The sequence below is a fragment of the Neophocaena asiaeorientalis genome, unplaced genomic scaffold, assembly GCF_003031525.2.
Source record: "Neophocaena asiaeorientalis asiaeorientalis breed wild unplaced genomic scaffold, Neophocaena_asiaeorientalis_V1.1 scaffold275, whole genome shotgun sequence".
NCBI classification, from domain to species: domain Eukaryota; kingdom Metazoa; phylum Chordata; class Mammalia; order Artiodactyla; family Phocoenidae; genus Neophocaena; species Neophocaena asiaeorientalis.
This window is the reverse complement of record NW_020173679.1, coordinates 4180844-4250784: the sequence shown is the minus strand read 5'-3', so window position 1 is coordinate 4250784 and position 69941 is coordinate 4180844. Positions and strand designations below refer to the sequence as shown.

General features: G+C 51.9%; 4 protein-coding genes across 4 annotated transcripts in view; all 4 read left to right on the top strand.

Annotated features, from left to right (window-relative positions):
- FHAD1 (forkhead associated phosphopeptide binding domain 1) overlaps positions 1-3798 on the top strand; it is a 133766-nt gene extending 129968 nt beyond the window's left edge. Inside the window, exon 29 of the mRNA XM_024749888.1 lies at positions 3674-3798. Within this exon, the coding sequence (XP_024605656.1) occupies positions 3674-3790 (117 nt within the window). The 3' untranslated portion in view covers positions 3791-3798. The remainder of the gene's footprint in view (positions 1-3673) is intronic.
- Positions 3799-14794: 10996 nt separating this feature from the next.
- Positions 14795-33532, top strand: EFHD2 (EF-hand domain family member D2). Its single transcript, XM_024749707.1, has 4 exons — positions 14795-15171; positions 29300-29447; positions 30630-30764; positions 31802-33532. The coding sequence occupies exons 1-4, from the start codon at positions 14867-14869 to the stop codon at positions 31931-31933; spliced, it is 720 nt and encodes a 239-aa protein (XP_024605475.1). The 5' UTR covers positions 14795-14866; the 3' UTR covers positions 31934-33532.
- CTRC (chymotrypsin C) lies at positions 32427-44807 on the top strand. The gene is made up of 13 exons (XM_024749995.1): positions 32427-32611; positions 33039-33102; positions 35543-35621; positions 35723-35792; positions 38523-38659; positions 39122-39141; positions 39835-39975; positions 40073-40170; positions 41064-41189; positions 42074-42210; positions 43019-43164; positions 44040-44192; positions 44731-44807. The coding sequence occupies exons 1-13, from the start codon at positions 32427-32429 to the stop codon at positions 44743-44745; spliced, it is 1371 nt and encodes a 456-aa protein (XP_024605763.1). The 3' UTR covers positions 44746-44807.
- Positions 44808-53520: 8713 nt separating this feature from the next.
- LOC112402820 (chymotrypsin-like elastase family member 2A) lies at positions 53521-69363 on the top strand. Its single transcript, XM_024749994.1, is given in 7 exon segments — positions 53521-53551; positions 59781-59985; positions 61131-61259; positions 64641-64732; positions 64735-64780; positions 67398-67539; positions 68535-69363. Coding segments are annotated over 7 exon segments (855 nt in total). The 3' UTR covers positions 68745-69363.
- The last annotated feature ends 578 nt before the right edge of the window (positions 69364-69941 follow it).

Here is a 69941-nt window from a genome sequence, read left to right as displayed (position 1 = left end):
GAAGCTTGAAAGCCAAACACATTTTGGTTGAATATGAGAGAGGAGACATTCAAGTTTGTTAAAAGGCCACAGTCATGCTGAGGCAACCACATTATCATGGGAAGAAACGAAGATATTCTAGGTGAGGGATATATTTGGAAAATAGAAGCTTCTCAACCGGCATCCTTGTGCTAAGACCGGAAGGTGGTTACTACCCAGAGCAGCATGTTAAGAGGACGGAGAGCATCCTGGGGGCCCCACTTGATCTGAGACGTCTGCCACCCTGCAAAGTGGAAATGACTGGAAGTTTGTTCCTTATTCATTCACATATACGACTGAGCTGGGAGGAGGCAGAAACTACCCTACATCTAGGTTTTGTCTGAGGACCACCTGGGGATATAAAACGGCAGAGGAGGTATTGGGATGGGTCCCGGATGCTGTGGGAATATTGTGCTTCTCTGAGATGCGAGACCCCCTGGAACTTCACGCTGCCTCTGGCTTTAACAGAAGCGGGGCACGTGGTGCTTCAGCTAAGAGCAAAGAGCCAGCTTCCCATTCTCCCTGCCCTCCAGCCTGAGCTTAGAAGTTTGGCGTCTAGGATCTCCTCCGTACAGAAAGGTTTCCTCCAGGTTCCTTGCCAAGTGTAACGGGCGACTCCTTCCTCAAGAGTGGGCCTGGAGTCCTTCGGGGGATGGAGTCACCAGGCCCACCTTGAAAAGGATGGGACGTGTAAAATCTGCTCCGTCTCGCCCACTCGTAAGAGAGTCTCCATCTCTAACAAGCTTCAGAACTAACACCTCCTACCTTTTTAAGACCCTCTGGTTTTTTGTTTTCTGTCCACCAAATGCCATTCATCGATTTTATATTTTTTTCCCATTGCAGCTAACAGTCTTCTATAATTGTTCGTCAGTCATATGCTAAAGGGGGAAATCTTCTAGTTGACAAATACTTATTGAATACCTAGTCTAGGCCACATATCGTGGTAGAAACTGGGGATAGAAGAATAAACAAGACGATATGATTCCAGCCCTCATTCATTCAACATCCATTTGTTGAGAGCCTACGATATATGGCGGGTACTGTCCAGGTGTTAAGGTTCAATCCCCTTCTCAGTGGGAGCCGTATCACCCCTGCGAGGCCAAAACTCTACTTTTTTAATGTATAAAGCGCAGACGTATGCACAGCGCTCTCTGTAATATTCAAATTTTATGGACGTGAGAGCAATTAGGAAAGAATGCCTAAGAAGGCTCCTTAAGGGAAGAACGATACTGAAAAAAAGGGTGGGAAACACTGGGTTAGATCAATGAAGAAACACACAAAACTCCTTGTCTTTCTGGGTTTTATTCTGGGATAAATAAATGAATATAATGATTAAATAACTGCTTTTTGAGGACAAAGGCCAGTGCACTGAGCTCAGGAACGTATTTCACAGGGACCTCCCTCCCCCACACTCCCAGGTCAAGGGCCAAGAGAGGCCTCCCTGAAAGGGGGATGTTTAAAACCAAGACCTGAGGTGGTGTGGGAATGAACTGGGATCTTTCTAGAACCGATGCTTGCAGATGCCCAAAGCAGCCACTCCAGTATGCCCTGAGTTAATTTCCAGTTAATTTCCAAATTTCCAATCTAGATGTTGTTCTTTAAATGAGGGGCTTCTACCCCTGCCTTGTCCTTCTAAGGACGGGGCATGTGTTTCCAAACACACAGGCTGAACGCATGTCGCTGCCTGTGGTCACTGGTTCAAGACGGACCTTGCCAGGTTCCCCCAACCCTCGGGCCCACACTTGCATTTTCACGTTTCCCATTCTCCATCTCTTCCTTTTCCCAGTTCAGCCATCCCGTCTGCCTTCTGCTGCCCCCGTCCCCCCACTCAAAAAAGGGGACCAAAGCTTGCTCTGTGGTGCTTCCCACCCCAAGCTCGTGGCAGACCTGGGGCTCGGGGGACCCTGGGACCAAGGAATCTTTATTTTTAAACAAACACCCAGACTCCAACTCCGACAGCCAGCCCCACACCGGGTCAGAGCACTGGCATCTGGGAAACACCCAGAGCCAGCAATTTTATTGAAAATCAAATAAAAACGGATACAAAGGAAAAGTGGTTTAGAGGCGAAAGGTTTTCTACATTTCCTGTCTGTTTTCCTTTTATCTGGGCATTCCTGCCAAGATTTACTTTGTGGGCTAGTGTAGAGATGTTAGCCTTTCTTACCCTGAAATGATTTTTTTCTTCCTTGAAATGATTTTGAATGCAGTCTCACAACACATTCAAGTCAGCCACTGGCACAGGTCTGGCACAGGAGATGATTTTTAAACCTGTCTTAAAGAGAAAAGAGCTACAGAGATGGTCCTAACAGCCCCTTCCATTGAAATCCACCCAGAACCTCCTCTCAACCCCTGAGGAAGACAGGACATTCTGGTCCCTATTTGACAGATGAGGAAACCAAGGGTCACGCAGTCAGTGGCAGAGCTGAAACCACCTGACTGAAACCAGCTGAAACCAGCTGACTACCCACCAGCCCTCTTCCCCCAGGGGCATGTGTTGTAGTCAAAAGCTTGCAGGAAGGCAGTGTGAAACCTGCTGGGAAGAAACTTGCAAGGTACAGTGGCATCTATAGTACATACAGAACTGTGTGAGTGAGATTCTTGGGTTGCAATTAATAGAAACCTATTCAGAAAGAGGGAGGGGGGGTTTCCCTGGTGGTGCAGTGCTTGAGAGTCCGCCTGCCGATGCAGCAGACACGGGTTCGTGCCCCGGTCCGGGAAGATCCCACATGACGCAGAGCAGCTGGGCCCGTGAGCCATGGCCGCTGAGCCTGCGCGTCTAGAGCCTGTGCTCTGCAACGGGAGAGGCTGCAACAGTGAGAGGCCCGCGTACCGCAAAAAAGAAAAAAAGAGGGAGGGGGCTTTTTTAAGGATATAGGGGTGAATACCTCATAAAAACTGAGAGCTGAAAGAGAGCCTGGCCTCGAAATAGAACTGGTAAGCCATCAGATCTCAGGCATCATCTCTTTTACACACACACAAGCATGTGCACGCACACACACAGGCCATATCTCCTCTCTGTGTCTCTGCATGGCTCCCCTGATCTCTGCTCTCTCCAGTCATGTGACAGGAAGGAATGACCTCACGGTCCCCCAGTTCAAAGGACCAGCCCAGGGAGCAAGTAGCATCTTAGAGCCCATAGCCCCAAATCCTGGGAGTGACCATTTTAAAAGCCCAGCCCGTGCCAAGTGCCCAATCAGCTATGACCAGGGACAGAGTCACACACATGGCTGCCTGGAGCCAGGAGTAGTGCTCAGAAAAGGGTTAGACGACCCCCTGGAGTATCCTGCATTTTCCCCTCCTAAGACATCAGAGACATAAGGCATTCCGTTCAGTAACAGCTTTTCGAGCGAAAGTCCATCCCAATGAATGTGCCTATAATCAGAAACTCCTGGTTCGAAAAAAGATGCAAATGTAAGAAGAAAATGTTATCTGTGTATCTGGAAGAGTGTACACCAAAATGTGAATAAGGTTCCCTGTGGGTAGTGTGATAATGGTGGATCATTTTACCTTCGTTTTGCTCACGTCTATGTGTGTATATAAATATTTTTTACAAGAAAGGTTTTATTTTGAGTTAAAAAAAATGCCATTTGAGAAATATTTGGGGATCTCCCTACAATTATAGAGTCTGGGCATTTGTTGCTCTTGCTTGTTGAAGGTTGGAGCCAGAAAAGACACCCCAAAGATGGACCAAGAAAGGGAGATGCTGAAGAGAGAAGCGTCCAGCAAATCCAGCCAGAGCCTTCTGTTTTCTAAACCTGGTGGAAGGAACTAGAAACGCCGTCCCGCTGGGCCTCGCGTGATCCTCCGTGAGTCAGTGTAACTCTTCTGCGTCAAACTACTAAGATGCTTTTTTAGGACTTTAAAGGTTGCTACCCTAGTGTGTTGCTTCCTAGACTGGTATTTTGCACAATACTGTATTTTGGAGTGTGTGAGGAGAGGGGTTCTTTTCGCAGATATTATGAATGTAAACATACTCAGGCGTATGAAGAATAAGTTTGAGATTCAGACTCCTAGGCCCAGTAGATACAATTATGTGTTTGGGCAGTGACAAACCCAAATGTCACACCTCCAAGGAGCTCCGAGAAACCCGCAGTTGAGAAAACCCAGGGCGTGTACTGAGGCCACAGGACAGAATGGTAACCTCAGGGCTGTTGGGGCCATGGTATAGTGCATTTATATCTGAATTTATTATAATAAATCTGAACACCAACCTGTTTTATCGCTTCCATAACACTGAGTCATGTTTATATGGCGCTCTGCGGTTTTCAAAACACTTCTCATCTAATCCTCTCCCAAGCCCTGGGAGGTAAATAGCATATGTTCCCCATTTTACAAATGAGGAAGCTGAGGCCCAGAGAGGTTAAATGGCCCATCTAAAGTCACACAGCTAGTAAATTCGAGAATTGGGTCTGGAACCCAGGTCTCTAACTCCATCTCACGTTGCCCATTCTGCCGCACCAAGACAGCCCAGTAGGTCAAGTCCCAGGCCATCAGGACAGACCAAGTACCCAGTCATCAAAGAGCACACACTGCCCAGGTGGACACACCCCTTTCCCATGGTGTTCGAAGAGACCCTCATTTTTGCCTTCTCTCCAGCCATCTGTTCTCTCCCTGCCTTTCTTGTATGGCCAAAGGCCACCAAACAAAACAGGAGGAAGAGCCAGAAGTCATGAATATCATTTATTTTTTATTTTTAAAAAGCCACAATAGGGATTCCCTGGTGGCGCAGTGGTTGGGAATCTGCCTGCCGATGCAGGGGACGCGCGTTCGTGCCCCGGTCCGGGAAGATCCCACATGCCGCGGAGCGCCTGGGCCCGTGAGCCATGGCCGCTGAGGCTGCGCGTCCGGAGCCTGTGCTCCGCAACGGGAGAGGCCACAACAGTGAGAGGCCCGCAAAAAAAAAAAAAGCCACAATAAAAATATTTTGATATTTTAAAACCAAATGCATTCTTTATACTGATTAAAACTCGAAGGAAATGGGAAAAATTATTTGCATGATCTTCCACTAAAGGTACTTCTTACACAGTGAGAAGGGTGAGCATCACCTGACCTTAAAAATAATCTTGAAAATCCCGGCAGTTTTCCATAAAGAACATATTACTTATACTGTACCATATCCCCAGATCCCAAACAGCCAGCACCAGGAAAGATCACTTGGTCAGGCAGTAGTTAGGCAGCTGGCTCACGTTTGGAAGCCAAATTGTGTGGAGGAAAAAATACTCTGGTTGAATACAAGTATTTGAATTTGCGTAAGTTAAATGTAGTGCCTATATGACTCCACTGTATTCGAGGTCTTTCAGAGGACGTGTTAATTTGTATCATATCAACATTGCAACCCACAACGGCAATTTCCTTTCTTCACTCCTTGAACCAGATGGTTCTTTAGGTGTCCTCAGCCACACACCCCTTTCTCTAAGAATGCACATTCCCCAACCAGGTTTACCCCACCTACTGCTGCTCTCTTGGCCACACCTGATTGGCTGATCAGTAGATAGTCTACCCAAGCCAGACCAATCAGGTTTCTCTTCTAACCCAAGCTGGGCCAATCAGCACCTGTGCCCTTGATATTTGGAAGTGGGACACGGAGTTACCACACAGGGTCATTAATGGTCTGGAGCTGAAGGTCTTGATGCAGTTCCCAGCTGGGGTGGCCATTTCTCCCACTGTGTTTGGAGAAACAAAGGCAGTCTTAGAAAGAGGTGGCCAGGATAGATAAGCAACAAGTAGAGACAAGAAACCAAGACCCAGGGAATTCCCTGGCGGTCCACTCTGCGCTTTCACTGCCAAGAGCCCGGACTCAATCCCTGGTCAGGGAACTAGGATCCCATAAGCCACACAGCGTGGCAAGAAAAAAAAAAAAAGAAGAAGAAGAAGAAACCAAGACGACCCCCAGAGAGACAGTGCAGCAGACACTACAAGCCCCTTAGTCATTGCCTCCCTCTACTGTATAAGCAGCACGCTAAATGCCCTCATTTCCCAGCCTCCCTTGCAGCTAGACCTGGCTGTGTTGTTCAGTTCTGGCCAATGACATGCAGGTGAAGGCCCTGGGCAGGACTTCCCTTCTGGAATTAAAGGCAAGGCTTTGCTAGGAGAAAGTTTTTCTCTTTGTCCCTTTGCCTTGTCTCCTTTTTCTCTCCTGGAGCTCAGACTTGGAGCTAGAGCAGCCGTGTTGGGGATCACCAGGTAACAAGCAAGAGACCAAAGCCCACCTGAAAGGACAATGGAGTAGAAAGACATGAAAAGTCTGGGTGGGAGCCTAGTGGCACCACTGTGCTCTGTGCTGTACCTGAACTGCCCACCTCTGTCCATCCTGTTGTATTAATAAATAAGTCCCTATCAGTTTAAGCCACTGTAGTCAGATGTACCTGTCTGTGCTGTGGAGCAAACCACGCAAAACTTAGTGACTTAAAATGGCAACTCTTATTTCTCATGATTCCACGCGTCAAGCTGGCCACTTGTACTGGTCCGGTTGGTTTGGCTGGGGCTAGTTCAGGGTGGCTTCGTGTACATGCCTGCCTGGTCATTGGCTGGGTTAGGGCAGTGGTTCTCAACTGGGGGCGATTTTGCCACCCAGGGGGCCTTTGGCAATGTCTGGACACACTTTGGTTGTTAAACCGGGATGGGGGTGATACTATCACCTAGGGGTAGAGGCCAGGGATGCTGCTAAACATCCTACAGTGCACAGAACAGCTCCCCACAACCAAGACTTATTTGATGCAAAATGTCAATAGTACCGAGAAAGAGAAACCCTGGTCTAGAAAGGCCTCAGCTGGGACGTCTGATTCTGCCTGGTGTGGTCCCTCATCACCCAGCAGGCCAGACCAGGCCACGTGTGGTGGGTACAGGTTTCCAAGAGCAACAGGAGAGAGCAAGCCCCAAAGCACAATTTTCAAGTCTCCACCTGCCTTGTGTTTGCCAACATCTCATCAGACAAAACAAGCCACATGGCTAGAGTTCATTTGGGAGGGGCTCCAAATTTTTACAATCTACCCACATGCAGGTTTCTGTTGTTTAAAGCTGAAGGCATTCCAACTGATGCAGAAAGTTGCCCTGATTCCTGATGACTTTCTGCTTCCTGGTTTCTTTCCTTGGAAAGGCCCATTCCAAGGCCTGCCCTAGGGTTCCACTAGGACTTTTTGTATCACTCAAGATTCTCTGGTTGCAAACAACAGAAATCTCCTGTGGCTAACTTAAACAGAAAAAGAGTTTACTGAAAGGAAATGAGGAAGGTTAGAGCATCAAAGGGCAAGCAAAGCTGAGGAGTCTGGACAGGCAGGAGCCGTCTTTTCTTCCCCATAGATGTCCCCTTTTTGCTTCAGCCGGTTTGAGTTTCTGTTATTTGCAACCAAAATGGCATTTACTAAGATGCTCTGGGCTTCCCTGGTGGCACAGTGGTTGAGAGTCCGCCTGCCGATGCAGGGGACACGGGTTTGTGCCCCGGTCCAGGAAGATCCCACATGCCGCGGAGCGGATGGGCCTGTGAGCCATGGCCGCTGAGCCTGTGCGTCTCTGCAACGGGAGAGGCCACGACAGTGAGAGGCCCGCGTACCGCAAAAAAAAAAAAAAAAAGATGCTCTGCACAGCCCCAACTGGTAGCTCTGAGAAGCTACCAGCAACCTTTCTTTCCCCTGACGTTGTGCCAAGGGACAGCAAGGTACCTGCAGTCCCCCCACCAGAACTCCCAATCTTCTGATCCCCCAAGAAGCTAAGCCAAACAACTTCCTTCCACCCTTGCCAATGGGGGCCCATTTGGATTCGTGACTTTGCAGATAAGGTGCCCTTCTCCAGCAACTTGGCAGAGCCATCAGTGCCTGCTGTTGTGGAAACCGGAGTCATGAAAGTGTCTGCGGAAAAAAACAGCTTCCCCCGGATCCGCGTTCCAAAGTGTGTTCCTGGTAAGTGGAGTGGTTTCCAATTTTTTAGGTCCTTAGGAATGAAAGCAATACACTAACGATGAGAGGAAGCCCAAAACCTGCTAATGTTAACGTGCTCCTCTTTTTGTTTTTCATAAATTTATTTATTTATTTTTGGCTTCGTTGCTGCGCCCGGGCTTGCTCTAGTGGCAAAGCGGGGGCTACTCTTTGTTGCGGTGCACGGGCTTCTCTTGTTGTGGAGCATGGGCTCTAGACATGGAGGCTTCAGTAGTTGTGGCACACGGGCTCAGTAGTTGTGGCTCACCAGCTCTAGAACGCAGGCTCAGCAGCCATGGCTCACGGGCTTAGTTGCTCCGCGGCATGTGGGATCTTCCTGGACCAGGGCTCGAACCCGTGTCCCCTGCATCGGCAGGCGGACTCTCAACCACTGCACCACCAGGGAAGCCCACGTGCTCCTCTTTTTCGTACTGAGTTTCCTAAAGCAGGAGTTAGGGAGCCAGGTGAGGGTAAACTCTTTCGGCTCATCAGCTTGGCCTCATTTCCATCAAGATGCGCCGCTTGCATCCGTCTGCTCCGTGTCCCGAGTTATTCTGGGCCCATTCATGATCTTATGTGCCTGCTTTTGTTTTTAAACATTTTTCTTTGTCCATCTGTTCCCCAGGAATCCATTGCAATGCCTCCGTCCTGCAGTGGGAAACATTAGCAGGCTCCTTGTTTTGAGTTTCCTCTCATCATATTGCTTTCATTCCTAAGACCCTAAGATATCGGAGGCAGAAATCTTACCTCTGGCTCGACGTGGTCTTATCGTCACAGATTAGAGGTGCCCTTTGACTGAGAAACCTCTTTTATGGTTAAACAACCAGCCTTCATTCATTCCAACAAACACCAGGTGCCTACTATGCGCCAGGTATTAATGATACTGTGCTAGACCTTGGGGCCTTAACCTTTGCTCCCCTTTCTTTTCACGGTCTAATCTGCTGCCCTCCTGCAAAGGAGTTGGAATAGTTAATTTAGTGGGTGTGTTGCCTGGGAGAGCTCACCTGTGACATTCCCATCCTCTTTTGGCTTTCTATGAGATTACTACTGGGCCTTCTCTAGAGAAAGCTGCATGCAGCAGTGACCCTCTTCTGGGAGTTTCTTTGTGCCTTTCAACAGTTGAAGTTTAATAGCTAATAATAGCCCACTTTTTATAGCATCCTTGCCAGCCATCAGACCCTGCACTAAGCACGGTCCAGACGTTATCCCTCTCAGTCCTCACTGTCTGTATCACTCCAGTTTCACGTGTGAAAATGATGAGAAGTAAGTTACTTGCCTGAGAACAGAAGCATCAGAGCCCAGACTTCGTACTCAGCTGCTCCAATACATCGTTTTCCTCGGTGAAGTCCAGGAACCAGCTTGTTATCTACTGGTTGATGAGGATCAGGTCAGCAAACATTGTCTATAAAGGGCCACTTCCCTTTGTGAACCATGGGGTCACTGTCATCATTACTCAACTCTGCCATTGCAGCATTATGCCTAAACAAATGAGCTTGGCTGTGTCCCAATAAAACTTTATTTGTAAAGATAGGCAGAGGGCCAGATACGCCAACCCGTGTTAAACTCTCACCCAGACTAGATTGTTAATATCTGCATGGCTACTGTCTGCCGCATGACTACCAGGAAGCCAGCTGGTCATCATCTCCATCACTGAGAGCACTGTGAGCGTTTACTACGTGCCATGTGCCACACGCTAAACGAAACACTTTATATAAATTTTCTCATTTAATCCTCTCAAGTACTCCAGGAGGAGAGAGCCATTCGAAAGGCCTCTCGAAAGGTAAAACAGGCTGCCCAAGGTCACCCCAAAGGGATTTTCAAACCCAACTCCTAAGCATGACACCACACTGCCTTTCACCATCACAGTGTTGCATCTGGACAACAGGAAACTTTGCTGGTGAGTCTGGACACCTGCCTTCCGCTGGACCAAGCCTGAAAGAACCAAGACTTCACGACACACCCCTTCCTCTTGGCATCCTGGTTTACTAGCCCTTCTTAGAGTCCCCTGCTTTCTTTAGTTACTACGTAAGTTCAGGTGTTCCCAGCCTAGGCACCATGTTCTCTCTTTCAACCGACTTTGCCTGTCTCCGCCTTGTGTTCATTTTACAACCTTCCTTTCAGTTTCCCAAATCTTCATGTGCCCCTGCAGCGGCCACAAGCAGTGTTTACCCGTAACTTCCTTTTATTCCTTCCACCCTGTCTGCTGAGCAGAGAGCTCTAAATGACCTCTGGGCCACATCGATACCCAAGGACCAGCAGGTCACCCGGCCCCAATCCCTATCTGATGCGGCTGACGCTGTCCTCAGAGGAGCAGGGGACAGACACTTGAGAGGCTTGTTGTTCAAGAGATCCTGTTAACTTTTGTGTTGAGTCATGTGGGTGCACAGAGGTGTCACTTTAGCAGCTTCTCTTTCTTGGCAGTGACCTTGAGACCTGAAATCGGGCCACCAGATGCTCTGGAGGGGACACTGAGAAAACACGCAGTCCATCCTGAGCCCTCAGGCAGAGCAGGCCATCATGCATCTAGTCAACCTCGATTTCTCCAACAAGGACCTTGGGCCAGGCTCCATGCAGGGCACTGAGGAGACAAAGCTGAGCCAGCCAGACAGGTCCCTTCCCCCAGGAAGTTGTGCTGGGCTGGGGTGAGGTAGGAGGTGTCAGGTATTTTATTAACAGCTTCATTGTGGGTTGTAATAAGCGCTGAGTCCCTGCCAGAGGCGGGCTTAGCTGGAACAGTCGTGGCCTCTGTCAGTCCCCCAGCGCGGGGTCCAACAGATCTCACTCTTCAAACTGGCTAGTCCTGCCCTCCCCGCCCCCACCCCCACTCTTGCCCACGACCAGAAGAATTCCAGGACCAGAGCCTGGTGCCAAACACACTTAATAAATAGGTCTTGATTGCCTGGACGTAGACGCACACTGCTTTCACAGAAGAGTATAAAAATCGAAATCAGCTGCCCATATTATTGCCAGCTTTGGAAAGGGTCCAGGAGGGCACTGCAGGTGCAACATTGCTGAGTTTTAAGCCACATGGTATACACACACACACACACACACACACACACACACACACACAGTCTTTGAGAGTTTAAAACAGGGCTAAGACTCCGGCCGATCAGTTGTTAATGTTGGACACAGAACCACCTGGGGTTTAACAGAAGCAGAAATCACGCTCAGATTTTTTTCCTCCAGCCTGTCCAGCCAGGCATATGCAAATAATTTGAAAGACAATTTTGGTTTTCAAGCAGATTCAACGCATCCAAGATAACCCCCAAAAGAGAGCTCACTAGAGAGATAGGTTGGCTTCTAATGACCGGCAACCACCTGCAGGTCTTGGCCCCATCGTGCCCTTCTGCGCCTGCCCTGCTCAGCAGTCCCATGAGTGCCTGCCTGACACAGCGCCCCACGCCGATCCCCTATGCACAGCTTCCAGACTTTGCAGAAGGTGAGAAAGCCTCTGAGATCAACCAGGCTGTGACCCCATTCCCTGCTCTCACTCCTCCAATTGCTCCAAATGAGTATCTGGGTTGTCCCTGAACTTTGACCTCTGTGCACCTTTCTCTATCCATCACAGGTTTGCTGGTGAACACAGAGGGTTTGTGATGATTAATTAGTAAATTGGTATTTATAAAGTACCAAGTGAATGATGTAGTTTATGAGCTGACTTTATCTCTGCTGGCCTCCCTAATCCCTTCTTGTTTTCCCAGCATCTCAAGCTGGAGGGACCACCCAGTTCCGTCCGGCTCTGGAATGCCCCTCAGAGTTCTCTCCATCTGCCCCCATCACCCAAGAGCTCTTCCCAACCCTTCCTGTGTCTCCCCCTCTTTTTCAAAGTGCTGTTGTTTTTCTTAATATTACCTTACCCCTCCTCAAAAGACAGTTACACAATAGATGTGGGAGGAAGCAAAGAAATATGTCAACGGTGACTAAGTCTGCCTAGCTCCCTTGTCGCTGGAGTATCGTCAGAATTGGCCCTCTCTCACCCCTGCCTCTGTAAAAATCCTTTGCCAAGTGTGTGATTTTTCCTGAAGATCATTCTTTCCGCATGACCAAATGCCGTAATGCATAACCAGTCCAGATCGTTTCTTTCTGCCTAAATCCATGCTTGGGACACAGCGCTCAGGGTCACTCAGAAGTGATTTCCCCTAATGAACAGGCAACTGATGGTTCCCGGAAGTTTCACCAGCAAATCAGGGATAGTCAGTTATCCCGGCCTGTTCTTCCCCCAATACTTCTCTGGTTTCTAAATAAGTGCTTTTCCTGAAGTCCAATGACCTTAGAAGGAAAGAGTTCAAATAAAATGCAGCCCCTAGCACGCATCTCTGTCTTTGGAGCGGATCAACAAGGCCTCTGAAATGAGGCAGAGCTCTGGGCAGCGTGAGCTCCCACTCTATGGTCACAGAGTCTCAGACCTCGCAACCCCTGAGCACCTGTGAGAAAATCAGCCCAAGAGGTGTTAAAAGGGCTCATCCATCTGGCAGCATTTCCTGAGCTAGGCCTCAACATAACAGCAGCAAGGTCTGGACGTTCTGCTCCCCTTTTACAAGATGCAATAGGTAATGAACTGGAATTCCCCCAACTGTGCATCACGGAGCCTGCCCTCCCTCCAGAGGGCTGTGTCCACATGAGCCAAATGGGTAATTAACCAGAGCATTTAATACATACAGCCTGTGTGATTAATTCAAACCAAAACCCCAGGTTTTTCACATACATGTAAATTGTTTTTCAAGAAGGCAAACCCTGACCTAATCTCTTCACTGTCAAAAAGTTTGCTCCCAGATGCAAAACATTTCATAATGAAGGTAGCCCTGGGAATTCCCTGGCAGTCCAGTGTTAGGGATCCGTGCTTCCACTGCAGGGGGCACGGGTTCAATCCCTGGTGGAGGAACTAAGATCCGGCATGCCTCACGGCGTTTCCAAAAAAAAAAAAAAAGGTAGCCCTATTTCATGCAGACCCGCTATAAACCATAGGTTGGGGCGAGTTGCGGTTCATCAGATTTTTTTAAGTAATTAGCTGCTTTAAAAAGAAAGCTCAGAATTTGCAAACCCAAGCATTTGCAGGCATAATTTTTAAAATTTTGATCTATACCCTGTCCCTAGTCTTTTGCATTCAATAAAAAAACAACTATGTTGCTTCTGTTGGGTCCTTGAAGGACACATATGGAAGATATAGAAACTTACCTATTACAAGTAGCTGTACCAAGTTGCCCAAGACCAACAGAAACCTAATTCCAAGCTTTAAAAAAATAAAATCGTGTCATTTAAGCTGAACATCTTTATTGGATTCAGAAACAATCTCAAAAATAAGTTAATGTAAATTTCATATTTTCTTGAACCCTGAAGGTTTTCTTTCTCAATTTTATTATTTTTAAAATGCTTTTTAAATTAATTCAGCAATATTCTTAAACCGTGGAAAATCAAAAAATATCAGTTGAGGGTTTGTTCTGTGCAAATCAGTCTGTAACAGCTTGCTGGTTTTACATTCTCAAGGGCTCTCTGCCTCCAGATCACTGGTTTTTTAAGCCCTAAGCCCATCTCTTCTCTGCACATTGATGGGTAGGAGCTGCTTCTGCAAAGGGGTCTTGAGCATCACCCTAACATTCTAGAGCAGCGGTCCCCAACCTTTTTGGCACCAGGGTCCGTTTTCACGGAAGACAATTTTTCCAAGGAGGGGGGCGGGGTGGGGGGTAAGGTTTCGGGATGATTCAAGCACATTCCATTTATCGTACACTTTATTTCTATCGTTATTACGTCAGCTCCACCTCAGATCATCAAGCATTAGATCCCCGGGGGTTGGGGACCCCTGTTTTAGAGAATAAGCACAAAGCACAGTAGTGATTCTCAAACTCCCCTGGATGCAGATTTCTGGGCCCCATTCCAGAGATCAGTTTTGTCGGTCTGGATTGGAGCCTGGGAACCTGAATTATTAACCAGCCCCACTCCTCCCCCGCAGTGGTTTCGCTGCTGGAGGTCCACAGCTTTGCAGTTTTAAGGTGACAGACCAGACCACAGAGAGAAATTCTCTCTGGTCCCTTCCTGACACCCCAGCCCTTGAGCCTTTGTAGAGGACATCTCTTCTCTGGGGTCCCCACTGAAATGGCAATATCAAGATCTCCCTGTCAGTTCCCCTAAAATTAAGTCTCAGACGACCGCGTGGCCCAGCAGCTATTCTGCCAAGTCATTCATGTGATGTGCTGGCCCACAGGGAGAGGGCAAGGCTCTTCTCCCTCTCGCTCTCCCGCTATCTCCGAGGACCTCTCAGGGCTGAGGCCCAGGGCCATATCCCTCGCAGCTGCTGATCCATCTCTCTCCAAAAGATGCAGCAGCTCCACCTGCGGTTACGTCTAAACGGGGGTTCCTGCTCACCGGGTACACCTTCTTCATTACCTCTGCAACCCTCATCGAAACCCTCATCGAAAGCGACAGTGTGTAACATTGAGTCGTCTCCATGGCAACCGACAGGGTGTCACACCGCCATGGGATTACGACTCCACGGCGTGGGGATTCCAGAGAAGGGGTTGGGGGCGGCGCCCCCCTGCGCCCCAGACCCACACCCAAACTGGTGGGAAGGACCCCCTCGTCCTTCCCGCCTCGGTCCCCGGCCCCCAGCCCGACCTCTCCCGTTCAGCCGGCACAGTGAGGAGGAGAGGGGGGATGGGTTCTACGGGGGCCCCCCAACCTTACGGGGGAGGATGGTGGCGGGCCCGGCGCCCCCGGTACACTCTAGACGCGGAGCTCAAGCCGGAGCCCGAGCCCGCGCGGGGCGGGCTGCGCAAGGCCGGGAGCCGGGGCGGGAGCGGGCGGGCCCAGCGAGGGGCGTAAGTCCCACCTTCGGGGGCGGTGCCTGGCGCTGGGGAGTGTCAGGAAGAGGAAGAGCGCGGCCAGAGGCGGCGCGGGCGCGCGACTAGCAGGGTCCGGGGGCGAGCGCCGCGCGGGCCACCATGGCCACGGACGAGCTGGCCAGCAAGCTGAGCCGGCGGCTGCAGATGGAGGACGAGGGCGGCGTCGAGGCCCCGGAGCAGCCCGGGCTGAACGGGGCGGCGGCGGCGGCGGGGGCACCCGACGAGACGGCCGAGGCGCTGGGCAGCGCGGACGAAGAGCTGAGCGCCAAGCTGCTGCGGCGCGCCGACCTCAACCAGGGCATCGGCGAGCCCCAGTCGCCCAGCCGCCGCATCTTCAACCCCTACACCGAGTTCAAGGAGTTCTCCAGGAAGCAGATCAAGGACATGGAGAAGATGTTCAAGCAGTGAGTGCCCGCTCGACACGGTTCCCCACCCACCCCGAGAGCCGGCCTCGGCTCCCGAGCCCCCGAACCCTGGACCCCGCGCCGTCCCGGGACCCATGCGGCCAGCCGGGCTCCCCGATCCCTGACACACCAGGGGCGGGGACCCCTGGCCCCTTCCAGATAATCACGAGGCTTCGGGACCTCCTCCCTACCACGCATATGGGTCTGGGGACCCGCGGCCCCTGGCACGCGACCCCTCCTCACCGTGACGCTGCCCCCGATACACTGCACGCGCGCACGCGGAGTGGGGGACCCCGCGGCTCCTTCTAGATAAGCACAGGGGTCTGGAGGGTCCGGTTCTCTGGCCTTGTTAGTGATGCTTCTCCACACGCGCGCACACCGAGATTGAGGACCCCGTGGCCCCCTTTCCCCCTCCTCAGCTACTTGAATTCCCAACCGCCCCCACACACACCAAACGCGGGTCTAAAACACACACCCCACCCTCCAGCGCCTCAACAAAGGTGACCATTCCTTTTACTGGGGTCCTTTCATTTACTCTGCTTATCTCAGGTCCCTCTCAACGTGGGTTCTGGGCCGAGACCCCTCCCCCGCCTCCCCTCCACTTATTCAGCATCTGCCAGCAAACTGTGTCAAAGACCCTTCGGCCCCTCCCACCTCTGCCCTCATCCACTCCGTTAGCCAGGACCCCAGCCCTTGACCCTCAGGTGATCTCCCCAGGGAGGGACCCCTTCCTCCCTGCCCCCGACTTGGCAGGTATGTACACACACACACACACACACAGCCGCAGCCACGTCCCTGCAGGGCCGAGTCCCCGCCTCCCTCCGCAGACCGTCCCTCCCTCCTCTTGCCCTCGTCACCCCGGTACACCCAGCAGCTTTGCAGTCACTGCCCCCTGTTTTCTGTCAGAAAGGCCCCATCTCTCCTTGCCTCCCTTCCTCCACCGCGTGCCCCCTTCCCTCCCCACACAGGGTCCCTGACACCCCACACGAAGCTATCTGACTTGGCTGGTAGCTCTCACCTCTACCTTTACTCCATCCTTAAATTCCATACCCCATGCCCTCAGCAGGTTGGACAGGTCCTTCCAGGCCTCTGGGCTTCCCCCTCCCCCAACAAAAAAAACTTTAAATCTCTGTGAAATGACTAGAGAGAAAGGCTTCCAGGTCCCCTTCTGGTCCATCACTGCGTTCACCCAGTTGGGATTGAGATGGTCAGCCACGCTGCCCACCCCGAGCAGTGAGGGGGGCCTGGGGCGGGGGTGAAGGTACTCAGCCCCCCTCCCTTTGGTATTCTTCCCTGCCCACCTCCTGTTGCCCATCCCCCCTGCCCCTGGCCGCTGGAGGGGAAAACAGCCCAGGGGTGTGATCTGGAGTAGATCTGGAAGTGGATCCAAAAGGTAGAACTGTCCTGAGGCCAAGTCTCAGGTGAGGGAGTCAGGAGGTCTGGCAGCCCAAGGTCGAGAGGAAGGGGCGCTGACCCCACCTTGGCTGGGGCAGTGTGCTCGGACCGCAAGCAGGAAGCCCGGGGCGGCGGGGGGAGGGTTTTGCAACCCCACAGCTTGAGAAAGACTCTTTCCCACTCCTCACTGCTTGCTGTGGCCCTGCTTTTGCATTTGGCCCCAATGCAGAAGAGGTTTTTGGTTCTCAGACCTGGATGGCTGGGAGCCCCATGTTTTTCCGAGGGTCAGCCTGGGGTGGAACTGAGTCCTTAACCCCACTCCAGACCTCTGCATGGAGACCCCTGGGCCTTGAGGAGCCTGCTTCTTTGGCTCCAGGGTCTTGTCTGGGAGTTCTTCTCAAGTTTCTTCCTGATAAAAGACTGGCCCTATCAGGAGAGCAGGAGTTCCAGGATCGCCGCCTCAATAGAAGGCAGTCAGATCCAGGGAAGTACGAGGGAGGTTATTCAAATGCGGCCACCTGCCGCAGGACTAAGGAGCGTCTCCGTTCCTCCCAGCAGCCCCATGACATAGAACTGTCGTCACCACCATGGCGCAGTTGGACAGTCTGGGCACAGAGCAGTTTGGTAACTTGCCAAGAATATACAGCTCAAAAAATGATGGAGTCATAATCTAAACCCAGGTCTGTGACTCCAAAACCCATGTTCTTCCCTCCTGGGTTTCCCGTCACAGACGTCTGCCTCCACGCGGGGAAACACACCCCGCCAACACCCGCTTCCGTGTGCATGGCTGATTTTCTCCCACGTGGACCCACCACCAGAGTCCTTCTCTTAGGCTTCACCCCCTCTACGCCCGCCAAAAACAAGAAGGAGCTGTTTGGAGCACCCAGACACGCTGAATGAGCAGGGACCTGGGAGACTGCAGCTTGGTTGGAAGGGGCGCGTGACTAGGGGAATGGTCGTGGAGCTGCATTTGCAGAGCGAGCTCACTTTTTACAGAGGCTGTTTGGCTGTTAGTTTGACGAGGGGTAACTTTGTTGAAAATTGAGGGGAGCTGAACCCCTGGAAGCCCCCTCTTGGCACCACTACTGCCTGATGAGGTATTGGCAGGGGTGAGGGGGGCAGGAAGGGGTCAGGGAGATTCTAGGGAAGGAAGTGCCACCCGCCGGGGGCCCTGGCGTGGATGGAAGGCTGCAGATTTTGTATTCAAGGAAACAAGGCTTCACTGTGCCAGCCGAGCCCAGCCCAGCCGAGTCCCGGCTGTGAACAGCCAACAGACAGGCTCTCATGGAAGACAAAACTCGCGTTCTGCTTCTGCTGTCCAAGAGGTGCTGCAGCCTCCTGGGTCCAAGCAGGGCCCAAGGATCACAGCCAGGGCTCTGCTGGGACACTTCCACCCCGATCTGCAGCTCCCATGGCAGAGGGGAGGGGAGCCTGGCCCCCCTGGGAAGCCATCCCCCAGAGCAGAGTGCAGGAGATGGGAGAGGGCAGAGGGAGCTGGGAGCTGGACTTGTCTTGGAGGCCAGGAGCTAGGAAGTGGGGCTTTGTCCTGGCTCTGCCACTCAATTACCTAGTCGGCCTGCCCCCTCTGGGCCTCAGTCTCCCCACCTGTAAAAGGAGCCTGATGTATCTGATGATTCCCAAAGGTGATTCACCAATGACTTCCTTATTTCTGAGTCGTCCGGAGCCCTCCCGGATGGCAGAACTGCCTTCCAGGGTCTTCCAGTTCATCCATTCAGCGATCATCAGCAAATACTTCCTAAGGATGGAGATGGAGGGAGAAGAGAGGGGGCAGAGGGAAGATAGACGGGCTCTCCGTCATCGCTGACCTCACGCTGCTGGTAGTTTCCATCTGGGAGAGACCTCCGGGGTTGTCACCAACGCTTCTCCCCCATTTTACAGAAGAGGAAACCGAGGCCCAGGAAGGTGTAGTGACATCCATGGGGAGGTTTTCAGTGGCTGAACCAAAGCATCCTTATCTGTACAATGGGAAAAGTGGTCCCTGCATCTCGAGGTGGGGCGGGGGGAGGTGATGCACACAGAGCTCTGGCAAGGTGCCAGGCACCTGGAAGCACCTGGACTCTCAGTCCTTCCCCCTCCTGCAGCCTCAGGCTGCACCCATCACCTCTAATCCGACCCTCTGCCCTCCTCTGTCTGCCCATCCATCCAGGGCTGCTCTGGAACCCTCCAGGCAAGGGGCAGTGGTGTGGACCCGGAGGGCCTCAGGGCAGCCACCTCTGGCCTGGCAACAGCCTGCGTGGGGCTCTGCGGGGTGGTGTAAGCCGAGACCTGCCAGAGAGGAAGGCAGCCATGTAATTCTGAACCTGCCGTGGAATCCGAGGAAGATGTCCTAGTTCCCTGCCCTGCCCAGCCTCGTCCCCAGCCACTTCATCTCATGACCCCTTGCGTCAGAGAAGAGGGGGGCTTCCCTCTCTCCTTCCCACCTTGCCCTCCCCTCCTCTCCACCTGCTATGCCTCCCTGGTGTCGCCCTAGGCTCTTGCAGCTCACAGCAGCACGCCCCCCCACCCCCGTCCTTCCTGGAGGGCTGTCTGGTGCAGTGGTTAAGGTCAGGGCCTTTGGAGTCAGCCGCCCTGGGTTGGAATCCCAGCCTTGGGCCCTGGGGCAAGGCACGTAAACCCTTCTGAGCCCCGGTTCCTCACCCTGGAACAGGGAGAATAATAGAACCCACCTCACAAGGTTGTTATGAAGTGCCTGGCACAAAATAAGTACTTTCCAAGTTCCTGTCACCACCATCCCCAGCCCCAGTGGTGGTGCCTAGCACGGAGATTGCTCCACAGAAGCCACTGGCTGACTCCACTTACCCCCCATGGAGCTGCCCGGCCTGCCAGACTGGCAAGAACCCTCTTGCTTTGGGCCGGAGTGATGGGGACCCAGCATGAGAACCTTCTTTCCCTCCTGCTGAACCGACACCTTCATTGACGGCTACATATGGCTTTGATAAATAACAAAAATGGGAAACCGAATTCATTATCACTTAATTACGTGGAAGGCAGGTGGCAGAAAAAAGGGCAGCGCAGACAGCAGCCCTGGGATGACACAAAACTAGGACTCCAGCGCCCGTCTGCCACCGCCCGGACGGGGTGCTCTGCTTCTCAGAGCCTGTTTCCCCTGGGGCTAAAGAACCTGCCTGGTAAAGTCCTGAGGATTAAGTTTTTAAAAGTCCTGGGGAATTCCCTGGAGGTCCAGTGGTTAGGACACCGCCCTTTCACTGCTGAGGGCCCATGTTCAATCCCCGGTCGGGGAACCAACAAGCCTGACCGTGCGGCCAAAAAAAAAAAAAGTCCTGAGCCTTTGTAAAGAGCCCACCATTGTGTCTGGTCTGTGGGCTATTAAAAACATAGACGGTGATTTTGAAAAGCTTAAAGTCCATTCTTTTGATCATATTTTATTAAGTTTCTGTGTGCAAGGTCCAGAGAATTAAGGGAAAAATAGAGTTCCTGCCCTCAAGAAGCTTAAAGTCTCACAGAGAGCAGTGGCATAGAGGGGTGGGTCTTTGGGGGGATAGAGAGGATGGGCCCACCGGGCTGGAAACGGCAGGTTCCATTTCTTTATTTCTATGACGAGGACTGAAGTTCTCCTGAGGGATGCCGTGCTGCCGGCCCTCCACAGCCAGCCCCCTGCCGCCGCACCCTCTCCTTGTTAAATGGAACCGCCAGGCCCAGTTGAGCCTGGTGTGTTATTTCAGGAACTGAACTTCATCCTCACACCAGCCCAGGGAGGTGGGTGCTGTCATTATCCCCATTTGCCAGATGAGGAAAGCAAGGCTCAAGGTTATAATAAGTGGCAGGGCCAGGATTAGAACCAGGTCTGCCTACTGGGAGTTCCCGAGGCCAAGTGAGGGCTGCGTTTATGGGAAAGGAGGAGTCCCAGAGCCTAGGCAGGGGGTGGGGGGTGACGGGGGGGAGTCCTCTGGGGGTTCAGAGGTTGGGTCCTTCCCCCTGTAGCAGCCAGGAGCCTGCCTTGCTGGGGAGAAGCCCCACACCCCTGGGGAGGGAGGATTTCCTGGCCTCAGGCCTGTCCTCTGCTCTCCTACTTCCCTTCTGATTCTGAGTCACCTCTCCTTTCCATCCCCCCAGGGACTTTTGGTTCCCTTTTGGTTTGCACCTTCCTGCCTTCTCTCCTCTGTGCCTCTGGGTTCAGGGCCTGGCTTCGGCTGTAGGAGACCCAGCCCTGCTGCCTGGGGCCCTTTCTGCAGGGCCAGCCCAGCCAGGAGCAGAGTCGCCCTGTGGCCTCGGCAGGGACAGTCCCCACACCCTCCAGCAGCTGAGTTCCCTCTGACTGCCCGGCAGACTTCTGCTTTTCAAGGTCTCTAGAGAAGCGAGGGTTCCGGGCCAGAAAGGTGCAGCCTGACGGAGCCGGGCCCAGGGACGCCTGAGCTGTGTGCAAACAGAGGGCCGCTGTGGCGTCTCCATTGCAGGCACTTTGCGTCTTGTTTAATCCTGTCTCGGCATCCTGCAAGATGATCATCACCCCTTTCACAGATAAGAAGACCGGGTCTCAGAGAGGGTTCCATGACTTGAGGAGTGGAGACAGGTTTTGAATGAGGGTCCTTCTGACTCCCACGTCCCTTGCTCCCATGGGACCCGAAGAAAGCAGCGTCAGTGTCCGCCGGGAGCTTGTTAGAAAGCTCAGAGGCTCAGGCTCCACCCCAGGCCTACTGGGTCAGAATCTGCTCCCCCCCCCCGCCCCGGTACGCGGGCCTCTCACTGTTGTGGCCTCTCCCGTTGCGGAGCACAGGCTCCGGACGCGCAGGCTCAGCGGCCATGGCTCACGGGCCCAGCCACTCCGCGGCATGTGGGATCTTCCCGGACCGGGGCAAGAACCCGTTTCCCCTGCATCAGCAGGTGGGCTCTCAACCACTGCGCCACCAGGGAAGCCCAGAATCTGCATTTTAACAAGGCTCACCGGGTGTGCGCATTAAGGTTTAAGAAGCACTGGGCCACCATAGCTGTCTCCCTGCCACGTTACTTAGTCTGGGCAGTGAGGGGAAAACAAGAGGAAAGATTAAGTTAAATAGTAAACACTGGGTTATATTAGACATTCAGTAAATGTTCTTTGCAATCACTTTTATAATAATTATTATTATTAGGTGCAGGCAGGGAAGGAGGCGGCACAGGGGAGAGCCGGGGGGGGGAGACCCACTGCTGAAACTACATGTGGAGGGAGCTGCCCTCCCAGGGTGGGCTCAGCATGAGAGCCTAACTTGAGGTTAGGACGCCCCCAAGTCCTGACAGCGCCCAGCAATTGCCATCAGCCTTGATCCTTGGACTTATCGGAAAGCCGTGGAGGAGGCGTGAGCACCCGCCAGCCACACACTCACCCATATGCACTCACACACCCTCTAATTGGCTGACACAGGGCAACAGATCAAGTGTCAGACTCCGCAGATAGGACTGGAGGAAGTGGTGAGAGGGCTTTCCCCCCATGAGTCAGGCAGTCTGGGGGTGGGAGAGTGCAGGAACGGATGGGCACTGCCGGCCGTCATCACCGAGCCTGGGGGCGTCCACCTGCACGGGGAGGCGGGCCAAGCCAACCTGCCTGTAACAGCTAGCAAGGCCAAAATGTCCCTGTTGTCCAGAACTTTCCTGCCCCAAGCAACCTGCCTTCCCATTTTGCAGGTCAAAGAGTAGAGGCCTAGGAGCCTCTGGGGCCTCCCCAGATAGGATGGAGGAAGACCAGGTCTGTGAATGCTGAGAACAAAGCCAGGTGGGCCTGGGGGCTCAGTGGTCCATAAACACCACTCTCTCCAGCTGTCTGTCCTCCTTGGGACCCCCATGGGCAGAGGGGCCATGAGCAAAGGCCTGGGATGGGAACTAGAAGGGAGAGAATTGGGGTCCCCTATGCTCCCAGAGCAACTGTTCCCACCCTCCCCTTGTGCAGCAGCTGTGATGACTCCTTACTCTGCTCTCAGACTGTACAGCACAGCTGGTGGGTGGGGAGGTCGTGCGTGAGGAGAAACTTTCTAATAGTTCCAGAGCCAGAATGTGCTGCTTTAGGTAAGCAGTGAGCTTCCCGTCCTTAGAGGCATTCAAGATGCCAAGCAGGAAAACTGCACTGTGTATCTGACCCTCATGAATGGCTAAATGAGGTGGCCTCCAGTATCCTTCCCAGCCTGAGTTTCTTTGGTGCAGGGTCTGTAGGCATCAAGACGCAGCACAGTAGTTAAAAGCACATGTTTTTCATCAGGTCAGGGTTCTGATCCCAGGTGTGCCCTCGTCAGCTCTGGTCTTGGCCAAGTCACTTTCTCCCTGAGCCTCAGTCTCCTCGTCTGTAGTATGGGGATATTTATGCCTGCTTCATGGAGTTCCTGTGAGGATCTGATACAAAACACTTGGCACAGTGCCTGGCACATAGTAAGTGCCCAGCCAAGAGCAGCCACTAATGAAAATATTGTTATGAAATGAGGGCAAGCCCTGCACACTGTAGGAGCCGGTCACTGCTCTCACCCCCGTATCTCCGGGTTATCAGAACCGGGGGGAGGAGGAGCCATCAGCCGGATGGGACCTGCAGCCCAAAGGGGCAAAGTCTGCCTGGGTGGTGGCCGCTGCTCCACGTGCAAGGGCAGATGGGAGGGGATTTCGTCACCAGCATCCGGGGCGGCAGCTGCTGAGCCTCCCCGTCAAGAACTATTCAGGGGGAGGCTCAGAGGGGTGGTGGTTAGGAATGTGGGCACAGCACCAGGTGCAGCCGCCTCCCTCCGGTGCTGGAGAAAAGTGCTCAGCTCCCAGCCTAGGAGCTTTGTTGTCAGTCCTGCCAGATGGAACTGGCCCTCCCAGGCAGGGCCCAAGCCTCTCCTCTCAGCCCAGTCTCCCCCAGCCCTGCAGGCTTGAGAATCTGGGGCCCTCCATGGGACCGCCTTCCCAAGAAGAAAGCAGGCAGGCAGGGAGGAAAGCTTACAACTTTGGGAATCTTGCTTTTCTCCAGCTGTGTGACCCTGGGCTGCTTGCTACCCACTCTGGGCCCCAAGTTCCCTACATGACATGAAGGGGGTAGACCAGGCATCCAGGCGGATCTTGGGTACGGACTCTTTTCCTGGATCCTCTGAGCTACCTGCAACCTCAGCTCAGAGAGGGGGCTGAGGGAAGAGAGGCTCTCCCCAGTCAGGGATAGATGCCTGTTTCCAAGCATCTTAGAACACCATTCTCTCCTGGGTTGCCAGTGGTCCTCCTGCTGGTGGCACAGAGGCAGTCTCCCCCATTGTCACTTCCCTCCCTGTCAGAGGAGGAACAAGAGAGTAATCCAGGACCGAGGCTTCTCTCTCTCTCTCTGCCCAGCGAGAGAGCAAAAGATTCTGTCCTGCTGTCTCTTCACCTCCCCAGGTGGCGGGGTCCTTGAATCAGGCCTAATGGGGGTGGGGGAGGGAAGTAGTGGGACCTTCAGAGAAGATGCTGGAGGGACCTCTGGGTCATCGTGTCCACCCGCTGCCTCCAGGCCAGTCTACAACAAGCATTTCCTACCCACCATGCACCATCAGGACTGGTGCCTGAGGGAGAAATTGTATTTTTTACCATTATTAATCTCACTATCAACACCATTTTTATATTATATGTGCAAAGTACTTAACTAGTACCTGGCACATAAAAAGTTCTCAATAGCCACTATTCTAAAGAAATTGCAGGTTTTTTTTTTTTTTTTTTTTAATTTTTATTTATTTATTTTTGGCTGTGTTGGGTCTTCGTTTCTGTGCGGAGGGCTTTCTCTAGTTGTGGCGAGCGGGGGCCACTCTTCATCGCGGTGCGCGCGCCTCTCACTGTTGCGGCATGCCTTGTTGAGGAGCACAAGCTCCAGACGCGCAGGCTCAGTAGTTGTGGCTCACGGGCCTAGTTGCTCCGCGGCATGTGGGATCTTCCCAGACCAGGGCTCGAACCCGTGTGCCCTGCATCAGCAAGCGGACTCTCAACCACTGCGCCACCAGGGAAGCCCGAAATTGCAGGTTTTAAGCACGTACTATGTACTAGGCCTTTTACACCCACGATCTCCTTTATCTCAAATCCTAGAGGTAGGTATTACCGATTTAAGCACGTACTATGTACTAGGCCTTTTACACCCACGATCTCCTTTATCTCAAATCCTAGAGGTAGGTATTACCGATTTAAGCACGTACTATGTACTAGGCCTTTTACACCCACGATCTCCTTTATCTCAAATCCTAGAGGTAGGTATTACCGATTTAAGCACGTACTATGTACTAGGCCTTTTACACCCACGATCTCCTTTATCTCAAATCCTAGAGGTAGGTATTACCGATTTAAGCACGTACTATGTACTAGGCCTTTTACACCCACGATCTCCTTTATCTCAAATCCTAGAGGTAGGTATTACCGATTTAAGCACGTACTATGTACTAGGCCTTTTACACCCACGATCTCCTTTATCTCAAATCCTAGAGGTAGGTATTACCGATTTAAGCACGTACTATGTACTAGGCCTTTTACACCCACGATCTCCTTTATCTCAAATCCTAGAGGTAGGTATTACCGATTTAAGCACGTACTATGTACTAGGCCTTTTACACCCACGATCTCCTTTATCTCAAATCCTAGAGGTAGGTATTACCGATTTAAGCACGTACTATGTACTAGGCATTTTACACCCACGATCTCCTTTATCTCAAATCCTAGAGGTAGGTATTACCGATTTAAGCACGTACTATGTACTAGGCCTTTTACACCCACCATCTCCTTTATCTCAAATCCTAGAGGTAGGCATTACCGATTTAAGCACGTACTATGTACTAGGCCTTTTACACCCACCATCTCCTTTATCTCAAATCCTAGAGGTAGGCATTACCGATTTAAGCACGTACTATGTACTAGGCCTTTTACACCCACCATCTCCTTTATCTCAAATCCTAGAGGTAGGCATTACCGATTTAAGCACGTACTATGTACTAGGCCTTTTACACCCACCATCTCCTTTATCTCAAATCCTAGAGGTAGGCATTACCGATTTAAGCACGTACTATGTACTAGGCCTTTTACACCCACCATCTCCTTTATCTCAAATCCTAGAGGTAGGCATTACCGATTTAAGCACGTACTATGTACTAGGCCTTTTACACCCACCATCTCCTTTATCTCAAATCCTAGAGGTAGGCATTACCGATTTAAGCACGTACTATGTACTAGGCCTTTTACACCCACCATCTCCTTTATCTCAAATCCTAGAGGTAGGCATTACCGATTTAAGCACGTACTATGTACTAGGCCTTTTACACCCACCATCTCCTTTATCTCAAATCCTAGAGGTAGGCATTACCGATTTAAGCACGTACTATGTACTAGGCCTTTTACACCCACGATCTCCTTTATCTCAAATCCTAGAGGTAGGTATTACCGATTTAAGCACGTACTATGTACTAGGCCTTTTACACCCACGATCTCCTTTATCTCAAATCCTAGAGGTAGGTATTACCGATTTAAGCACGTACTATGTACTAGGCCTTTTACACCCACGATCTCCTTTATCTCAAATCCTAGAGGTAGGTATTACCGATTTAAGCACGTACTATGTACTAGGCCTTTTACACCCACGATCTCCTTTATCTCAAATCCTAGAGGTAGGTATTACCGATTTAAGCACGTACTATGTACTAGGCCTTTTACACCCACGATCTCCTTTATCTCAAATCCTAGAGGTAGGTATTACCGATTTAAGCACGTACTATGTACTAGGCCTTTTACACCCACGATCTCCTTTATCTCAAATCCTAGAGGTAGGTATTACCGATAATAATAATTTAGTAGCAGCAGTACTGTAGCTAGCGTGTAATGATTAAGTACTTATTGTGGGCCAGCCTCTGTGCTAAGAATCCACGTGGATCATCATTAACTCTTGCCGCAAGCCTGGGATGGGTCTGAGCTCCATGATGTAAATGGTTCATAGGGTCATGTGACTTGAGCAGAGTCACCTAGCCAGCAGGTGGCAGAGCTGGGGTTTGGACTCAGGTTAGTCTCAGCAGAGCTGCTGTGAGCACAAACCTCCAGGGTTTACCCAGGAACCTGGCTGGTCCAATGACCCAGAGCCCACCCACGTCACAGCCCAGGGCACATGGTAGATGTCCACTCCCCCGGGGGCCTTGTGGGAACCACCCCCTCCAGTGTGGCCAGCCCCTGCATTGTCCCCCTGGGGGCAGGAGCCCGGAACCAGTAATTGATTGATGTTTGATTGACACAGGCAGCGGTTCACGCCGCGGTTTGAGCTGCAGCCCAGCCAGGAGGCCTGGGAGCTGCCAGAGACCGAGATCCAGAGCCCAAGTTTCTGTCCAAGTTTGGACACTTTATCTGCACTTCCTCTGAAACTGAGCCACCCCTGGCTGCAGGAGTAACCCTTGAGCAGTAAATAAAGCTGAGGCTCAAGAGAGGCAGGTGGGGCGGTAGAGAGAGTAGAGTGTGGGAATCACAGGGATGGGCATCTGAACCCTTGGCCAGTGCCCAAACCTCTCCAGCCCCTGTCCCCTAACCAGTCACATGGGGACATAACTCTGACCCCCCAGGATTGCTGAGCCCAGAGAAAAATGCCTGGCACATAGTAGGAGCTTCATAAAAGTAACAAAGTCTCGTGATAGTGCTGGTAGCTGCAGTTTCTGGAGCCAGCGCTGTGCGAAGTGCTTGTCACGTGTGAACGTACCCAGTCCTCGCAGTGACCTTACGAAAGAGTCACCATCATACCAGGGGTTCTCTGCCTTGGCTGGAGGCTCGATGGCACAGTCTGCTGGAGCCCAAGCGGTCTGCTCCAGCCCTGACATGTCATCATTGGAGCCCGAGTTCAGAAAGAGGCGGGGGCTTTGTCTTCCGCAGGGACGCTGAGGGGCATCCATGTGACTTGCCCCAGGAAAGACTGACTCCCTCACCTGGCCACGCTCCAGGGCTGCTCCAGTACCGGTCACTAAGGCTCATGCAGCAGCCACCCAGCCCCTTACCACTGGCAAACAGGCTCCAAAGATGGAAGGGGGGGGCTCCACCGTGTCCCCCACAGGGCCCCTCCAGCTCTAAGTGGAGCCTGGACCACGAGATCGTTGGCCTCCCTGACCCTCCCGAGTCCCACAACCCTCCACCACATCCTCTCGCATCTGCTTCCGCCTCGGCTGTGGCCACTGCTCTCACCCCGGACCCTTTCACCCTGTGGTGGGGAAAAAGGCCTCAGGACCCTGTGTTCCCTGCAGGGTTCCCAGAGACCTGTCTTCCTGTGCTGCATCACTTCCAACCACTGACTCACTTGCTCGTGAACTATTTTTACCCCTTGCACAAATGCTCTGCTCAGCACTCCAGGCAGACGTCTCCGTCCTGCTGGCAACCCCAGGACATGGGGGGGGCGGGCAGCAAATGTGCAGGTTTATGAGCCCTACTGACGTGGGGTAGAAGCCCAGCCCCTTCCTTCACTGCTGTGTGACCTTGGGCAGGCCACTTAACCTCTCTGAGCTTCCATTGTAAAAGAAGGTTATTATGAAGATTAAGTAAAATAAAGTATGGAAATTTCCCAGCACAAAGATAGATTTCAAAAAGTGGTTGCTCTCAGATGTCCATAGTCATGTGAAGCTTATGTGTAATTAGAGATGGGTGAAGGGAATTGGGAAGCCCTGTAGAGGCCACAGGAATGAGATGTGTGTTTGTGTAGGAACTCCAAGTCTCCAGGAAGTTTCTGGAACTCAGCCCCTGTATGTCATATTGCTGTCACCAGCGCTGCCACCCAGCCATCTTGAGGCCTCGGCGACTGCACAAGCTTCTTTAGGCTCAGAAGGCCCATTTGGCCAGCGCTGAGATGACTCTCCCCAACCCACCAGGAGACAGTCAGGGCGGTTGCTTGGTTCGCCTGATAAGAGGCCTGGCTGGGCGGTGGGAACAGCACCCACATCTGCCATGCTGTGTGCTCCCAGCACAAGCAGCGCCTCCCCAGCCAGGGGACGGGCCTGGAGCCCAGCTCTGACCCAAGCTCTTACCACAAGGAAGCCAGTCGAGCGAGACGTTTAGACTCTGCCCCTCACTCACCCTGTCCCTCTCTCTGCCAGGCTGTTGGTGGTAGAAAAAAAGAGACCTGAAATGTGCAGGGCAGAGGCACGGTCATCATGTAATCACTGTTCCAGGTCTTTCCAGCCACCCAGCTGGATCCCTGCCGCTCACTGCAGGCACCCTGCACTTGTTCCCAGAACACACCCCAGGCCACCTTCCAGAAAACTAGAAGTGGCCCCTCCCTCCTGTGACCTCTGGCCCTACCCTGAGACATGTGGTACCTTCTGCTTCCTCCTGGGTGGGAACAGGGAGAGGGGGAGAGATGGAGCCAAGATGTCCCTCGAGTGCCTGTGGAGGTACCTGGAGATGCTCAGTGAGTTCTAACTTCAGGGCCTACCGTCACAATCCTTACCCCCACGGTATTGTAAATTCTCCCTCCCTGCTTGTTCACATCTCATTCAGTAGAGAGGGGCTGTGGTTTCCGCTGCCTTGTGTAGCAGGTAAATTTGGCCAAAAGTTAGCACGGTTCAACATGTAGGAGGCTGCCAGGTCACGTGGTGAGTTCCCCATCGTCAGGCAACCAAGCAGTAGCTGGGCCTCGAATCGGGAGTCCACCTGGGCCGAGGTCCTCTCCAGCTGTGATAAGATGACGCGTTGGTGGGAGGCACCTTTTGAGCCCCCAGGCTCCTTGTACTCTGGCTTATGACCACTCTGGTCAGGTATGAGGTGGCAGGATGTCCTTAGGCCTCTCTCTTTGCACTCACAGGTACGATGCCGGCCGGGATGGCTTCATCGACCTGATGGAGCTAAAGCTCATGATGGAGAAACTTGGAGCCCCCCAGACCCACCTGGGCCTGAAAAACATGATCAAGGAGGTGGATGAGGACTTTGACAGCAAGCTCAGCTTCCGAGAGGTGAGCCCCACTCCCCATGGGGGGCAACACCGGGAGGTGGGGAGAAACTAACCCCTCTTTGTCATTGAGCAACTTTGTCCGTGAACAGCCACTGTCGAGCGGTTGAGTGAGGTGTCAGCGGATCCTAGAGCAGGTACCTGGGGAGATTCTGAGATGCCTAAGTGAGATGGAGGTACATGCGTTCCTTCATGCAGTGAGCACTGATGGAGTGACTTCTGTATACCTGACCCTGTGTGGGCTGTGGCAGTACAGAGAAAGGCCCTGTGCTCCGGGGGTCCTGGCGTGTAGAGGGGGAGATGCTCAGAGAGTGAAATAACAGGATGCTGTGCTTCAGAAGAGGGGACAGATGGAGGAGGGACATGCACTGCGGGTCCGAGAGGAGCCGGGCGCTGAGCTGGGTGACCTCACACTCCGAATCTCACTCAGGCCTCACTCTGAGACAGGAGCCACGAACGAGCCTGTTTGCTGGAGGAGGAAGCAGAGGCTCAAGGCCAGAGGAGCAAGGGCACTGGTCCCCGGCCAGCATAGGGTTAAAGGCCAGAGGTGGCCTCTGGAGAGTCAAGGCTCAGGCTGGGCCTCGGAGAACTGGCAGGAAGCACAGAAGAGGCAGGGCGAGAGAAGGGGGAGGGGGGCGCCTGGGGGAGCCAAGTCCAGGGAGGAAGGTGCGAGCAGCACACGATGATGGTTTGGAGTCCGGACCTGGGTTCAAATCCTTCCTCCCTCGCTTTCTGGTGCTGAGATTGGGGCAGGTTTTTTCTTGCCCCTGAGCCTTCCTCGCTCTGTAAAATGGGCAGAGCCATGTACCTTTAGGACTCAGTAAATGGAAGTTAGAGCGGATTGGTTTGGGGAACAGGGGAAACGAAGGTAAGAGGTAGGTTGAGGCTCTTAACGGGAGCTGAGCATGGGCAGAGCAGCCTGCAGCAGCCCCAGTCCTGGGGGGGTGGGGCAGGAGACAGGCAGCCTCCCATCGTACAGATGGGCAAACCGAGGCCCAGAGAGGGAGGGACGCGACAGCCTGTGCAGGGCACAGAGCATGGAGGACGGAGAGCCCGGACCTCCAGCTCCCAGGCCTGTGAGTACCTCCTTTCCGGGGAGGCCCGCAGCTGGCCCCGGGTGTGGGCAGGCTCTGGCCCCTTTCCCTCTCTCCCTGACAGCATCAGTGTTCTGTTCTCCCTGCTGCAGTTCCTCCTGATTTTCCGCAAGGCAGCGGCTGGGGAGCTGCAGGAGGACAGCGGGCTGCACGTGCTGGCCCGCCTCTCCGAGATCGATGTGTCCACCGAGGGCGTCAAGGGGGCCAAGAGCTTCTTTGAGGCTAAGGTAAGGAATATGGGAGGAGGTGTGGAACCCAGGCTGGGGTCGCCCTGACCCCCGCGTGAGGACAGGTGTGGCCGGGGTACTCCGGGGCCCTGAGTTAGCTCAAGGGTCAGTACGTCCCCTTCCTGTCCCTGCTGAGACCGCAGACAGGAGGTGGGGAGCTGACGCCCCTCCTGGGTCGGTCAGGGCCCACGGCGCTCCTGGCTTCTGTCCTCTCCCGTCCAGCCTGTGATCCTTTCCAGCTTCTCTTTCTCTCCCTGCCCCAGAGGTGGGTGAGGGAGGGGTGTGTACTCTTGAAGAGGTGACAGGGACCCCTTTGAGCCGCCCCAGCCCTGTACCCGGAGCCACTACCCGCAAAGGACTGGGCCTTAAAGAGTGGGCCCAGGAGACAGGAAGCAGGCCCAGAAACACAGCACTGGCTCCCGGGGCCTCTGGGAGACACTAGCCCCGCCAGCCCCAGCCGGGAGGGAGTATGATGGGCCCCAGAGGCCACCGCCGTGCACAGTACCCTCCCCTTTCAGCACACGCTCAGATGCAGGGGACAAGTATGGTTCCTGGATCCTGCCCTCCCCGGGCCCCGGGGCCCCTGCCTGTTCTTGCTTCTCCCCCTCCCCATGTTAGCTAAGAACATTCCTTCTGAAGGCCTCCTCCCACCTCCCTCTGGGCTTCTAGGGTTGATGGGATGTTTCCGGGTTCATCAGTGAGACCAGGTGTGCCTCTGGGCTTCCCAGGACAGGGGACAGGGTAAGAATAGCAGCTTCAGGAGCTCGCATTTCCAGGACCCGTGCTCTGCAGCAGCTACTGAATATGTCTTTTCTCTTTCAATCCTCCCAACGTATCCCTGAGGTCGGAGTTACTGAGCGCCAGGCTCTAAGTGGAAGCAGTGAGGCTCAGAGAGGTGACTGAAGTGCCTGGCCCAGGGCCAGGCTGGTGGGAGGCAGAGCTGTGTGTGCATAGCGCAGGGGGGCAGCGGAACCAGAAGAGACCCCGGAGAGAGCCCCCTCCGGCCCTGAGCCACTTCCCCCCCGACCCCACCCCAGGTCCAGGCCATGAACGTGTCCAGCCGCTTCGAGGAGGAGATCAAGGCAGAGCAGGAGGAGAGGAAGAAGCAGGCGGAGGAGATGAAGCAGCGGAAGGCCGCCTTCAAGGAGCTGCAGTCCACCTTCAAGTAGCGAGGCTGCGCCCCACCGCCTGGCCCCGGCCCCGGCGCCCAGTCCCGCGGGCGAGGGTGGCGAGGGCCGGCAGACCGCAGGCCAAGCCTGATCCTCGGCTCTGTCTGAGGGGACCATGCTAAAAAGCTACACGTGTCTGTGAACAAGCCGGCTGAGGGGTCTCCCAGAGCGGCCCGGCCCCTCCCCGCTCCCTTCCGCTGTCCCTGAGGCCCTGACACCAGCCACCTCCCGGCCTGGCCCAGCCCTCCCTGGCCAGTCCTGCACCTCTCGCCTCCTGGCCGCCCACTGCCTGCTGCAGCCGCTCCTGCTTCTGGCTCTAGGGCGCTCCCTGCCGATGGGCTGCCTGCACACACACTCCTCCCTGTGCCTCTCCCTTTCCACCTCCTCCTCTACCCCCGCAGAGACCACCTGCCCTTAACCCACAGGCTGCACTGCCTCTGGGGCCCTCCAGCGCCCCCCGCCTTGACTGGGGGAGCGACAGGTGGCAAGAATCATGGCCGACCCCATAGAGCTGATTGGTGGCACCCGGGCTCCCCATCACCAGCACCTGTTCCTCTGGCCCTGCCTCCTCTCTCTGCTGGAATCAAGGGGGGGCTTCTATCTTGGCGAAGGGACCCAGGCCCCTGGCACCCCATGCTGGCCAGGAGACCCCAGCTCTCTGGGGCCCAGCCAGGCAGGGTGAGGGGGCAGCTGTGCCAATCTACCTCAAGGGCCCACACCCTGCCGGCCATGCCACGGATTGTGGGCAGGGAAGGCTCTGGGGGCAGAAACACCAGTCCCCGGTCCCCTCCACCCCCCCGCCCCCCGCTTTCCCTGGCCCTGAACAGCCTGAGGGTCTCTGGAGAGAAGAGGGTGGGGAGGAGGGATTGGCCCCTTCATAGGGAAGGAAACCAGCACGTCTCCATTCTCCAGGAGGCGTCCAAGAAGTGCTTTAAGTGGTTTGCACGGACCAGGTTGTGGGGAGCAGGGGGCCTGGCTCGGCTCTTTCACGCCATCCTTCCCCAAGTGACGTTCATCGCCTTGTCACCAGCAACGGGACATGTCCTGTCACACCCACCCCCTGAGGGAGCATGGGGACCCCAGCCCTCCCCGTGCCCATCCCCAGATGGGCCGTGGCCAAGCCTGTGCCACCGGCCCGGCCCTACGCGGCTCCCGATGTGCTCGCTCACGTGTGTGCGTGTCTGTGTGTACGTGCGTCTGTGTCCACTGCTGTGTCGTGAAGCTGTGCCCGTCCTCCAGTCCAAACAAGCGCATGGCCACCGAGGCCACAGTTATGCAACTTTCAGTGTGTGTTGTGACAGCGTCACTGCTTTTTAAACTCGGTAACTCTTTATTTTAGTAAAATGCCCCAAGAGTCCACAAAACTCCTGTTGGACTCGCAGAGTTGGACTTGCAGAGGTTTTATTTTTTTGGCCTTAGAATCTGCAGGAATTAGGAGGTACTGACCCCAGTGCAGCAGCCTTGGCCCTGGATTGCGTTTGCCTTAGCGGATATGTTTATACAGATGAATATAAAAAGGTCTTTTTCTTTTGGCGTATTGCTTTTTTTTTTCTCTCTCTTCCCTTCTCACCAAAAAAGAAAAAGGAAAAAAAAAAAAAAGGCTACTTCTTCATTCGGTGGTACGATTATTTTTTTTAACTAAAATAAGATAAAATTCTATATTCTTATGTGTGTGTGGTTCTTGTTGGGGTGGGAGAGGGGAGGGGCTGGGAAAGGAGCGGACAGGATGAGGTCACCTGGGTGCTGGGGCAGCACTGGCTCAGATGGCTCCCATGTCATTTCAGAAGCAGGGAGAAGAGGGACTCTTCCTAATGGGAGGTTGAGTTTGATGCTCACCTGCTGTCACCAGGGGCTAGTCCAAGCTCTTTATATATAACAACTCATTTCATCTGCACAGCCAGCCCAGGAGGGGGCTGGGGGCGCTGTGTTATTCCCAGATAAGAACAGAGAGACTCAGAAAGTCTCCCAGAGGCACACAGGCAAGCGGGGCAGCTCCAGGCTGCTCGGTCCACAGCTCGTGCCCCTACCCATCCAGCCACCCTGCCTGGCAAGTTCATTCAGAGGAGGACATGCACCAGAGGTGGCACCGAGGCCACGGGGATTCTGGATTGAGGCACCCTAGAGCCCCCCCAAGACTCTCTGCCACACTCAGAGATGCACCCCAAGCCTCCCCCGCAGACAGGTGGTTGGATGAAAGGCAAAGAGCCAGGTGATCCCTGTGTAGCTTTGGACAGATCAGGCTCCCGCTGGGTCTCAGTCACCCCATCTGTTCAATGAGAGGGTCTCAAAGTCTTCCCAACCCTTCGGTTTCCAGGTAGGGTGTCCCCCGTCTGTCAAGTGCAACCTGAGTTGGGGGGTGCAGGAGTTTGAGATTAGGCTGGGCATCGCTGCCCCCGGGTGGACATGGGTGGTATGACAGCAGCCAGGATGCCCTCCACCTCTGGCTTCCTCACAGGCCCTGCTTGGAGAAGGCTGCGTCCTTGAAGTGTATTTCCTGAGAAAGGCCACTCCCACATGCCACCTGTGGCCTGAGGTGCCACCATCATTAACACCACATGTTGGGTTAAGCGTCGCCCTTCAATTGCCTTCCCAAGGGCAGAGCATCAGAACCCCTGACATGCTAGCAAAAGGGTCTCAGAACTGAGGGACAGAGGGTACTGACAGGGAAGGGCTAAAATTCAAGCCCCAGAGCCCCCGCCCAGCCGGCCCGGTGGTGGATGTGGGCCTCCAGCCCTCAGAATGTGAGGGACACAGGCCAGCGGTCCCACGCCAGGCCCTCCACCATCAGATCCAGCTGAGGGGCCCCAGCCTCGGCCCGCACAAGACCTCCCACTCCCAGCCCAGGCAGAGGGCACGGGAGGAATAAGGAGGCCTGGAGTGATTCAGTGACCAGGAATGGGAAGGGGAGACGGCTCCTCAAACCCTGCCCAGGTCCCGTGCTCTCAGTAAGCTCCCCGCCAAGTCCCGGTCCCCATCACCAAACCCCAAACCCCTCACTCAGCCCCCAAACCCTCTCTCAACACCTAGTACTTTCATCTGACTTCGAGGAGAAACACTGCCAGCCCCCAGGCCCGCCTCCTTAGTGGGTCCCACCCAAGATGTAACACTTGCCCCCCGAAAGTCCTGTCCCGGCAACTAAAAATTATGGGCCCCGGTCAGTGGCACCTGCCCTGTTTCTCAGGCTCTCACCAACAGCCTCCCCACTTGACTCCCAACCTTGGCATTCTCTTCCCCTGAGCCCAGCCTCTGCCAAGTCACCCATGGTTATTTTTCCAGCACAGTCTGGCCCTGAATGGCTGGGGGACATTAAGTGCCCAGATCCTGGGAGGCCCTGCTCCAGGCCCTGGAACACACACGCTTCAGCAGGATAAGGATGGGGGTGTCTGGCATCGTCACAGTCTCAAGTCCTCGTGTTCGTTTTGGACATGGAATCTGCAGAGAAGCCACCCTTTCCCACCTGCCCCCTATCAAGCTCCCACCCAGAACTAACCTCTTCTCGTTTGGGGCTCCCAGCTCTTGGCCCAGAACACTCCAAGGAACACTTATCACCCAGCCAGGCAGGGAGGTCCAGCAGTGCTGAACAGGGTCTGATCCTCTCTGTGGCCCCAGCCCTGGCACAGCGCCTACGCACCGGAGCTGCTCAGCGAGTCTGGGAAGAATGAAGGAATGAAGGGCTTCTGTGTACCTGGTAAGTCAGTGCCTCACAGTCTGGGCAGGCAAGAGTCACAGCTTTAAGTCAACCCAACACCAAGCCCCCTGCCCTCCAATCACAGCAATCCACTCCCCCAGGGCGCCCTTCTGCAGTTATTCCCAAGTCCCCCCGGGGCTACTTCTTCAATCTTGGTGGCCAGAAAATCAGGTCAGCCAGCCAAGTGTCACCACCATAACTTTAGGCATTTGGAGCCCCTGGAGTGATGGCGTCCTCTGGCCGATGGCTCCCTGCACCAGGGCCAGGTCAGGAGGGGCTGGCACTAGCCGTGCGCACGCCCAGAGGCAGCTCCCACCTCTGCCCCAGTTGCTCCCAGTGACAGTACAGTTTTCTCCCTGGCTGCCCTAAAGTCATCTCCGGGGTCCAGAACAGGCACTCATCATGATCCAAAGAACATTCCCCAACGTCTCTCTCAGCCATTCAGTTGTGCAGAACCTGACACATGGAGGGGCCACAGCCAGGGCCAAATCGCCCATCAGTACGGTGGGCGCAGTGCCTGGAGCCCACAATAACTTTAAGGCCCACAGAAATGTTTTAGTTTCTCTTAAAATTGGCAGGAAAAAAATGAATAGAATCCAAACTGGATTATACTAGTCTTTATACCCACGCAGCCATAAAACATAAAATTCTTAATATTTTTTGGTGGAGGAAGGGGCCCACAAAGGCAAAAGGGCCCAGTGACAGTCCAGATTCAAGCTTTCTCATGAGAACCAGATGATTAATAATAACAGCCAATATTTATATAGTGCTTGCCCGATGCCAGGCACTCCTCACAATAACCCTATGAGGCTGGTACCATCTTTTAATCTCCATTCTATAGATGAGGATGTGGAAGCACAGAGAGGTTGAGTCACTAGCGCAAGGTCACACAGCTAGGAAGTACTGGCTCTAGGTGTTCCGTCCTTTGGGGATATGGTCCAGCCCTAGGCAAAGCACTCAACATCCCATCTTCAGCATCTGAAACAGACTAAGGTGACCTCAGTTTTCTCCAAGCACAATTGCTGATGCTGTCTTACATAAAGGACCTCAACTGGTAAACGTCTCAAAACAATGAAGTTCCCCTAAAGCCGATGCTGTCTGCACCTTCCAGAGCAGCCAGCAACCTCCCTCTCCAAAAAGGTCAGTTTCTCTGTGAACATTCCAAAAGAAAAAAAAGGAATGACTTTTCATCTGGTACCTTACTACCTATGTGCCTGTGCGCTTTTGTGGCTATTTCTATATCAGAGTACATTTTGAACGTGTGGCTCGGGGCTCTGAGAGTGACTGTGTTTATAACAGACTGCTTTCTATGTATGACACTGGTGTGTGTGTGTCTGTCTGTCTGTCTGCCTGTCCCTGTATGCTTGTATATCCATGGGCTTGTACACGTGACTGAGATGGGCGCCTAGACCTTGCTGTCTCTCTGTGTGTGTAAATCAGCAAACTCCCATCCACAGAAGCCCAGCTAATCATTTCCCCAAGTTGTTCAGGAGAAACTGAGGCCGCAGAAGTTGCCCAAGGTCCAGGGTCCAGCAAGTCACTGACTGCGACAGAAACCAGGAGTCTTGTCTCCTGCCCCCAGAACCCTGGCAACCCCCAATACCTCCCTAGCTCAGCCTGTCTCTCTTTACGATGTCAGTCCCCAGCCCAGGGTGACCCTTTGCAGAGTTTGGTGACCAACAGCTCTGGGTCTGAGGTGTGGTGGGCAGTAGTCACTGACCAGCCTCTAGAAGGCAACAGAATGTTCTCGCAGCGAGTCTGAGATCCCCCAGACACCCCAGTTCTGAGGCCTGAGGCCATCACCCCTACACACACTCCCTCACACTCCCTCTCTGCTGTTGCTTTTTCAGTCAAAACTTTATTGATTTTTAATATGACCAAAGTAACACACACTTGTTTTTAAGAAGGATTTAAGCTGTAAAAACGTGTGAGTTAAGAGTCCTCCTCTACCCCCAGCTCACCACCATGACCGGCAGGGTGTGTAGCGTTCTGAATTTCTTTATTAGGAAATAATTCCTAATGGGACCAGTGGGCCCAGCTCAGAAAACAACTTCCTAGGAGCACAAGAATGAGTCAAAAGAGGACAAAGTGGAGAAGTCGGGCCTCAGGACAAGTGGGTTAAACCAGATGCTCCGAGAGCCAGGCTGAGCCCAAACTGCTGGGGCTCTAGCTGGAACTGCTGGGCACACATCACAAATCCAGATCTGCACTCGACCTTGACATCCAAGTCATGGAATTTTAGGACTGAAAGGAGCCTGAGAGTCCATCTGGTCCTACCTGCCCATTTTAGACACGGGGAGACTGAAGACCTTGCTGGGAGACAACTGAGCTGGCTCCAAGTAAGAGCTTAGCCCACGCCTCAGCCTCCATCCAAAGCCTGGGGAGGAGGTGCTGGAGAGCAGGGGGTACCCCAAGACCAGACAGTATTAGTTGAATAAGGGAGAAAGAAAAGGACAGGAAGCAAAGAAAGAGCTATAAAGACAGAGAAGGAAGCGGTGCATCACAGGAGTTTGCGGCCCCAGACTGACGTTAGAAGCGCTGACTTCAAATCTTGGGTCTGTTGTTGCCCAGCTGTGTGACCCCGGATTGCCCCCGACCCTCTGAGTCTCAGCTTCGTGAAGTTTAATGAGCGAACAAGAGTGTCTACCGCGTGGTGTTGGGAGAATTAAGTGACTGCAAGAGGTATTGGGCACGGCACCCGGCACAATAAGTGACAACTAAAAAAAATGAGTCAGGCCAAGCAGCGTGGCAGGGCCCCCAAAACCTGCACACGTCAGATGTGTTCTGTCTCAGGATATTTGGGAAACTCATGCCTCCAAGCCAGCTCCATCTTCTGTGCAAATTAAACAGTAACCAGCCAAGGTCAGGGAAAGGGCCTTGACAGAACACGTTCCTCCCAAGGGGTGGCTCAGCCTTGACGAGGTGGGTCCAGCCTCCTCCTACCTATAAGTGCGGACCTGGTCACCGCGACGGCCACTCGATCCCGAGCACTCACGACATGCTGGGCGTCACCGTCTTCACAGTGCTCCTGGCCTACGGTAAGCTGCGGCTTGGGGACCGGCTGCAAGCTGGCTGTGAGCTTGGGCTGGCCTCCCGGGGACAAGGATGGGGTCAGGGACCCTCTGCTCTCCAGGGCTTCAGGAAAGGAGCTTTGGGGTCCCACGTGGGTTCAGCTACTACTGACCAGCTGTGTGTCAGATGAGCCACTTGCCTGCTTGGCGACTCTGCTTCCATATCTGCAAAATAGGATTCATGTTCCATACGCCAGGGTGAGGATGAGCCATGAGGTATGGAAAGCACCAGGGACGCAGAAGGTGCCTCATCCCGGGTTCCCCCGGGGGGCATCAGGGCCTACCTTTCCCAGCATCGGCATCTCTCATTTGGGGATTCTTTGCTCCCCCCGCCATGCTGGTGACCTCCCAGATTGGGAATCCAGGAACTTGGCTCGAATGTCACTCTCTCTTGGCGGGACCTGGACAAGCCGCTTCCCCTCTCTAAAGCTCACTGGCTCTTCTGGCAAGTGAGAGCACTTGATTAAGAGTCCTCCAGCTAATAACAACAGTGATGATAATAATAGCTGTTCCTGTGTACCCCATGTTTGCTATGTGTCGAGCGCTGTGCTAAGCCCTTGACGTTCAGGAGCCAATTTGATCCTACAACAACCTTGAGAGGCAGGGCCTGTTAATATGCCCATTTTACAGATGAGGACCCCGAGGCTCAGTGATGCTCAATATCTTGCTATCTAAGATCACACGGCTGGTTAGTGGTAGAGCCAGAATTTGAGTCTGGGTCTTCCTCACTGCACAGCACTTGCTCTTGACTGTGCCACACAGCTCCCCAGCTATGACAGTCTGGAATTCTGTAGATTCAGTGCTCGCACACCCGCACTGTGCTGTGGCCTGAAATGGGACAGCAGGGTAAGGTTGAAGGACACAGGTGTACCTGGGCACTCACACACAAGCCAGCCACTTTAGGTTTCCTTCAATGATTCGACATTCACTCTATACCAGGTCTTTTGCTCAATTCTTTACCTGCGTCATCTAATTTAGTTCTCAGGACGAACTTACCAGGTTAGCGCTAGTCTCCCCGTTTCACAGAAAGGGCAGTTGAGGCCCAGCAAACTCGATGGCTTCCCCAAAGCCATGCAGGAAAAGTCAAACCCATGTCTGCCCAGCCCCCAAATGTGCGCTCTTTCCACCTGCCCCTTCCCCAGAGCAATGCCAGCCCGGCTCACCTGTGCTCTTCCTCTCCTGTATCCCCAGCCTCCAGCTGCGGGGTCCCCTTCTTCCAGCCCAACCTATCAGCCCGGGTGGTGGGCGGAGAGAACGCCGTTCCCCACAGCTGGCCCTGGCAGGTAAGCGCGCTGCAGCAGGTGGGGAAGGCAAGGTGGAGGGGGGGTGGGGAGCAGGTCCCTGGGGGCTGACACGTGGTCCTTCCCCATCCTCCCCCAGATCTCCCTCCAGTACCTCAAGAATGGCGTGTGGAGGCACACCTGCGGTGGCACCTTGATCACCCCCAGTCACGTCCTCACAGCTGCCCACTGCATCAGGTAAACGGGATGCTGCCCAGACACCCCACCCTCGCCCGGGAACACGAGCCTGATACGCCGCTTTTCTTGAGCACGCACTCCAGACACTGGGCTGAATAAGCTACTCCCATCCAGTAACTCAGTTGTTAATTTATTCATTCCACAAGTATTTACTGTGCGCCTACTATACGCCAGGGAACACAGCAGTGAGGACACAGTCTGTGCTCTCAGGGAGCTTATATTCTAGCGGAAGACGGAGTGACAGACCATTCAACAAGTAAATATATAACAAAGCAAGTGGCAATGAAGAAAAATAAAGCAGAAAGAGAATAAAAAGTATGAGGAGTTCTATTTTAAATGACGTGGCCGGGGGAAGATCTCTCTTGAAAGGAGTTGTTTGAGCAAAGACCTGAAGGAAATAAGGGAAGACGTCATTGGTCTGGGGGTAAGGTGTTCCATGTGGAGGGAACAGCTAATGCAAAGGCCCAGAGGAGGGAGCCCACTTGGTAGGTTTGAGAAATAAAGTGGAAGCCGGTGTGGCAGGGGCATTTTGTGTGAAAGGAGAGGAAGAGGCGGATAGAGAGGAATGCAGGAGAGAGAATGCAGGCCAGCAGCATGTGGACTAGCTCATCTTCACAGCAGCCCTGGCAGGTGAGTTCCAAGATTATCTCCACCTTACAGGTGAGAGAACTGAAGCCGAGCCTACCCACCTAGCAGTCAAAGTGGACTTGACTCCAAGACCAGGGTCCTTACCCTGTGCCCTGGGAAGGGTCAATGGGATGAACACTCCCTTCCCCTGAACAAGTCCCACGGTGGCCCCAAAGCTGGGTCACTAAAGACCCAACTTCCCCCTCTACCCCACCGGCCAGTGGGGACAGGAGGCCACCCTGACCTGGTCCCCTTCCTCTGTCCAGCAATACCCTGACTTACCGCGTGGCCCTGGGGAAGAACGACCTGGAGGTGGAGAATGAGGAAGGCTCCGTGTTCATGGGCGTGGACACCATCTTTGTCCACGAGAAGTGGAACTCCTTCCTAATTCGGTGAGTGCCCAGCTGGCCACCTCACAGCCCCCTGGGAGCAGCTCAGAAGAAGGAGGCGTCCCTGAGATGCAGCCTGAGCCTGTCCCTGGACCCCATCCTTAGCCTGAACAGCCAACGGATGATGACTTTACGCAAAACGGCCAAATGCTAAGTGGAGATGGACACCCCTCCGATACCCATCACTGGCCAAGGGTCTCTGGAAAGTACACAGGGAATAAGGATCCTGAGGCTCCCACAGTATATTACCTGAAGTCTCTCAGCCAGAGGATGAGCCAGCACTCACCTTTACTGACGCCTACTGCATGCTCGCATTTAATGAGCAGCTTACATGCCATCTCTTATTTAATCCTCACAACAGCCCCTAGACAAGGAACCGAGGATCAGAGAGGTTAAGGAATGTGTCCCAGGTCACACAGCCCAGTACATGGCAGAACTAGAAATCAAACCAGGCTCTCTCTAGGGTTGTCCATTTTCATTCTGGCAACACGAAAACATTAAAAATGGCATCCGCAAGTGTTTTTATCGTTATAATTTCCAATTTGCTTAGCTGAATTTCAGTTGATACATAACCTTGCAGTGGTTCAGAATGCTTCTGCTCTTGTCTCCCCTCTGTTAAGCCTTTCATGATGTGAAGACACAAGGTGGCGCGGGGGGTGGGGGAGGGGGGAAGAAGCTACACCTACAGGAGCAGGTGATGGGGTTAGAAGGCAGATCATTGGTCCTCCGGCATCTCTGTCTGCCAGTAAGAAGCTGGAGGTCCAGGAGGTTTATGGAGGACCCCTGCTCACCCTTGGCCCGACTCCCAACTCACAGCCTGGGCCTCTTAGCATTGGCTTGGGGGAGCAGGCCCTCCTACCATTCACCACCTCCACTTTGGATTCCAGCAATGACATTGCCCTTATCAAACTGGCGGAGCCCGTGGAACTGAGTGACACCATCCAGGTAGCCTGCCTGCCAGAGGAGGGTTCCTTGCTGCCTCAGGGCTACCCCTGCTACGTCACTGGCTGGGGCCGTCTCTGGAGTGAGTATAGCCCCTGGCCAAACACGAGTGTCTTATTGGAGGAAGCAGCTCCCATGATAAGCACACCACCCACATTTGCCCACCACTTTCCTTTTTGCCTTAACATCTTCACATCTTTTTAAATTTTGTAATAATGGTTAATATTTATTAAGCATATACCATGTGGCAGACACTCTAACAAGTGCATATAAAGGGTGTTACAAGGATTAAATGGACTAGAATTTGTCAAGGGCTTAGAACAGGGCTAGGCACATACTAAGTGCCATGTCAGTGACTATCAAATAAATGAAACTAACCATTTTGGGGTGGGGGATTAGATCTTATGATCTTATGTTATACCACACACCCAAGTAAATTCCAACTGAATTAAAAGGTTAAATGCAAATAAATGAAACTACAGAATACTTAGATGAAAATGCAGATCCTCTAAAATTTGGAAAGTTTGGGGGTGAGAAAGACCTTTCAGTGTGTGACACCAAAGGCAGAGAACTACAGGGAAACCATTGGCAATTAAAACCCCAGAACCCAAATTAAAGATAACTCAGTGGTTATTTCTTAAGGGTTTTCTATGGGTTGGTTCTGCCTTCCCTGCGCTTAGAGGGGTCTCTAACCCAAACAGTTCAGGACCATTGGCTCAGAGTCTCGCCTCTCAATTAAGGGCCTGTGTGTGGGTCCCTCAAAGTCTATCCAGAACTCACCCGGTCATGTCCCAGCCCCATCCAGCCCTCTGTTCCCTGAAGGCCTGGGCCTGGGCTGGGGCTGAGGCGGCCTGGGCTGACCGCCCGGTCACCACCCATTCTCTCTCCAGCCAACGGCCCCATCGCTGACGAGCTGCAGCAGGGCCTGCAGCCCGTGGTGGATCACGCCACATGCTCCCAGAGAGACTGGTGGGGCAACAAGGTGAAGAACACCATGGTCTGCGCCGGGGGTGATGGCGTCATCTCAGCCTGCAACGTAAGTGTCGAGGCGCTGCCCCACGTCTCTACTGCAGGTGGCCAGATGGAAGGGGGCAGTGAGGAGGGCAAAGGAGTGAGAAGTGGGGAGATGCCACACCCTCTCCCTGGGGGGAGACTGAGCCCCGGCTGGGCCTAAGAGGCTTAGGAGAAACTTGTCACTGTCCCCCTTCCCCTCCCCCACCAGCACTGTGGCCAGAGCATGAAAGTTGAATGTGAGTCTGAGTCCGAGTCCCAGCCCCCCTACTTCACAGCTGTGTAACCTTGGGCAGGCTGTTTGATTTATCTGAACCTCAGTTTTCCCATGCATAAAATGGAGCGGTACTAAGCACAGGGCTGTTATGAGGACTAAGTGAGTCTAACGCAGGTAGAAGAGACTTCGGTGAAGTCCGGGCACACGTGCCTTCATACCATCAGCTCCGTTGGTCCAGGGAGACAGAAGACTCAGGGAGTCTGACACAGAATGAAGAAACATCTAGGACAATCAGGGACTGTCCCGTTTTCAAACACATGAGCCTCTCCCCACTTCCATTTTCTTCCCTTTCCCGGGTCTCCTACACGGCTCCCAGCATCCTCATCCCTCTGGGCAGCTCAGAGTCTTAGGCACGGTGACCAGAACAGCTAGGGAAACCAAGGCACAGAGAGGGTTCTCAACATCTCAAGATCACACAGCAAAGCAAGACCTAGTCTGACACCCCAGGGCCCCCCAGAATAAGGCCAAGTTACCCACAAACCACATTTTCTCTGCCTCCCTCACTATGGACACGCTGAGGCCAAAACAGGGGCTACCAAGGCTGAGAGGCCAACCCATATGCCCCGCCCTGACCCTCACCTGCTTCCCGAGCCTCCCTCTGACACCCGCCCCGTATGGTGCAGGGGGACTCGGGCGGCCCACTGAACTGCCAGGCCAAGAACGGCTCTTGGGAGGTGCGGGGCATTGTCAGCTTCGGCTCCGGGCTGAGCTGCAACACCCTCAAGAAGCCCACAGTCTTCACCCGCGTGTCCGCCTACAACAACTGGATCAACGAGGTGGGTGCGCCTCCCCTGCCCCCTCCTCTCCACCCGCCCCTCACCCTCCCTCGCCCTTCCTTCACTGACTCCCCTACTCACTCTTTCACTCACTCCATTTACTCACTCACTCCTTCAAGAAGTTTTGATCGAGCGCCTATTGCATGCAGCCTTGAGTCAGGGGCAGTGAAGCAAACGGCCATTCACTTCCCCACCCTTTCATCCGTCAGCAAATACTTCTGTCCCAAGCCCAGGCTCCCCACCAGTGCCCCCAAATGTGAAGCGTGGCCCCAGCACAGGAGAGGGGGCAGCATGGATGGCCGTCTACATTTTGAGGGTGCGGGGACAGAGAGTCACCCTGGGCTGGGGGCTTCCACCCCGGGAGCAGGAGATATCCTGAGCTCACCTGCACAGTGGGCGGAAGTGCCCGAGAGGGCCAGACCCCTCGGGCAGAGGCAAGCCTGTCTGGTCAAGGCCCGGGGCTGCCGGCCATGTTCCTACCCTCCCGGCAGAGCCTCACACCCCCCAGAGTCCCTCACTCTGTTCTCTGCTTCTCCAGAAATTACAGCTGTGATTCATCCCTGGGAGCCAAGGCCGCAAATCCCGGCAAGCACAATAAACCTCCTTTCCCCTCAAGCGACCTGTGTTCTTGATTTGCGCGTCCCCTGCGGGTTCCCGGGCTCTCTAGGGGCTGCCCGTTTCCATACCAGGGGTGCAATGAGAGATCCCCCTCAGCCAGGCTGGTTAGGCCTTGGAAGGAGCTGCTGGGGATGCTGGTGGAGGGGGCACCCCCAGGAAGCCACCTGGTGCCTGAGGGAATATGAGTTAAGGACACACCGGACACCTGCCCCATCCCCGCACATCTCATAAGCCATGAACCACCGGGCCCTGATCAGACTGCAATGGCTTCCACACATAGTCACAGCAGGTCAGAGGTGGGAAAGCTTGTACTGCACTAGACAGGCAGGGAAGCTCAGGCCCAGAAAAGGAAAGAGCTGGGCCAGATCACAGGAGCAGACAGCCAGTGATGCACAGGCAAGAGGCTCAGGGCAGGGCCCTCTGGTCCTGAGGCCGACTGGAGGGCAAGGGGTCCAGAAAAGAGAGGGACCCAGTGTCCAGTGAGGTACATCCAAGCGGGACCCCCGACCCCTGACCATAGGGTCTCTGGTCCAGGGCGCTCCTGGGGATGTGCTGCTCTATAGAGGGAGGTACCCCCAACCCGGCCGCTGAAGTCCTCCTAGGAAAGCTATCAACTACGGCTGCCTCTGGTTGGTCCATGAGTTGTCCAGTTTCCCCATCAGACTTTGGTTCCTGGAGATGGCGACCATGGCCTCCCATGATGTCCAGCTCATTCTCAAAAAATACTTTATTTTCTCAACCAGCAATGGGGCCTACAAGGAGCCCAGCACCAGCTCAGCCATAGGAATCCAGGGATGGTCCAGACAAGATCCCTGCTCTGCAGGAGACAGACTCATAAACAGATCACTGAGTTCCCTGGTGTAAGTGTGAAGGTAGGAATACAGTCCAGGAGCATGGCAAAGGGACACTTAAACCAGTGAGAGTTGGCAGGAAGAGTCCAGGACGGCTTCCTAGAGGTGGTGACGCCCAGTGTAATGTATTCTTTACATTTGAGTAGAAGGTACCAAAATACAGAAGATGCTGCTGGTTGCTTGACCCAAACTTCGTTCCCAGCCTCCTCCTTTTGTAGTTGTCTCTATACTGGAGGCTAAAAATGCTAAATTCTTGCTGTCCCCAGGTCCCTTGCAGTTATAATATCAAAGTAATAGCTAACACTTACTGAACACTTCCTCTGTGCCAGGCCCCGTTCTACAGGTTTTACATGTATTACGTCACTTAATCCCCAAAACAATCCTAAGACATAGGTTATTAACATCATCCCCACTTCACAAATGAGGAAACTGAGGCTAGAGATGGTTAGTGACTTCCCAAGGTGATTTCCCTGGGAGGTGATGGAGCTGGGATCCAGACTTTGTTAATCTGGCCCCAGAGCTCATGCTCTTGACCACCACGCTCTACTGCCCTGTGATGAATACGAATATGGATGTGATGCCTGGAACTAAGGCAGCCTTCTTGTGGCGAAGAGAATTACAGAGACATGAGCTCAGACATCATTGAGCTGCAGATCTGATGCCAGCAACCGTTCTCTGAATGTCTAATTATGTAAAAACTAAATAAACCTGCATTTGTTTTAACCACTGTAGTCCAGTTTTCAGCTACTTGCAGCTCAGCACAGTCCTAAGTGATACCCTGGGGGATAACATAAGGGGTCACTTTCCTGACTGAGGGAAGGCCATAAGCAAAGTCATGGTAACTGCTTGGAAGAATCTCCAAGCAGAAGGCGTTGCTAGAGCATAAGGCACAGGGCAGGGATTGGGTGACCAGTGGTCCTGGCACTGAGTAGTTTTCTAGGAAGTGGTACTTTCAGTGCTGTCCCAAGCAAACTGGGATGGCCTGTCACCCTAACAGGGAGGGGCAAGAGATGTGGCTAGAGAGTGAGAAAGGCCCTTCCTGGAAGGACTTGTAGCCATGGTAGAGGGTTGTTGGGACTTTATCCTGAGGGCAATAGGGAGCCGTAGAGTGGTTTTAGATAGAGAAGTGATCTCTGTGGTCAGATGTACACACTAAAGCATTCATCTGACAGCTCTACGGAGGGTGATTTGGAGCAGGCAAGAATGGAGGCAGGGAGGCAGTTAGGAGGCTGCTGCAATGTTCTAGGCCAGAATTACTGGGGCCCCAACCATCAAGCTGCAGATGGAAAGGAGAGATAGGTTCAGTAATTCAGTAATACTTCAGTAATTATTTAAGAGGTATATGTACAGTGTTGGACAGCAGCATCCCCCCCCAGTGCCAAATCTATATAAATTTTGGGAACGTGATTGGATTATCAAAGCTACTTTTTATTAGCTAATAAATGGTAAAAACATAAGCCACAGCTCTGTCTGTTCAACAAGAGTGTAAAATTCTCAGATTCAGGGACAAGATCCACGGTTATATACAAGGGTCAATGCCTATCTGTGGTAGACAAAATACTAGCCCTCCAAAAATGTCCATGCCATAGATCCCAGAACATATGAGTGCATTACCTTACGTGGCAAAAGGGATTTTGCAGGTGTGATTAATTGAAGGACCCTGGGATGGGGTGATTAGCCTGGATTATCCAGGCGGGCTCAGTGGAATCACAAGAGTCCTTTTTTTTTTTTTTTACATCTTTATCTGTGGCACATATATACAATGGAATATTACTCAGCCATAAAAAGAAACAAGAGTCCTTTTAAGAGGGATTAGTCACAAGGAGATATGAGGACAGAAGCAGGGGGTCAGAGTCAGAGGGAGATCTGAAGATGTGATGCTGCTGACTCTGTAGATGGAGGGAGGGGCCACAAGACAAGGAATGCAGGCAGCCTCTAGACGCTGGAAAAGGCAAGGGAAGGGATTCTCCCCTAGAGTCTCCAGAAGAAACCAGCCCTGCTTTAGCCCAATGACACCGATTGTGGACTTGTGACCTCCAGAGCTGTAAAAACGTACACTTTTATGTTTTCAGCACCTTATTTGTGGTAATTTGTTAAAGCAGCAATAGGAGATAAATACACCATCACTCCTCACTTCCAGCAAAATCTAAAGTACTAGGTGGGGAGTGTAAGAGGGTGGCAAAGGAAGGGTCAGGAAGGACTCCCTGGGATCTGGCTGGGATGAGAGCAAGGATCTGTAGACTTTGTCCAAGAGGTCACAAACCAGTGGTTGGGAGCCAGGGAGAGTGGGCACTTAGGCAGTGACCCTCCAACTCCACCTTCTGCCTTGGCAGGAGTTCCCCTGGCCTGGGGGCATGAGAGCCCTCATGCCAGTGACCCACTAGAATGCCATTGTGTGTCTAATGCAGGCACCGTGGCTAGTGTGTACTGAGCACTTGGTAATCTGTGTGCCAGGTACCATCCAAGGGCTTTATATACTCAATCTCATTTAATAATCCTGGCAACCCTGATTATCATCCCCCTTTGCAGATGAGGAGCCTGAGACTCAGAGGGGTTTAAAAACTCACCCAAGGGGTTTCTCTGGTGGCGCAGTGGTTGAGAGTCCGCCTGCCAATGCAGGGACACAGGTTCATGCCCCGTCTGGGAAGATCCCACATGCCACGGAGCGGCTGGGCCCGTGAGCCATGGCTGCTGAGCCTGCGCATCTGGAGCCTGTGCTCTGCAACAGGAGAGGCCACAACAGTGAGAGGCCCACGTACCACAAAAAAAAAAAAACAAAAAAAAACTCACCCAATTACAATTTGATACCTATCTCTGAGTTCTTTTACAGGAACTAAGGCCCCCACCCAGGGGGAGGACGGTAACTTCAGGCTGAGCCCAAGCACGTGGTCAGAGCCAGAAGGCTCATGATGGAGATTCCTGGAACACCACCCTGTCACCTAACCACCAACCAATCGGAGGAAGGTTACACACCTTGGAGCCCTCCCTGCAAATTTTGCCTATAAAAACTCTTCCCAAAAACCTTTGGAGAGTTCAGGCTTTCTGAGCATGAGCTGCCCGTTCTCCTTGCTTGGCCCTGCAATAAACCATTCTCTGTTCAAACACCAAACCAAACAAAAAGAAATCCTCACCCAAGACTGCACAGCTAGTAATGGGGCACCAGGACTTAAACCCAGGCAGTCTGACTCCAGAGCCTGTGTAACTAACAACCACGTTATTCTGCCATTAACCCCGAAATCTCAAGGCCCCCCCACACACTGATTCCTCTAGTGGCCCTGCCAGGAAAGGGTGGAGGCGGTACGCGTGCTGACAAGCTTGAGCGAAGCTGGCAATGAGCCCACGTAGACAGAAACCTAAGAGGAGAATTGTTGCTCAGAGACATTCACAAAGGCTTTTACCCACCGTATCAGCTACTTCCAGTATAATTAATAACGTTGAGCGAAAACCAACCACAAATGCTCGGTGGAATCCAGTGACAAGTATTTATTGCTCACACGCCTGGGGTCAGCTGGGGTCAGTTAGGTGGCCCTGCTGCTTTTGGCTGGAATCACTAATATGTCTAGGGGTCAAGCCTGGGTCCGGCTGGGACAGCTCAGCTCCACAGGGCTTTCATCCTCCTCCCAGGAGGCCACCGCAAAGTTACATAACCAAAGGCATGGATACAGGGAGGGGTGAAGGATCAGAGCCATCCTGGCAATCTCCCACACCGCCCGTTATCTTGGACACAAATTAATAGCATAAACTATGGCAGGGCAGAAGGGAAGGCAGTCACTATGCTGGAGCTCTGAACTCTGCCACTGATAGGCAATGACAGCAGCTGAGTCACTTAACCTCTCAGAGACTCAGTTTTCTCATCTGTAAAATGGGCACCTCCCCTCCATCCCTCCCTCCTTCCCTTTGGGAGCCAACAAAATAACAGAGGCTTGTGATCGGAGGCATCATTACTACTACTGACCTCACACCTGAACCCCTGTTAGGAAATCCTCCCTCTCCCTTTTATTCCTAAGGAGAGGGAGCTTCATTCCCAGCAGGCCGTGGGGTTCAGTCCTCTGAAGCTCACTCTCATCAGGTGGGGGGTACCTATCTGCAAAGCTTCACAAGGTGATGGGCTGGGGAGCAGGTAATGACAGAGAATAAACACAGAGCATCTTTCCAAAGCACTGATTTCCTATGAAGATTGTGTGGGAAGAAAAAAATGCACATTAAAATAAACCCAGCTGTGCTATGAAATAAGCTGCAAAATTCAGATCAAGCTTTCAAGTTGAAGAATGAGACTCCGGAGACATTTTGCTCTTGTGGTGACTGCTACACGCTAGACCCCACATCACTAATCTACTGAAAACCGGAGCCTGCAAACCAAATCTATTTTGTAAATAAAGCTTTATTGGAAAACAGCTATGCCTATCGGGCTACTTTTGCACTGTAACAGCAAGGTTGAGTAGTTGCAACAGAGACCGTATGGCCCGCAATTCTAAAATATTTATTATCTGGTCCTTTACAGAAACAATTTGCCAACCCCTGATCTCCTAGGATTCTTTGATGGAAAAGTTGGAAGAATTCTGTGCTATTCTGATAGCTGAGGCCTACAGGTCTAAGGCTTGAAGAGTAAACAATTGATTGCACGTTTATGATTCTCAGTGTTTTAAGTGAACAAACCGTTGCTTGATTCTAACAACAATCCTAAGAGATAGATGGGATTGTTACTGTTGCATTTGGTAGGTGAAGAAATTGAGTTCAAGAGATGAAACTTGTTCTAGCCCAGGTCATCTCAAATTTTAACGTGCAGGAGAATCCCCTGGGTATCTTGTTAAAACTGCAAATGCTAAATGAGTAGGCCTGGGTGGGAGAGTCTGCATTTCTTTTATATTTATATATACACACACATATATATATCTGACTGCCCCGGGTCTTAGTTGCAGCATACGGGATCTTCGTTGCGGCATGCGGGCTCTTAGTTGCGGCACGTGGGATCTAGTTCCCTGACCAGGGATGGAACCCGGGCCCACTGGGAGCGCAGAGTCTTAACAACTGGACCACCAGGGAAGTCCTGAGTCTGCATTTCTTTTTTTTTAAGATTATTTTTGATATGGACCGTTTTTAAAGTCTTTATTGAATTTGTTACAATATTGCTTCTGTTTTATGTTCTTTGGTCGCAAGTCATTTGGGAATCTTAGCTCCCCAACCAGGGATCAAACCCACAGTCCCTGCATTGCAAGGCGAAGTCCTAGCCACTGGACCTCCAGGAAAGTCCCCCCGAGTCTCCATTTCTAACCAGATCCTAAACTAGGCTGGTCCAGACCACTCTGTGAGTAGCGACGATCCAGACCAGAGTCCCTACCGGGAGGCACAGGGGTGCAAACCCAAGCCTCTAACCACTGAGCATATGGCGTCTCAGAGGAACCCTTATGAATGAGTCATACGCCCCGTGAGAAATTCGCATCCGCATCTCCCTGGCCCCTCTCAAAGACCCAGCCGAGGCTAGAACTTTACAGATTGCCTTGTTGTCCCACAACAGATCAATGGGGGACTGAGCCCCAGAGGGGGAAGTGGGCTGTAAAACCCACTCTCTCTCCCAGCCTCCATTCCCCCTCCAGAAGCCTCCATTGTTATTTGGTGCTGTCCCTCCCCCGCACCTCTATCAGGAGCTTGGAGCCCAGATCTGGAGGTGGGACTTGTGCTCCAGGCCTGGCCAATCCACCCTAGCAGCCCCTCCTCCACCACAACAATTGGTTCAGGGATGGGCATGTGACCTGAGGCGGATCCAATCAGAGAGAGTTGCAGGACTTCTGCGGGAACTACCAGGAAGCTCTCACTCATTCCCTGATGTGTTTGAGGATGAGGGGTGCGAGGCTAGAACAGCAAAATGGGGGAAAGAGGAGGAGGGGATGGTTTTGCTCTCCAGGGTACATTCGGCAATGTGTAGAGACATTTCTGGTTGTCACAACTTAAAGGAGGAGGGCAGGGACATCTAGTGGGCGGGGACCAGGATTGCTGCTAAATACCCTACAATGCACAGGAGGGCTCTCCTAGCAAAGAATCATCACCCAAAACGTCAATAGTGCCAGACCATGGGTCGGAGATTCTGTAGCCCTCTTGTCCCCATAGGACAACCTGGAGCTCCTACAGGCCAGTTAATGGAGCCTGAGAGTGGACTCTCACAGTGGAAAGCAGAGCCAGAAGATGGAGAGAAGCTGAGTCCTAGGGACATCACCAGAGCCCTGGATCCAGCTGTGCCTGAAGTCGAGCCCTGCTCCTGGACTTTTCCATCTTGTGTCCCAATGAATGACTCTTTGGCTTAAGCCTGTTCGATGAAGTTTTCTGTCACTTTCAAACCCTCCCAGCAATGTGGTGAAATAGGCCAGGCATACGTTCCTCTCACTGTTTCATTCATGGGCAGCCCCAGGCCAGAGGACCTGTGTGATCACACAGCAAGCCCATGGCATGCACAAAACTGGTATTTGTCCAGTGACCTCATACAGGGAAAATCTTATTTTTATAGTAAAACAAACGCAGATATGTGAAACAGAATGGCATGGTCACATTAATTCAAGATAAAATAGGAAACTTCAGAAATAGTCTGTTATTGTAGTGACTGCTACAGATTATAAACAAGAGCCCAAACTGTTAAAGGAGTTAGGGAATGCAGTTGGGACTAGAGCCCAGATATTCTGACGTCTAGTGCAAGGGGATTCTGTACCCCAGCCTCCTTCACCTTCCTCATCATCCTTGGGAGATTACAAAATTTTCTCACACCCATTTTCTCACCCATACAGTGATCCTGCAATCAGGCCTGGATTGTTATTTAAGAAACTCGGGCCCAGGAGAGAAGTGACTTGTCCCTCCAAGCTATAATGCTCAGATCTGATTCAGTGAGGGCTTGAACTCAGATCTTAACAGATGGAGTCCACTTTCTGCTCTGCTTTTCTAGCTGGGCAAAAGGTAGAATCTGTGGTCACAGAGCAGGACTGTCTCACCAGAGCCTGGCCTGCCTGGCACCGTGCTCAGACCACAAGCAATAAGAGTGAAGGTTTAAGGCAGAGCGAGAACATCCATCAGGAACCCTCGCTCATTTTCTCCACCCTTCTCCCTGCCCCCCCCCCACCCCCGCCAAAAACAAGGGGCTTATTGCAGTGCTAGGAGGACATTCGGAAGGCCACCTTCAGCGGCATCAAGTAAAGGGGCTTGGAAATCAGACCAACCTATGTTGGAATCCCCATTCTGCCGCTTAGAAGCTGTGTGGTCTTGGGCAAGTCACTTTACCTCTCTGAACCTCAGCTTCCTCCCTTGAAATATGGGACCCTTGTGCAAGGTTTTGTAAGGCTTAGATTAGGTAAGACATGTGAGTGCATCTGATGTATATGTTTGGTGAGTGTCAGCCTCCCTTTCTAAGAAGTTCCTGCTCTGACCCCACTTGGCAGATGAAGTTACTGGAGAAGTACAAACTGTTGTCGTCTTAGGAGGAGATGATAGATACAGCCCTCCTCGGCCAGCACTCCCTCCTCCCTGTTGCTGGGACTGTCAAACCCTACCTGTGTGGGTCCGTTTTGTGCTTCTCCTAGGTAAGCACGTTCATGTTTTTCAAATCCTCACCGCATTGTTGCAAAACAGACTGGGCACACGTTTCTCTGCCTGGTTCACAGAAGGGCAGGCCCCGGGCCTAGAGACTTCCATGGCTTGTCCAGGGTCACACAGCAAGCCATAGCATGGCCTAGAACAGGCTTCCTCAACCTCGGCACCACTGACGTTCAGGGTGGGATAATTCCTTGTTATGACGGGCTGCCGGGGGCCTTATAGGATGTTTAACAGCATCTCTAGACTCTCCCCACTACATACCAGTAATACCCCATCCCCAGCCAAAAATGTCTCTGGACATTGCCAAATATCCCCTTGGTAGGCAATACCAGCTCCACTGAGAACCACTGGCCTAGAATGCTGTTTGCTCAGCACACCAACCTAATCTTTTCTATGAAAACACAACTCCAAGGACCGACAACAACATTTTTCTTCTTCCCCTAACACATAACATAATCTCTTAAAAGCAGATAGAAGCCGTATTTCAATATCCACCTTTGGCATTTTTTCAAAGTAGTGCCAGGGTGACAGGTGGGGGAAATGGAAAAAAATATTTGGACACAGGCCATTTTTCCATTGGGCTTGGAGAAAATCCCCATCTTGCATTCCTAGTGTATCTCTGGCAGATAAGTTCACTCATAAAACCAGGGCCTTAGCCAGGGCCACACATATCGGACTCCTACAGACACACCGTGATCAGAGCCCTACTGCTGCCTACATTGGTGGCTGGAGGTAAGTCCTGTCACCCAGAGGCACATTTTCAGTCTCCTGGTGGGACTGGGGATGGGACCTCCCTGTACCCACTGGACTCAGTCCTGTGGTTATAAGAAAGCTGGAGTGAAGTTCCAAATAAGTGGAGCAAAGGGCAGGACTCTGCAACGTGTGGAGATCCTTCCAGAACGGGGATTCTCTATTTGGGATTTGGGAATTCAGCAAGTGTAGGTTACATCGTTTGGGTCATTGCTTCCGGGGCTCACGACCCTTTCTCTTTTTACGGCCTTCAGCTGTGGGCTCCCCACCTACCTGCCCAACCTGCCCAGGGTGGTTGGAGGTGAAGATGTGAGAGCCAACAGCTGTCCCTGGCAGGGGAGTCCCCCCACCCCTCCACTTCTGCCCCCCTGCCCTTACCTACCTCACATCACCCCCTTTGCCCTCCACCACGGGGTCTACTGCACTGGCAAAGATGAGGATTGGTGGGGACTCAGAGGGCAGGATGGGAAAATTCGCCAATAAAAAATACATTTCTGTTGGTCAACCTTGGGGGTGGAGGGAGAGGTGCCTTCTCCAGCCTTGATAAAGACCTGCCCTACCCCACAACCCATACACACAAATTCACAAATACAGTCTTGCTCTGTTAACCAATCAGATGCTTGCTTACACATGTACTGTTATCCTACGAATCATTCATCACCCCCTATGCAAATATTCCTTGCTTTAAGGAACCAACCAGTGCAAATTAATTTTTTTTTTTTTTTTCTTTTTGGCTGCGTTGGGTCTCATTTTTGTGCGCGGGCTTCTCCTTGCGGTGGCAGAGCACGGGCTCTAGGCTCGTGGGCTCAGTAGTTGCAGCGCACGGGCTCGGTAGATGTGGCTCGCGGGCTCTAGAGTGCAGGCTCAGTAGCTGTGGTGCACGGGCTTGGCTGCTCCACGGCATGTGGGATCTTCCTGGACCAGGGCTCGAACCCGTGTCCCCTGCATTGGCAGGCGGATTCTTAACCACTGAGCCACCAGGGAAGTCCCACAAATTAATTCTTAACTACAGACAAGTAGATGTTACCAATGAAAGTAAATGCTTCCTTACCTTAAAATAATCCTAGTGATATGGAGACTAAAAATTCTGGTTGGGGCACAGGCACAAATTACCAGGACCTGTTAGTGGTACGACTCCCGAAGAAAATACATGACGCTGACACTGACATAAATAAATATTGTAAAATCTCTCTAATCTGACATGATTGGGACTGAGTAATTGAAAGGTTGGTTATAGCGAAATTATTAGAAACCACACATACATTTTTTAAACAACTTATTTTAATTTAAAACTTGTACATATATATTTGTTCACCAGTCTGTCTTGTGTAAACCACCCCCCACAACACATCATCTATAATTCCGTTTCTTTAGAGTAGAGCAATGACTGTGAGACATTCAAGAAGCCATCGCAATGAGCTCTTCCAGATTTTTATGACCTATTTTCTCAATTTTTCCGTTTTCTCTTCGATGCCTAATTTCACAGCAATTTTTCAAAAGTCAGGGTTATCTGGTCTCTTCCAAGCATTTAACTTAGTTTCCATATAAATCACAACTCACTTTTTGAACTCACGTTTCATCGGTTACATGTTTAATCAATTTACATAATTACAATACAAGCACAACTGGCATACGGAGGATTGGGAACAAAAAGGTTGAATCGGGGTGAGTGCTAGTGGTGAGTGTTCAGGGTACCCCATACAGCCGTCAGTATGTTTCACGGAGGGAATGGCAACATCCGTTCATCTTCCCCTCAGTTAAGAGAGCTTCAATCATAGATGGTGACCGATAGCTCGCAATTTATACACTTGGCTCTGTGTATTTTGCCAATTCTTTTGGCACTTCTCTCACACTCACATAATATATTTTTTCTGGAAAGTTGGAAGAGCGATCCTATACCTCCCCCTTAAGCAGAGGTCACCCTTGTGCTGAGAACCAATCAGTGCCGCCTACCAAAATATTTCCTCATCCTCTGGACCCGCTGACACTGCTGGTACAAAAGCATCCTTGCCTTGGGAACTGATTAATGCTGGTCTTGGAAGTGTCTCTCTACACTTCCTGCTTCTGCTTCCCTGGGAGATTTTTTTATTGGGGTTGGTGGGCAGGTCAAGCAGGGTGGGGACCAGGGTGAGGCAAGCAAGGCACTCACTTTGGGTGCAAAATCTAAGGAGGCACCACAAAACTCTGTAACCAAAATGAATATTTAAATGCAATATTTTTTAAAAAATCAAACTTTTTCATAAAGAAAAAAATAACAAAATTTTAAACAGATATAATTTGCTCTGAGTTGCCTGAGAGGTCTCTTTTGTTCCACACTCACCCCAAGATTATGATCCTAGATCATAACCCACCAGACACTCGAAAATAAAGTGCTATGTGATTCAAAATTAAAGTAGGTTGTGTCAAGTTTCCAGACAGATTGTGGAGCCAGATGATCCCTGCTCTACCACATAGTAGCTGTATGAGTGGAGCAACTCAATTTACCTTTCTCGGTGGGTAATATTAAAAATGTACAACAGCCCTTATGGCGTGGACCACATTGTACAAATTTCTATTGGTTGCCTTAGTTTACTCATCTGTAAAATGGGAATAATAATAGTGCCTCATGGGATTGCTGTGATTATGATGTAAGCTGATTCACACTCTGAGCTCAAAACAGTGTCTAGTATATAGTAAGTGTTCAAATTATTAGACATTTAAAGTGTTAGCTATTGTAATTGTTAATCATCCCAAGAGCCCCTGACAGGCATTATGGCATTATGATCCCCATTTTCTAGACAAGGTAACTGGGGCTCAGAAAAGTTACATAATTGCCCAAAGTCACCCCGTTAGCCTGGCGGAAAGTGGAGATTCAAATTTGGTTCAACCTTTGCTCTTTAGCTACCCACAAATTTTATGGTCACACTTAGCTACCCACAAATTATGTTTCCATATTATTTCAAATTTTCACATCTGTAGGATGGTTTCAGCCTATTTTCAGATTTTGGGGGTGGGGACATCCTTTTAGGTGTCTTTTTTAATTTTGTCTAATTTTAAGCATTGTTTAAAAAGCCAGTTCATCTAAGGCCCCTTAATGTCAAGCAAACAAGAAAATGCCACGTGGATAATCAGATGTGAGGATGTTTGGAGAAAATCAGGCATCATTCCTGCTTTTCCTCCACGGGAACCCTGGTCAGAGCACACAATGCTCTGCTGTCACCTCCCTCCTCTCTGCATGGCCTTGGCAAGGACTTGAAAGGAAGGGGAAGGAGATGGGACAGCTTTGGCAGAGAACCAAGCAGTGCCAAATGCAACCGCCTTAAAGTTCCAACCCACACCTATTAAACTATCAAATCTAAATAGAAACACGTTTTTCAGGAATAAAGACACAGACTTACTGGAGAATGGACTTGAGGATATGGGGAGGGGGAAGGGTAAACTGTGACAAAGCGAGAGAGAGGCATGGACATACCAAACGTAAGGTAGATAGCTAGTGGGAAGCAGCCGCATAGCACAGGGAGATCAGCTCGGTGCTTTGTGACCACCTGGAGGGGTGGGATAGGGAGGGTGGGAGGGAGGGAGACGCAAGAGGGAAGAGATATTGGAACATATGTATATGTATAACTGATTCACTTTGTTATAAAGCAGAAACTAACACACCACTGTAAAGCAATTATACTCCAATAAAGATGTAAAAAAAGATAAAAAATTTTAAAAAAAGAAACACGTTTTTGTTTAAAAAAAAATGAGGGACTACCCTGGTGGCGCAGGGGCTAAGAATCCACCTGCCAATGCAGGGGACACGGGTTCGATCCCTGGTCCAGGAAGATCCCATATGTTGCAGAGCAACTAAGTGTACACACCACAACTACTGAGCCCACATGCTGCAACTACTGAAGCCTGCGCGCCTAGAGCCCATGGTCCGCAACAAGAGAAGCCACCGCAATGAGAAGCCCACGCACCGCAATGAAGAGTAGCCCCCACTTGCCAAAACTAGAGAAAGCCCGGGCACAGCAACTAAGACCCAATACAGCCAAAAATAAATAAAATAAAATACATTTTTTAAAAATACAAAAATATTTTTTAAAAGTTGAGGAGCTGTAGGGTAAGGTACACTTATGTATGTTCATATTCCTATCAGTGGGTTTAGTCCTGAGGGAAAAGCTAGAGCAACAGGTGACAAGTTCCGCAGGAAAGACCAGACCCTTGCCTGGTGAGTCTACTTTCATTCATTCACTCACTCATCCATCCATCCATTCATTCATTCATTTGCTGATTCACTCACTTGTTCAATTTATTAAGGACCCACCATGAGACATGTACTGTTCTAGGCACCTGGAATACAGCAGTGGGAAGAAAATTCACAGAGCTTATATTAAAGTGGGAGAGACAATAAACAATTGAATGGGTAAATTCATAATGTCAGGTGATGATAGATACTATGCTGAAGGATAAAGCAGGACCAGAGGAAAGGAGACGTGTGTGTTCATACGTGTGCATAGGTGTGTAAGGATGTATGTGTGCACATGAGCGTGCATACTCTGTTTTAGGTAAGGTCACAGAAGGCCTCACAGAGAAGAAAACCTTGAGCACAGACCTGTAGGAAGTGAAGGAGAAAGCTATGCTAATACATAAGAGAAGAATAGTCCAGGCAGAAGGAACAGCAAGTGCAAAGGCCCTGAGGCAGAAGTGGGCTTGGTGTATTTCCAGAACCTCGTGGAGGTCAGTGTGGCTGGAGCAGAAGGGAGTGGGAGCCTATAAGGTCAGGGAGGTCATGTAGAGACTTGTAGAGCCTTGTTCAGTTTGGGGTTTCACACTGTGTAATAGGGGGAGCCACTGGCTGTTAGAGCAGAGAAGAGATATAATCATGCTTACATTTTAAAAGGATCATTCTGGCTGCTGTGTTGAGAAATGGGGTGAGGGAGGGGCCAGAGTGAGAGCAGGGAGAATACATAGGAAGCTACAATAATAACCCAGGTGAGAGTTAAATAAAGATGGTTGGGACCAGCAGTTGAGGTGGTAAGAGGGATGCGTTCTGTCTACATATTCTGGAAGTAGAGCTGGCAGGATTTGCTGGTAGTTTAGAATGAGGCATATGAGAGAAAGAGAAGCATCAAATTCACTGCCTAGTGTTTTGGCCTGAGCAGCAGGTACAGTGGGGTTGCCATTTACCAAGATGGGAAAACACAGACTTGGGGCGGGGCGGGGGGGAAATCAAAATTTTGGTTTACACATATTAAATTGGAGGAATATGTCCTAAAGAAATAGCTCCCAAGAAGGGAAAAAACCCAACAAGTCAGGTTGCCCAAAGATGTTCAAAACAATCACTTTTTATTTATTTTATTTTTGGCTGCATTGGGTCTTCGTCGCTGCGTGTGGGCTTTCTCTAGTTGCGGCGAGCAGGGGGCTACTCTCCCTTGCGGTGCGCGGGCTTCTCATTGTCGTGGCTTCCCTTGTTGCGGAGCTCAGGCTCTAGGCGCGCGGGCTTCAGTAGTTGTGGCACACAGGCTCAGTAGTTGTGGCTCGCGGGCTCTAGAGTGCAGGCTCAGTAGTTGTGGCGCCCGGGCTTCTTTGCTCCGTAGCATGTGGGATCTTCCCGGACCAGGGCTCGAACCCGTGCCCCCTGCAGTGGCAGGTGGATTCTTAACCACTGTGCCACCAGGGAAGCCCAGCAATTACTTTTTAATACTGTCTTTATTTAAATTTTTGACACTTTGTTCATCAGAGATTTTTTGTGCTAATTTTCTAAAGATTATTAAAAATGTTATTTATCCTGATTACCGAGTTTCTTGGTGCCCCCTTAGATTTTGCACCTGAGGTGAATGCCTTGCTCACCTTACCCTGGCCCCGCTCTCAGGGCTGGGAAGCTGCAGAGCAGAGGAGCCTGGTCCTTTCAGTGACCAGAGCACCTGCACTTCTTCACAGGTCTCCCTGCAGTACAGCTCCTATGGCCAGTGGCGCCATACCTGCGGAGGGTCTCTGACAGGCCAAAACTGGGTCCTGACAGCTGCCCACTACATCAGGTAAATGCTTTTCCCCAGTCTCCCAGCCCACTCACCCCACTGGCCAATGCTCATCCCTCAGAGTTGGAGCCCAGATGGCCTGAACCACCCTGTGTAAAGGAGACTTGCACATAACCACTTCCTCAGCCGAGAAACAAGTTCTCATCAATGTATAGTTCAGTCTGTTGGTCAGTTGATGGGCCCATACGTGACATGGGTTAAGTATCCCTTGCGGGGCGCTGAGGGGGACTATGGAAAGGGAGGAGGCCCATTTCCTATCCTCTTGGGGGAACTAGATGTGGCCTCAGGATCTGGAACTGGGTTCCCTTGAGCAACTTGAACTACTACTCCAAGCCTCAATACCATCACCTGCTAAAAATCAGGCAACAGAATTTAGTGTGGATTAAATGTGATGATGCATTAAAGGGGCTGGCTCTTAGTAAGTGCTCAATAAAAGTGAACTGGTACCATTATAAAGGCCCACAAGGGACAGGAAAGGCTCTGTGACATTCGTTGTTCACCTGTCCTCTTCCCTCCCTACAGCCTCTGCTTATCTCACACCGGTTGGTGCTCACTGGAGTTTCTGCTGGGCCAATGTAATGCTTTCATAGCCAGGAGAGGCCCCTTCTCCTCACCTGATTTACAAGTTCTAGGAGGCAGGCGGGGGGAAATAATAGAGGCCTGGGCATCCGGAGTCCTGGTTCTAGCTCTGAATTGTCACTAACGAGCTGCAAAACTCTGGACCATTTCTCCTCCCTGAGCTTCAGGTTCCCCATCTAAAAATAGGAGGTGAAGGGTTAAATTAAAAGATGCCCTTGAGGGTAAATGACTGCTGTTATCTCTGTATGCATCTCACTTCCCCCATAGTAACACAGAGTTTATATTATTATAACTTTTATTTTATATCATAGTTTACAGTTGGTATAATATAGTTGCAATTACTGTTTGGTTATAGTTATTATAACTAACCGATTGCCCAGAGGGAAGAAAAATTCCCAGCGCCAACTAGTAGCTCTTGGAGCAGGCACTGACTTGGGCCCATCCCAGCATTGCCCAGAGCCAGGCCTCCAGACAGTGCATTGATTGGGGTGTCCCTGCCCATAGGGGCCCAGAGAGAGGAAAGGACAGCCCAGAGCTTACCTTCTCCGCTCGGCCCCCTTTCCCAGTTCCTCCAGGACCTACAGCGTGGTGCTGGGCCAGCACTGCCTCGCCACCCATGAGCTTGGCTCGCTGACCGTCAAGGTCTCCAAGCTTGTGGTGCAAGAGGACTGGAACTCCAACCAGCTCTCCAAAGGGTGTGTTCTGTCTGGGTGCACTTGGGGGGTGGGTTGGCAGGGGTGCAGAGCGGGGATGGGGCGTCTCCCAGAAGGCAGTGGGTGCAACCCTGCCCCATCCTTTGCTCCTTCTGTAGGGAGTGGGGAGGAGCTCTCGGCCCCAAAGATGCCTGGGCTGGGCTGTGACTAGGGGAGGGAGAGGCAAAGACTGTCAGAGCGACCTGAATCTCCTGCCAGTTAAGCCTGCAGCTCCCCTGTCTACCGCAGGCACTCACTGACCGTGTATTTATTCTGTGCCAAGTCCTGGGGACACAGGGATAGGTCTGCAGGTCCCACTATAAGTGGAGTCTATGAGTGGAGTAGGACACAGTCCCTCTGCTGTCCCCTACTCTGTGTCCCCTCCCAACACGCCTTTGACATTTTTCAAAGATTCCCTGATACTCTGCTGGGACAGCCTGGGGTAACACACACAGGAAGCTGGCAAGGGGCACAGAGCTCTGCAAAGCCCCCCAGTGATTGTTCCCCGACCTGCAGGGAGATGGCAACTCCGCTTCCCCCAACCCCTCGTAGACAAGCACATACCATCCTATGTTCACCCGCCATGTCCCACATGCCGTGCTGGGTGCTGGACGCACAGAGATGCACAGGTCACCACGCCAGCTCTCAAGGAGCCCACGGCCAGAAGTGTGGCTGGGAGGCAGTGCGGGGTGGCGGTTAGGGGTCGAGCTTCTAGAGCCTGGAGGCTTAGATACATTCGAATACTGACCGCGTGGCCCAGCACGAGTTCCTTAGCCTTTCTGTGCCTCAGTTTCCTCTTTGGTAAAATAAGGACAGTAATAGTGTCTACCTCTAGGGTTGTTGCGAGGATTAAATGAGATAATGTATGTAAAGCACTTAGAAAAAGTCCTGGCACACGATAGAAACCACATGTGTGGGCTATTAGCAGTAATAGTACAGTAATGGTGCAATGAAGAGGTGTAAGTGCTGGGATCTATGTCTGAGCCATCAAAGTAGAGGGGAGTGGTCCCAGGAAGTGGAAAAAAGGAGGGAGAGGAAGAAGAAGCAGGGAAGGTTCTCTGCCCGTCAGAAAACTGGCGGAATCAACCCCTTCCTCCCGCCCGGTCCACTCTCAAGGTGCATTAGAGATTAATTCACATCTAATTCCCCTTCTAGCCGGAAGTTTGCACGGGCTGGGCCATGCCTGATTCAATTTGTTAATATGGTGTATCACGTTGATTGATTTGCGTATATTGAAGAATCCTTGCATTCCTGGAATAAACCCCTGAATCTCCACCCCCTATCCCAGGGAGCGGGCACATGTAGGGGCAGGGAATATTTGCTGGAACATCAGACGTCTTTCGTCATCACTAATCCTGAGATCCAGGTGGTATTAAACAAAATTCAGAGCCATGGGTTCACTCACGCCTTCATTCCACAGGTATCTGTTGAGCACCTACTATATGTCAGGCCCTGTTCTAGGCACCAGGAAACAACAGTGAGTGAAACACACAAGGCCCCCAGTCCTGCAGGGTTTAGGGGGCCGCCTAAACCCGAGCATCTCATTGCAGCTCAGGGGACTCCCCCTTTCTGATCACACAAGCAAGAATAGGCACTCCAGTGACCAGCAGAGACTGTGCCCAGCCAGCCTGGTCTTCCACTAGGACAGGCAGGAGTGGCGGGGGTCGCCAACCCTCCAGAACCTTACAGTCCAGGTCGCCTTCCCAGTGAGCTCTCTTCCACCCCCAGGAGTTAGTTTGCACAATCACGCCAACGAACACTTAGTGCCTTCTTTGTGCCAGGCAATGTGCTAGGTGTTTCCTGAGCGTTATCATATTTATTCCTCACAACAGCCCCAGGCGGGAGGTACTGTTACTATCCCCAACTCACAGGTGAGGAAACCACGACCTGGGAAGTGAAGGAACTTGCCTGAAGATACAGATCCAGAAAGTAGCATTAAATCAGGTGTTATGTGCCCAGCAGAGGCCTGATCTGAGCACATCTTCAAAACACTTTCATCATCGTCGTCATGACTGTCCCCACTTTCTGGGGACAGAAAGTTGTCTTCCCTCTTCCTCCTTCCCCATCATCTTCCCGAAACCCAGAGGTATCCCTCATCCTCTCCCAATCCCCAAGAGCAGATCTGCAGTTCCAGAAAGGCCTTTAGAAAGAAGAACCCCAGCCATCTCTTCAAATCTGCATAATTTATCCACATGCAAGGGCTCTTCTGCAGCCCAAGATGCCACTCTTGAATGGCTGCCCAGAACGTTCACTCTGCCAAATCTTCCAGAAGACTCTGCATCACAGCCCTGGGGAGAGCGGGAGGATGCCCTGTGGCCATAACACCCTGTGATCCTTCATCCAGGCAGCCTGCTGTGGTCCAGCACCGATGATGGTGCACCAAGGATGCGGGGTGTCCGTGAGTCATGAGTCAGTCTCTGCCCCCAAAGGGACTTGTCAACTAGATGAAGTACACACAGACAAGACACTGGAAAGCCGTAAAATGACACAGAATGGGTCCAGGGAAGCCTTAAGAGATGGGGAGGAGATGGGTGGGCAGAGAGTGGAGAAGGGCCTTTTCACATACATGTGGACTCTCTATGTGGCCTGGGCTTCTTCACGGCACGGAGGTTAGGACCCAAGAACAGGAATCCTGAAGGACCAGACAGAAGCTGCATTTTCTCATGCCCTAGTCTCAGAAGTCACATGGTGTCACTTCCTCTATATCACAGTCCCCCACCCCCCAACCAGAGGGAAGAAACCCAGACCCCTCCTCTCAAAGGACAGGGTGTCAACATCACATTGCAACAAGCACCGATAGGATGGGAGATCTCACTGCGGCCATCGTGGAAAATGTAATCTGCCAATCACTAAAGGTTTCCTAGACAAGGACGTGAGACTAATGGATAAATCTGGCAGCAGAACTCAAGGTGGAAGGGTGAGTAAAGGCAAAAAGGCCTTTCAGCCTGAACATCTACTGTTTTCTAAACCAAACATAGGAAGCATACGGCTGGGACAGACATTACCAAGCAGTCATGGATTTATTTCCTTGCTGACCCTGGACAGAGCCTCAGAATCCTTGTCAACACAGCCTGCCAGGCAGCCACAAACTAATCCATCAGAGTGGACATTGCAAGACAAACCTATTTGCCCCCCCTGTTCTGTACAGTCCCCTGAAAGACCTCGGGGGAATTTAGGGCTCCAAGCTCCACCAGGGACAAAATGCAACCCTGGGGTTTAACCACAGCTGCTCCCCAACCCCTCATAGCCCCAACAGAAGGAAGATTCACCATCAGGCTGGCCGAGGAGGGGGTTTGATGGTCCCCGCTGGGGCTAAAATCAGAAATATAATTGGGGCAGGACCAGTCAACCCTCTCTTTATGCTCTGCCTCTTGACAAACCCAGGAACGACATTGCCCTGCTCAAACTGGCCAACCCCATCACCCTGACTGACAAGATCCAGCTTAGCTGCCTACCGCCCACTGGCACCAATCTACCAACAACTACATCTGCTATGTCACGGGCTGGGGAAGGCTGCAGAGTAAGTGGGTGCTGGGAACCCCAAGGATCCCAAGGGAGGGAAGGGAGGCGATGTCACCCCTGTCCAGTCAGGGGCTCTCTCCCCACTCATCATCCAGGGAGTCTGGAAAAACTGGCTGCTGCCTTGGAGAAGCAGGATAGCGTAGATGGGTAATCAAGTGGGATTTATCCCAGGAATGCAAGGATTCTTCAATATATGCAAATCAATCAACGTGATACACCATATTAACAAATTGAAGGAGAAAAACCATATGATCATCTCAGTAGATGCAGAGAAAGCTTTTGACAAAATTCAACACCCATTTATGATAAAAACCCTCCAGAAAGTAGGCATAGAGGAAACTTTCCTCAACATAATAAAGGCCATATATGACAAACCCACAGCCAACATCGTCCTCAATGATGAAAAACTGAAACCATTTCCACTAAGATCAGGAACAAGACAAGGTTGCCCACTCTCACCACTCTTATTCAATATAGTTTGGAAGTTTTAGCCAAAGCAATCAGAGAAGAAAAGGAAATAAAAGGAATCCAAATCAGAAAAGAAGAAGTAAAGCTGTCACTGTTTGCAGATGACATGATACTATAAATAGAGAATCCTAAAGATGCTACCAGAAAACTACTAGAACTAATTAAAAAAAAAAAAAAGAATTCAGACTGCCTGGCTTCAAATCCAGCTCCTCCACTTACTTGCTATGTGACCTTTGGCACGTTACTTAATTAGCTTTTCCACACTGAATTTTCCTCATCTGTAAAATGGGGATAATAACAGCACCTGTATCACAGAGTTGTCAATAATCCATGGGAAGCACTTAGCCCAGCGCCTGGCACATAGTAGGTGTTGTGTGTTAATTGTTGTCACTGTCAGTATGACAGAATGAGGGTTACATTGACTACATGACTTCTGGCACAGAAGTCCCTTTTCTTTTTCTCCCCTTTTTTGGCCATGCCACGTGGCATGTGGGATGTGGGATCTTACTTCCCCAGCCAGAGATTGAACCCATGCCCCCTGCAGTGGAAGTGCAGAGTCCTAACCACTGGACCGCCAGGGAAGTCTCCAGAAGTCCCTTTTTATGGCCCAAAGCCAGAGTCCAAAATAGCATTCACTCTGTGACCTCAGGATTCCAGAGCTCCACAAAGGTCCCTGGGGCCCTCATCGGACTCTCTGCTCCCCATCTCAAAACTCATCTGTCCCACGTGCCTCCTGACCTTGCTGTTCAGACCCTGGCTACATGTGGGTCTCCTTTTGACGTAAGCCCTAAGGGTCAGAGATCCAATGACAGTAGGCCACCAAGAAGGAACAGAGGACCTGCCCTCCCCTTGTAAAATCACCAGAGGTTTGGAGAACTCTAGGAAGGCTCATGCAGATAAGTGGTTATTTTTTTTCATAATGACATATATCTATAAGTGACACGTTTTCTCAGAGGTACATCAACACACATACACTCAAATTAGTATCACCCTCTTGCCTGGCTTATCTGCAAAAACATGGATACATGGAAACTCAGGAGAAGTAAGAAGTGGGAAGTGTATCTCATGCTTACTGAGATACAAGCACAACCACTGGTTCATTTATCAGAAAACACCCAGGCAGAAAGTATTTCACTGGAGGCAGCAAGAGCCAGGGAAGGGTCCAAATGCTTGGCCTTATCCCCAGCTCTGTTGGTCACTAGCTGTGTAACCTTAGCTTCAGTTTTCTCATCTGTAAAATGGAAATACGGTTGGCAAAGGTTAAAAGAGATGACAAAAGAGATGTGAAAATGCTTATACACTTGCAAAATATAATACAGGTTAGACTAGATTTAATTAGGATGGTCTTGGGGAAGCTGCTTAACTTCTCTTGGATTCAATGTCGCATCTGTCCCAATGTCCAAAATAGGAATAAATACTGTGAGGATTAGCTTAGTATTTTGAACGGTCTAATAAAATGCAAGTGAAGAATATTATTAGTCTTTGACATGAGTAGCAGTGATGATAGTAATGAAAGTGATGGTGGCAGTGTCGTTGGGAGCCATTAGGAAAGCTGTACTTTCAATGCATTCAAATATTTTTCCCAAGCTGGGTCTGCAGATGCCAGCAGGCTCACCGTCATATTTAAGGTAAGTGGTAGAAACCATGGAGCCAGCACAACAAAATGGAGAGTTTGTTATAAGGATTTAAGAGACTCAGCCAAGGACAGAGACAGCCAGGCTTCAGGAAGAGGAGAGAATCAGGGGCTGAAAGACTATGAGAAACTCAGGAAACCCTCTCTCAGAATTTCTTTTCTTCGTGGATCTACTTCATCCTTCTCTCCCTAGAAGAAAATGGCAGCCACTACCCACAGCTCCCAGATTTATATCCTCTCTGGCTGGGATTTCTTAGTCCCACCCCCAAATTCTCAGGAGAAGGAGCTCATTGGCTTAGCTGGGGTCAGGTGTTCACCCCTGAACCAATCAGCTGTGGCCAGAACACTACCCAATCAACTGTGAGGATACAGTATGGGCAAACATGGCTGCTCTCATGGCAACCCTATGGATGGAGGAAAGTAAGAGGGACCATAAAGAGGCTGGGCATCCACTACTTGCTTTTTCTCAGGAGTTCCTTTGTCCCTGTAACACCTTCTCTCTTGTCTCATGCAGCCAGCGGAGCTCTTCTTGACATCCTGCAGCAGGGCGAGCTGCTGGCTGTGGACTCTGCCATATGCTCCCAACCTGGTTGGTGGGGTAGCACTGTGAAGACCAATATGATCTGTGCTGGGGGTGATGATGTGATCTCCAGCTGCAATGTGAGTGCAGGAAGTCAGGTGACCCCGCATACACACTGACAAAATGAGGCTGAGGATGGGGAGAGTCTCTCAGGGTCCTGGACTCCATCCTCCCAGCTGCTAGCAAAGCACTGGGAAACAGCTTCACACATTTGAACCCTGACCTTTGTCCTTGCAGTCTTCAGAAAAGATATTTTGAGATTCTCCTTGTAGTAGTGTCCACCCTCTCACTGCTGGGAAGTCCTTCCTTGGGTCTCATTGAGGTCTCTCATGACCGTCATCTCTCTTATTCTTTCCTCTGTGTAGTAAGGGAGCCAAGGGGACATATTTGCTGGGTTAGGACCTTTCTAAGGTGATTTCAAGTTTATCTGTTGAATTAGTCCCATTCATGACCCAACGTAGCCCTTCATGGTAGCTGCCACAGAGCCTTTCTGATACAGTGTCTTAACCAAAAGGACTTGCTATGTGGTGGACTTTGAAGCAGAGTGGGGACAGAGCGGGAAGGAGCTTCACGCATCCTTCAGATCACACTGGGCCCCTACACTCTCTGCCCAGGCAGACGGGCCCCCAGGAAACTCCGCCAACGGGAGGATGTGGCCGGTGGTGATTGAGCGCGTGGCATTCTAACTCTGGGTCACGTCCCAGCTCCTCCACTTTACTGCTTGCACAGCCTCAGTCTGAGGGCTTCTGTTTTCCTCTTTGATGAAATGGGGATACTGCAACACTTACCTCATAGGTTTTGGTAAAGATTAAATGAGATAAGGCCTATAAAGTGCTTGGCACCATTCCAGGCACACAGAAAGAATGCATGCTAGCTCCTGTTGGTATTATGGTGCCATCTTGAGCTGTAACCGCAAGGGCTGGCCTCTGAGAATATGGCAACCCACCGTAGAACAATATAAATGCACTGCCAACATGTAAAACACAGGGCTCTGAAGGGTAGCCCCTTCCCCTCCCCTCCCATCGCCCCACCCAAGCTCAAAGGCCCCTCCTGACAGAACACTGGCCTTCCCCAGGGGGACTCCGGCGGACCACTGAACTGCCAGGCGGCTAATGGCCAGGGGCAAGTGCACGGCGTGGTCAGCTTCGGGTCCTCCCTTGGTTGCAACTACTACCACAAGCCCTCCGTCTTCACACGGGTCTCCAACTACATTGACCGGATCAATTCGGTAAGAACCGGACCAGCCCTGTGCCCCCCAGGCCCTGCCCTGGCCCTGGCCCCATGAGGGCCATGCCCACCTGACTTCTGAGGACCCTCTCCCTCCTCTTGAGAGCTAGGAGGCTGCAGACCTGGGCAACCCCTGCAGGATCCCCCATAGGCCCCAACATTTCTGCATGAGTTGAGTGAAAAGGCACATAGAGGGTGGACTTATCCAAAGAGATTGAAAATAAAGGTTACTCCTCCAGCATTAATAGCAGGTTCCCTAGGATTCATGGGGTATTTTGGTTTTGCTTATCTACGTGTAGGCCCAGACCCCACTGCCCAATGCTATATTCATCTGCAAAGCCCAAAACCTGGTCGTTTGAGATCCTCACAGCCTTAATTATTGGAAATTAGTCATTCTAAAGGGCCCCCCAGCTGTTCTGCAGGGTGACCAATCATCTCAGTTGGCGCTGGACTGGGAAGGTGCCTGGGATGCAGGACTTTCTGTTTCAGACCAAGGCAGCCCAGGTAAGTGGGGCTGAGCTGATCCCACTATGACTGTGAATGTGTCCCCAGAGAGCTTTAGCCTGTGAGCTCAAAACCAGTGCCTCACAAACTTCCACACCAGCTCAATTCCTATTTTTAAAAAACAGTGAATAGGGCTTCCCCGGTGGCGCAGTGGTTGAAGAGTCCGCCTGCCGACGCAGGGGACGCGGGGTCATGCCCCGGTCCGGGAAGATCCCACATGCTGCGGAGCGGCTGGGCCCGTGAGCCATGGCCACTGAGCCTGCGCGTCCGGAGCCTGTGCTCCGCTACGGGAGAGGCCACAACAGTGAGAGGGCCGCCTACCGAAAAAAAAAACAAAACAGTGAATAAACATTCATTTATGATGAAAACCAGAAAAACATTTTATTTAAAAAAAAAACCAAAAACTGGCACCAATCTTGGGAGCAGCCATGGATACAGGGAGAGTTGTCACAGGAAGGGCAGGCCTTGGTGGGGGGGACCTGGGGGAGGGTGGAGGAGGCATCGTGCCTGGTAATAGATGCTGGAGGGGAAAAGGACACCGTGCCGATCGGGGGCACTTTTTTACCCACCTCCCAGCAGTGCCACCACCTGGGTTTGCTCTTCTGTAAAATGGGACTTGAACTAGACCAGGACTCATCCACTTTTTTAGGAGGCAGAACAAGTCGGGGTTGTGGAGTTTGTGACAGAGCCCCCAAAGAAGGGAAAGCTGGCATCTGGTTTCATTATTTCAAGTTGAATTTACAGAGAGCTG

Excerpts from the sequence above, each read along its gene's own strand:
- EFHD2 (XM_024749707.1), top strand. The coding sequence starts at position 14,867 with ATGGCCACGGACGAGCTGGCCAGCAAGCTGAGCCGGCGGCTGCAGATG. Across the intron at positions 15,172-29,299 it reads ATGGAGAAGATGTTCAAGCA|GTACGATGCCGGCCGGGATG; the intron begins GTGAGTGCCCGC and ends TTGCACTCACAG. Across the intron at positions 29,448-30,629 it reads GCAAGCTCAGCTTCCGAGAG|TTCCTCCTGATTTTCCGCAA; the intron begins GTGAGCCCCACT and ends TCCCTGCTGCAG.
- CTRC (XM_024749995.1), top strand. The coding sequence starts at position 32,427 with ATGGCCGACCCCATAGAGCTGATTGGTGGCACCCGGGCTCCCCATCAC. Across the intron at positions 32,612-33,038 it reads CTGGGGCCCAGCCAGGCAGG|ATGGGCCGTGGCCAAGCCTG; the intron begins GTGAGGGGGCAG and ends GCCCATCCCCAG. Across the intron at positions 39,142-39,834 it reads CTCACTGGCTCTTCTGGCAA|AGCAATGCCAGCCCGGCTCA; the intron begins GTGAGAGCACTT and ends CCCCTTCCCCAG.